Genomic DNA, 67,780 nt, shown 5'->3' with positions numbered 1-67,780 from the left:
TGATGAAAAGTGAAATCACTGGGTTTTGCTTTGTATTTTGAGACCTTGTAGTGTTATCTTCTTTGAACCTTCGGCACTCTTTGTTTTTTGCCATTGAAGTGACACTTCAGGGACAGCTGTCCTCACTAAAGTTCTCATTTTCCTAATATTACATCATTCTGTGCACAAAGAGCACCTAAATGTATTCGAGCAAGTGGCCTTCCTTATACAGAGTACAAACAGGAAAGAATGAAAATTAAGTCAGATCCTTGAGAACCTGCAGTGGAGTAAACAAACACAACAAAAATATTACCGTGACAATCAAGGAACGCTGCCTGAACTCAGTGGGAGCTATTCACATCCATCTGAGCACAGGCTTTGACTCGCCTTAGCAGTAAACTTTAGACATGAGTCTGACCTGGAAAGTTCAAGGGTTTTCTGATTTAAAGTTCTGGTTTGATCTCATCTGCACTCACAACAGCAGGACAACAACTCCTGTTTTCCCTTCTTTGTTAAAAAGGTCATAACTTGCCTTGGTTTTCTAAAGCTTGTTCTTGGAAGAAAACATGTAGATAAAAATAGGAGAAAAGAGAACTGCATATAATAGAAAATAATTGTTTTATCTGAGAGAAAATGATGCTTTATCACAATAGCTAGTTTTACTGTGCAGACCTTGGTTTTTTCCTTCTCTTTGTACTGCAGACAGAAGATGGAATGGGGCTGACTGTGAACATGAATATAAAGGTATGCACAGATGTAGGACTTTGTGAACTGCATGGGGTAGGAGTCTTGATTAGTGTTGCTGAGTAACAGATTAATTCCTTTAGCACTTTCCCGTAAACACGTCTGACTGTTTATGCAGGCAGGAGCTTTAAACTGAGTGCATAACTTGAATTCTGCCTCTCTCGTCCGTGTGAGCTGACGTCATCTGTTTCTTCAGCCCATTTCTGACTTTTCTACTGTGCCTGTCCTTTCCCTCAGCAGGGATCTGTGCTCCAGAGTGCCTTGCAGGACCAGTTTGCCAAGGCTATGTGATCACAGCCTAGCTTGGCCTGCGTTTGCTTCCTCCCAGTGATCCAGGGGCACAGCAGGAGTGGATGGTGCCGTGCAGTTGGATGCTGAGCAGCCGCTCAGGGTTTCAGTACTGAAAGGGTTAGGGCTGCCTCCACTTCTGCCAACAGGAATCCTTCCATTGATTTTTCACTAGGAGCAAGTTCAGGCCCTTCTTCAGTAAGTTACTGACACTAGTATCAGTGTTGGTAATAGTGGCTCTGCAGCAGATGGAGTGCTTCAATTATCTTGGGCCCGTGATGAATGAGTGCTATTGACAGCTGCTGCAAAATCCATAGCAGACTGAGGATGCACAGACAATTATGATATCGCTGGTAAACATATGGCAGGATTGGATCTCCTAAAAAACCTACAAACTCAGGCTCTGCTGGCCCTGGGTTTGGTCCAGAGCCAAGTTCTAGGTTGGACTTAGCACACATCACTGTAAAATCCCATAAGGGTGACAAACCAGTGTCTTAGGACCTTGGTATTTTGAGCTCATTTTGCCTTTGTTGAATATTGTCTCTGGGTGTTATTGGTGCTTATTTGGTGTGATAAAAAGGAAAATTTTCCTATAATACTGCTAAAATGTATGTTTGTATTCCTTTTAGCCTATTCAAATTCATCTCAACACATACCTACAGAATACTCTGTGTTTGAGTGGGTCAGTCAGAAGGAGAATTTATTCCTTTACTGACCAAGCCAAGTAGACAGTAATATCTATTATTTTAGCCAGTTGCCTGCAGTTTGCATACCAGCCAGTGAAGCAGGAGAGCAGGGTTGGTTTTAGCAACTTTTCTTTTACTGATTCCAATCTCTTCTTTACTACAAAACCATGGTGGATTTGGGAGTACTCTAGTCTCTTGTAACCATCTCTCATTTGCTCCATTGTGGCTCCTTAGTATTTCTGAAAAGGGTGCTGAGATGGCTCCACACCCACCTTCAACCTCCATGATCCCTTTGAACACGACTGTGACTGTACCACCATGGTCTGGAGAGTTTGTGACCCCCAAGCCTTCCCCAGGCCCAGTGGTTCACAGAGTTGTGCCTTGTCCTTTCCAAACTCTTTCTTCAAGGAGAGGATAGTTTTTCAGTTCCTTTGTTATATAATTGCTCTCTTCCTTTGGCACTGTTAACTATATTATGTGATTAACAAACAGATGCAGCAAAAGCTGCAAAAAAATGCAATAAATGTCCCATCAGCTCAGGGAATTAAAAAACAAAACAAAACAAAAACAAACAAACAAACAAAAAACCCCAACAAACAAAAAACCCCAGGTTGGATAACTGCTTTTACCTCTACTTGCTGAATTAACATTTTGAACTGATCCTCCTGCAATGGGCCATATTCAGAACTCTGAAAAATTTGCCCTTCACATACACTTTGCTTCTCTGATCACTTCACATCTCAGTCCCTCCCCTGAAAATGCACTGATTTTCATTCTTGCCGTATTGTCCATAACACTTAATTATCTCATTGTCAGCTGGCAAAGTTATGAGATCAAAGGCTTGAGCAGGCAACTCCTACTCTAAAATATTAGAAAAATAGCCTGAGTGATCTTATCCAATTCTCTATTGTTCAATAATTTGGGAGGCACTTTTGGATCCTATTATCTACGTTGTCATTTGATTCTTTTTAATGCCAACTTGTTTCTTAAACATTATGAATTATGATACCAGGTGCAAGCATTTCTCAGCACAGACCACTCTCTGAAACACATATTTAATTGTATCAGATTATGTTTTTATTTTGTTTTTAATAAATAAAAATATGTGAACACACCTACACAGGCAAGGGATGTATGAGCTTGTTTGCTTCCTTTGAAACCTACTTACACGAAGAGAGTTCAAAAGCTTGACTCAGACATCATGCTCTGCTTGGGGGAGGCTGAATAAAGAGGTGATGAGGGGTCAAAGAGGGAAAAAAGTCCAACCAAAATGGCTCTGTAGATGACCACAGTAGATGTGAGGGTGTGTATTTGCACTGGACTCATCAGAGATACCCTCTTTGTCTGAACTGAGCACTTGATGTTTAAATACTGGTACCTTATCTTGGCTACTAATATGTGGCATCTCCTTCCCCTTTGTTCATGGCACATGTCTTTCCTTTGGTTGAAAGCAGGAAAGGGATTACTGACAGTTGAGTACTAGATTTAAAGACCAGAGAAAAAGTCTTGTGAATTCAACCAGTATTTGATGGAAGAAGTGTCTTGCCAGTTGAGACCATCAGACCTGTCACCACAAAGCCCAAGCAACAAGACATCTCCCTTTGCCCACAAAATCAGAAAAGCCTTTTTGCCATGCAACTGGTAATGTTTTTTCTCCTCCCTGTGTGAGGCTTGTCCTCTCCAGCCTCTTCCAAAAAACAGAGGTGTGGGGTGAGTCTGCTATAAAGTATTTTACAGACCTTTTCTTTTCTTAAGAAAAAAAAAAAGGTTGTGGGGGAAGAAACAAGGAATAGCCTATTTTTGGGTCTGAATCCTGTCACAGTGAAATTTGAGGAAGAGAGTAGATTATGCAGTGTTTTCAAAATGCAATAGGTACATCTGCAAATAAAACAAAACATTAAACCCCCTCTTTAAAACATTAAATCCCTCTGCTGATGCAATATAAACATATAAAGCATTTGCTAAAAACAACTCAAGAAGAGCCAGAAGAACTGGGGACAAAAGAGGGAAAAGATGTGTCCAGAAGACCATGGCACTGCTTCCCTGCAAGGCAATGCCTGCCTCCTGTTGGCATTGTGCATCATTTCCATGGTGGCACATGAGCTCATCTTCCTCTTAGGAAGCATGTAGGGGTTCAGCATAAATGATTGTTTGAGATTTGAGGTTGTTTGAGATTGGTTAGGGTTTGAGGTCCTTACCAAAGTCATATTAGTAAAAACACCAATCTGATGTAAAAATATGTTCTGTTCCATCTGGGGTCAGATTGCATTTGTTATCATTTAAATTTAAAATGAGGCTAGAGAAGATATAAACCCCAGATATTCTAGGAACTGACACAGCCTCAGGTCTGACTTTGAACAATTTATTGCAGAGACTAGAGTTGTCAAGGGATCAGTCATAGCCTGTAGCTGAAAGTCATAGACTGTGCGCAGGAGAAATCCAAATATGCAGGAGGAAAAAGGAAAAAAATCTTTTATATTACATTTCCCTGTAAACACAGGATCCTTGTCCTTGTAGAAGTTTTTGCATTTCTTCAAATTAACTAGGAAAAAACCATAAATTGTCCCCAAGGTAGTAAGCTGAGACCAGCAATGTATTTTTCCTGATTTTTGTGATTTTTTTGTGGAAGGATGCTGATAGTTAAGATTAACACTGTATCCACTTGACACCTAAAATGCATTTTCATGATGAGGGCTGCTTTTGCCACTCACTGGTTTTAATGGTCTTATCACTTAAATGGTCACAAAGGGGTTTAAGCATAATGTCCCTATTAAGATGTATGAAAGAAGTTCAAACCCCTGCTGGATTTATTTTTCCTCAGCCTGTCTGGCTATAGATTCGACCAGATCCAAGTACATTGATTTGCAGAGCACAGATAATCAGGATAACCAGAAATCACAAACACTTCAGGGCGTGTTTTCCCCTTCAAATCCATTAACTTTAGGAAGACTTTCAACATGACAAACTTAAGGGGGATAATAGACTTGTGAACCTAAAAAGAAGTTACCTTGCTGCTGAAGCAGTTAATGAGATGCCTTAAACCCCAGGAACTAAGCAACTGCTTTCAGTTTGGATTGATTGTGACAGGGAGAAGTGCCACACCAAGCCAAACCATGGCCCGTGGAGAGGTGATGTGCACCTTGCTCAGACCCAGCATGTGGGGTGATGGTCCTGCAGAGGTCAGCACATCTCCTCAACCCACCACCATGGTCCCACACTACTGAGGATGCTCCTGAGCTTTTAGCACGAGCGGGGCTCCTCCAAAATACATGGAGTGTGCTGCAGTGTCTCGGTGGCTGTGAGTTCCCAGAACAAATTTGCTTTTTAACACCAGGAGATAAAAGGGAGCAGCCTATATCCACTACATGAATTATTTTCTGTGTCATAATGATTTGTTTTGGGATATGGCTTTAAACTCCTCCAATGCTCAGAGGGTCTGGACACAGTTTCTCACCACAACCACAGTGTAAAGGCGATTCATCCCACAGCCGGTGTGCTCGGCTCAGAGGATCCCAGCTGGGTGCTGCTGGCTGGCCTTCTCCCCATCCGCGTGTCTGGACATGGGTGGAGATTCATTAACTCTGAGCTTCTGTTGGAATTCCTCTGCTGTGCCAATCTCCTGCTATCTGATCATTTCCAGCAAATTTATGTGGCCAGTCACGTAAAATTACGGCAAACTCTGACAAACTAGGGCAAACCATTTATTAAACTCCCAGATGAAACAATTTACCGTTTCTACAGTCGTTTAAATACAAATGGCTTTTCTTGGATTCTAGTGAAAAACAAGGTAAGCTGCAAGGAATATATCAGTGACATATACAGCTCCACCGATCGGGTTGATGTCTTTTACTAAATGATGTCTTAAAAAGCATTTCTGTGTGGGCTTCATTTCTTAATGTGGTTTATGGCCCCGGAAGCCTTACAAGCTTCTCACTGAGTGGAAAGCCCCCTCTCTGCCTGACAGTACAAGACTGATACTCATTTACTTTATGTTGAACAGCCTATATGTTAAAACCGATACCCTCCTTCTATTGCAGTATCTTTTCACCTTACGATTGTCAAATCGCCTCTGATTTATTTTTTTCAGCAATCACAAATGCTGCAGCCCCTCTCTGGATTCAGTTCCAACTTTTATTTTGTTTCCTTAACTTTGTGAATAACTACCTATTCCCATAACAGTGGCCGCAGAAATCCGTCCTCATCCCGGTGTTGTGCTTCTGAGAATGGCCTGTAGCAGGTATTTCGGGGAACAGCACAAAAGCAGAGCAACTGTAGAGTGTATAAGGATACTTTATTCTGGCACACCCTCCCAGCAGTCTGTGCCTTAGGGGCACCGTGAGCCAGAGATTGTATCTGCATCTTTGCGTTTTGTAACGCTCGATGAATTTTTCAGCCAGGAATTTGTCTAATTGCTTTTTGAGCCCATTTATATGTTTGGCCTCTACAACATCCTGTGGCAGTGGAGTTCCGCAGTTTAATTATGCATCATGTGAAAAAAAAAATATATTATTTTTAATAATAATTTGTTTTGTTTAAAATCTGCATCTTGATAATCTTATGTGACACCCTTCCTTGATATCCCTCCTTGATACTCCCTTTCTTGAACAGTAATAACTAATTTAGAACACACTATCCCTTTCTAATATCTAGAATACTTTCTCTTCGTATCTACTATCCCACATTTATCACCTAACTTTCATTTGACTGTTTTTACCAGCTGGTCACTAATTAACATGAAATCCTTTAGCCATATGTCATAATTATTTTTGCTTTTAACTTTACTGTTTGTTTTTTTTGTTTCTTTTTTTTCTTGGTCGTCTTACTGCTCACATCCTTTTCCAAGTTGCTTATGAATGGTTTGAAGAGCAGAGGTCTCAGGACAGATCTCTGTGACAAACTCCACTGATAATCCCCACCATATGACCACACATTCCTACTCGTTTCTCCATATTTTTTCTAGTTACTTGTTCCCACAAGAATTTCTTTACCTGCAAGTTTTCACTTTCCCTAAAGAGTGCCAGTGGAGGATCTCGTAGAAAACATTAGGGATCTAAGTGCAATGTGGGAACAGCCATATTCTCTGCAACTCATGTTGCAGCTCTCTCATCTTCTTTCTGGTCCCTTGACAATCCACACTGCAGGTGAGTTAGTTTACACTTGTGTCTAATTTGGCCATCCACATGCAAAGATTGACCTTGGGATGCAAGAGGCTGGGGTAAACTCATGTATTTTTGGCTGAGACACCTCAGAGTCTCTCTCTTATATACTCCCAAGTTACCATCAATCTTCCCACTTGAAAAGAGCAGGGTGCTGAGCAAGACCTTCAGAGATCTAGCCATCTCAGTGTGCTCTGCCTTGCTGGGCAGATGGGCATATCCATTCCACTGAGCTTGCATCTCCTGCAGTGTGACATCACGGACACCCTTCACTGCAATCTCTTGAAGGAGAGAGGCTCCGAGAAAAAGATTAAACTCTCCCAAGGGCACAAACACAGATCTCACACTGTGTCAGTGAGCTGTTATTTATGCAGTGGCAGCTCCACTGGCCAATATGAGTCAGGATCCCTTGCAACAGAGGCTGTTGACTACAAATACTCCAACACTGTATATTTTGCACCATCATTTATGGGTGACAGCACCAGTAGGGATGAGGATGGGGGGAAGACATGTGGGATCTCTGATCCATCATCCCATTCTCAAGGTATTCTTGCTGGACACTATGCCTTTGGGCTACTCTTTTTCCTATTTACAATATTCAGATTGCAGGCTTGGTTAGAATTTCTGGTTTGCTGGCTCAGGCAAGCCTGTTTAGTTCTCAGTTGTGAAACAAATGCATTTTAAAATCAAAGCTATGTGCTCCCCTGCCTCTCCCAATAGATTTTGGTCCTCTACCGGAAGTGTTCCCAGGTCCAAGCTGTTTAGTGTCTGGATATACAAAGAAACTTCCCTGAAAAGACAGTGGACCTGAGAAGGGATCTTTGATAGATACACTGTGTATTCATGATGAAAAGAAGATAGTAAGGGTGAAAGGAGCCTCCTAAAAAGCATGTCAGGCAGCAGTATATTGTCTGCTTCTCACAGATGGGATGGTGCAGGAGAATATTCAAGTGGGAGTGAGGTATGTGTCAAGAGAGGAGGAAAGAGAGCTCTTCAGAGAACAGTGGAAGGGAGTACTGCAGAGACAACATGGGCCCAAGCATTAGCTTTTTTTGAGGTGTGTAGCCATTAATTCTCCTTATATATAAGTGGAAATGGCTTCCCGGGTTTCTCTTGCATTCCCTTAGGAGTGAGGACTGGCAGTGTCAGGCTGCATAAAACTGGCCTGTGGTACTGGTTTCTTCTGTATGAACTTCTTCTGGAGAGAATCTAGAAGATATGGCAGATTCAGCTGGCTGAAGTAATGCAGATGGTGTTAGGGACTTTGTTGTTTCACCTTTTCCCGAGTCTCCAGCATCTTGTTTTGAGTGAATCAAAAGCCATATTTTACTTCTAGTCTAGAGGAATTCTGGCCTTGTCTAAAATGGCTGGATGGGCCTTGATTATCTATTCTGGGCTCTATGAGTACAGGGAATATGCAGCAAAGGAACAATCTAGGTGGATGACTCTATGATTCTTGTGTCAACACTCCAGCTATGCACATAACAGAAAAAACCTGCATGTTGTATCTCAACAGAGTTTCCTCACCCTCAAATAAGAAGAAAAATTCTCTAAATTCCTTGTCTTCTGTGTGCTACCATTATTATGCTTGTCTGGCTTGCCTTCATTTCCAGGAGCCATAGGCAGATGCACAGTGTCTCACAGCAGCACACATCTTCTGGCAGACTCAGTACCCACTGATCCTTCAAGCCTGACCTGTTTCTGCACACAGTTCTCGGCAACAGCTCTCTTGATTTTTGATCCCTGAGGCCTTCTTAGGATGTTGATTAAGCTGAAAGACTAGGGATAGAATTTTAGAAGTAGACCAAAAATCAGGAATGTTCTCTTTTTTCCCTCCCAAGGTTTCTTCTTATAACTCAGGTTATAAAGTTTGCTGGGACCCAGTAGTCTATCCAGCTGTGAAAAGAATTAGTCTTTCATGCTACTCATTTTCCCAGGCGGCCAACATGATTCTCCTTTGACACTAATAATAAAAATTGTTCTGCTACATTTCTGCATCTCATCCTGATTTATTCCACCCAAATAGAGCTGTCCCTTTCTTCTTCAGGCATGGCCATTTTTGTCTTCCCTTTGACCACATAGTAAGAAACTGCTTCATTACTGCAAATTGACTGATCATTCTTCTTTCAGAAAAAGCTGAAACCCTTTGACAATTCTTATGTCTCTAAAGTTTCAATAAGCTAGATATGTCTTTAAAATTAACTTCTATTATTTTAATTGAATTGGAATAAATGCCACAAGAAAAATAAAGTAATAACAACAACAAAAAAGAACCCTCTTGGTGTGGTGAGTGAGTTCTTATCTCCAAAGCACATCCAGCACTATTTCATACCCAGTCCCTGGTTTAAATTCCAGGTGCAAAGCATGGGTAATCAAAAAGTTTTTCTTAACTCACCAGAACATCACATTCCAGACCTTAACTGTGTGGTGACTGTGGTGTCACAACAGCTCTTCAACTTTTGGGCAGTACAGTGAAATATATTGAAAACTACAAATTAGCCAGAAGCTGAAACCTTCTCTTCACTGGGTGACATGCCTGTCCAACAGCGTCATTATCCTTGATTTTCTTATAATTTCCCTGCTTCATGTTGGTCACCAGTACAGTGAATCCATTCTGCTGAATTTTCAGAGGCCAATATCTTGGTACTACACCTAGAAGGGGCAGGCTTGGGTACTCATTACATGGGAGTTTTTCATGATTCAGCACTTAACCTTTGACACTGTGACGCTATTTCACCTTTGTTTTTCTCCAGTGCCAAAGGACTTTATCAAAGATATGCAACCATTTTTAACAGCTATTCAATAACGAAGATCCTGCATTCTGTTCATGTGCATGAGCTCAGAGGAGGGACTTAGAGGCTTGTGCTTCAAGATCGAGCATCAGTAGTCTGATAAGGGCAGTGGCTACATCATCTGCGAGGAGGAAGGAGCGTTTGAAGTAGCAAGTTTAAGTCACAACAAGAACTAGACATTCTGCAGCGGTGAGAATGATTAGTGTTTCTTCCTGTGAGGAGGTGTAGTATCAGGAATGAGATGTCTGCTCTGTGGTCAGAGAGAGAGGACTCTATACAAACATTTCTGATGAAAGGTAGAACAAATGGCTCTTATTTTTCCTCCATGGGCCCCTTTGTAAGACATCACTTGTAGATCAAGATAAATAATATATGAGTGCATGAGTGCAGGCATAGATCACACCTTCTCAGAGATCAGATGTTTCTCTTCTGTTAAAAGTTTCAGAACAGAAATAAAAGACAGTATTGATGATCTTACTGGTCATCATGTAACGTGCAGTTGTGCCCTGAACCTTTGGGGTGAGGTCAATGAGTTAACCTTGCATTAGATACTTGGATCCAGTGAGCAGAAATTAACCTATTTGTTGTCTTCAATCATAAACCACCTTGATTTCAAACTTTGTTAACATTTACAGCAGTAAATAAAAATCTGTAGATCTCTCTCTCCCTCTTAGGCCAGCCAATACTATTAACCACATCTTCTACTTTTATGTTAGTGTTCATGTGGTGCATTTGAAAGACCTTTTTAGCTTCCTGGTGTAACATTTAGATGAGTCTGACAGTGCTGGGGAAACTTAGGATATTTGCCATCATCTAATAAGAAAAAACAGAGGTCTCATCTCTTTTTTTAGCAGTATAGTCCTTTTCCTCCATCAGCAGAGCTGTTCCCCTCCTCATCAGGGTGTCACAGACACTGTGGTCAGAAGTATGGGGTGGTTGTGGTGATCTCTGCTGGTCTTGAGTTTGTGAAATGCCCCATTTTCCATTCATAATCTGTGCAGAGGACAAGAAGATCTTGATTGTACCCAGTGTTATTTCTCACAAATGAAAGAGTTTCAAAAAACAACAAACATTGGACCTCAGGCTTCAGGGACCAAGGAGGGAATTTCCCTTTGGTAAAGAATTGTGTGCTCACACACAAAACCCCACACAAACACATATGGAACATAAGAAATATGCCCCACAGATAAAGAAAGACCCCCAGATGGGACAGCATAGTGATCCCAGGTGACATGTTGAATCATCCTTGCCTGAGTCTCAACCAGCATACCTGGTTCATGGGTTCAGGTCATATTGACCTCCATATTTTGGAATTGGGTAGGTATTTTCCATGAGATCGAACTGCAAAAGTCAGGATGATTCTTCATCCATTGCTTCCCAGAAAGTGGGGGGAATCATTTTGGCTTATCCCTTATTATAGCAGTTCCCTGCTAATGCAGGAGTCTCAGGCTCTGTTTTGTGTTCTTAGAGTGACAGGAGGTCAAATGAGATAATCTGGTCGATTCTTTTCTTCTTGAACCATAAAAAACTGTGAAATGGGAATTTAGAACATTTGGCTAGTATTCAGTGGAAGAGAGTTGTTGCTGCCATAATTTAAAGGGAGTTATGATGGAAATGGATGTAATATGCCCTTGAGAACTCTGAGCTTTTATACTCAAAACAAATGATAGAGGTAAGGGCAATGAGCAAAGACAAGCTGCACTGCAGAGATCCTGGGTTGCTGGAGGTAGGGTGTTTGTCCTTGCCCACCTACAGGCCCCCAGCAGCCTGTAAACTGGAACAGCTCTGCTGCAACCAGCAAAATCGTGTGAATTCCCAGCAGGCAGATAATTTGGTCCTTCACATGTGTAGTTGTGCCTGACAAACTTGGTGGGCTTCTACGATGGGCTTATAGCAGTGGTGGATAAGGGAAGAGTGACCGATGTCATCTAACAGAATTTGACACTGTACCACACAGCATCCTTGTCTCTAAAACGGAGACGTGGATTTGGTGGGTGGACCACGGGGTGGTTAAGGAAATGGATGAATTGTTGCACTCAGAGTTGCAGTCAAGAGGTCGATGTCCAGCTGGAAGCCAGAGAACAGTGGTGGTCCTCAGGGGTTCGTATTGGGGCTGGCGTTGCTTAACATCTTTGTCAGTGACGTGGACAGTGGCACTGAGTGCACCCTCAGCAGGTTTGCTGATGGCACCAAGCTGAGTGGTGTGGTCAACACACTGGAGGGAAGAGAGGCACCTGGACAGGCTGGAGAGGTGGGAGTGTGTGAACCTCATGATGGTTCACCAAATGCAAGGTTGTGCACCCGGGCCAGGACAACCCCAAGCACAAATACAGGCTGGGCAGAGAAAGGATTGAGAGCAGCCCTGGGGTTCTGGAAGGACTTGGCAGTGTTGGTGGATAAGAAGCTCAACATGGGATGTGCACCTGTCACCCAAAAACCCAGCCACATCCTGGGCTGCATCACAAGAAGTGTGGCCAGCAGGTCGAGGGAGGTGATTCTGTCCCTCTACTCCACTCTGGTGGGATCCCACCTGGAGTGCTGTATCCAGCTTTGAGGTCCCCAAAATAAGAAAGACATGGACCTGCTGAAGCGAGTCCAGAGGATGCAATGAAAAGGGCTGGATCACCTCTTCTATGGAGACAGGATGAGAGTTGGTGTTGTTCAGCCTGGAGAAGACAAGGCACTGGGAAGACCTTACAGCACCTTCCAACCCAAACTCTTCTATGATTTATGAAATAACATTCATAAACATGGGAAATAACAAGGTACTCCAAAACACAAATTGAAGGTGGTAAAAGCACTGATTTGTTCAGATATCCAGGCAATATTGATAGGAAAGGAGTGTCAGGGAGAATGTATGGAGTAACAAGGGGCAATAAGGAAATATTTTTCCTGGAAACTCAATTAAAATTAAACCAAACACAGCCATCTCCTTCTTCAGACGAGAGAGTTCAGCTGGCAGCTCTGAGAGTTGGTTTTTTATGACAGTGTTTAGCAGCACTTCTCTTATGAGAAATAGCTAGTAAAATATTCACCTTCTCTGTGGGACTTTACGCATCGGGGCCAGGATTCCTCATTAAGCCTGGTCCTTGGTTTAAAGTGTTTTTCACCACTCTCTGGTGAGGATAAATCTCAGCTAATGGTGGATTTGATAAGACAGCAGTTTTATGATCCAAATACATTGCGTTGTCTATGAATATAGCCTATTTTTGTCAGTTACATTGGAAAGAAATAAATTACTCATCAGTCAATCCATTATTATTATAATAAGAGCACGGCACTACTTAATTGCATCAGTTAAGTGGATATGACTTTGCCAATGCTCATAAATGCCATTACATCAATCCACAGAAATGGACCTGTTGATTTATTAGATGATGATGGACAAAGAAGATGTTGCAATCTCTTTTATAATTTAACCTGTGCTTAAGACGTATAGGTGTTTAAGGCCAATACATGTATAGTTATTACCACAGAGAGGGAAAGGGAAAAGGGAATTGTAAACCATAACAACCTCTATCAAGTACATGTCTATTTTGGTATGTGTAATAATCCTGAACATGCATTTGTGTAACACACTGTATGGTACTTAAGCTGCTCTGGGCTATCATGTACAGTTAATCCACATTTAATCAAAGGACTGTGGCATATGATTGAGTACTGTAAATTTTCTCTACCATGGAGAAATACAACTGTAGAACAGCAGTTCCACAGATGAACTGCAGCCATGTGGACGGTCTAGCAATAATAAATTTCTCAGAGGAACTCCAGGTCCATCACTGGTGATTTATTTACTGAGTGCCTGTTTTCATTTACTTATATATTTTTGACAACAAATCACTAGCTAGTAGTAAGCCAACGAGTGCAGTCCTAGGATATCATTACAAGGAATAAGGACAAATAGACTGTTGTTGTGATTTGATAATGCACCTGCAAGAGCCCTTCAGTTATTTTTGCACTATTTCTTTTGTCTGCACAAAAGGCCTTCTGCACACTAGGTAAAGGTCAGAAATGACACAAAAATGGAAGTCAACCCAACCTTTGTGAAAGTTGCTTTTATTTGCCTTTTACTCTTAACTGCCTCACTGAAACAATCTGTGTTTATACCTTCTTCTGTCTTCTACCTATATTTTGGGACAAATCTGCTCTTTGAGAGCAGCCTGATGGGGGAGTTTTAAAAGGTAGTCTTCCAGCAGCCTTCTTCACCAAGAAGAAAGGCCAGGCTTTCTCAAGTGTCTGAAACTCATTTAGGAACCTGACTAGAGTAGTTATATTCAATTAATTCCTCCCAGACAGAGCCGTGGAAGCTCTTGGTTGAGAAGCTCTTAAAAAAGCTGCAAAGTGTGTCTACAAACACAGATCGTAGTCATTTAAAATTCTGACTCAGAACATTTGTATGAAAATCTGCATAAATTCTAAAGTTCAAATGCAACCTTAAATAGCTGACAGAAATGAGAAATAGGTTGAAATTTAATTTGTTTCAATTAATTAAATATTGAGATTTGATATTTTTACTATTTGCACTTTTGACTCCCCAGTGGGTATAATATTATATTAGGCTTCTCAATAAGTCTTCTAATTATAATGCATCATATGAAGCCTAGAAGGTCAGCATCTTATTAGAAATAAAAATTGAAACTTTGATATAATACTGAATGCTGTAGCATCTGTGAAGCTGCCATGCCTGTGTTATCAAAAGCCGGATTCTTGTGCTCATTATTCAAGCTGAATAAATAAATTTTTTCATGAGGAGCTTCCTTGAAGTCAGTGGACTGTGCAGTAAGTCTCTCTTTGCCACGATTGAAGGCACCAGGCTCTGACCTCAAATAAGGAAAAAGATTCTGAGTTTGCTGAACCTTTGGACCATATTGCACAAGCTGATGGAGTTCCTGGTATGCTGACAAAGGAGAAACCTGCACAACGGGGAAGATGTCTGAGTTTCTCAGGAAGGATGAGAATGGTCAGTCCCTTTGAGAGCTGCTCTTTGGGCCACACAGCCCTTTCGACCTCCTCCTGTGGGAGGCCAACCAAAGGAAAGCCACAAGCACACTTTCATGGGCTGCTTCTCTGACCACCATCCTTACCAATAAGGGGAAGAGAGAGCATCCTTATGTCCTTCCCCTCAGAGGGGAAAGGCACTGCAGCCCTCTGAGCTCTTACTCCACTGTTTCAGGCAACACGGAGCCTTTTCCCCCCACCAAGGGTATGAGTCTTCTGGTGGAACCATGAAACCTTGGATAAAGTTTCCAAGGAGCCTGCTCAGACCAAGGGCTGTCCCTGATCACACTCTCCAGAGAGATTTTATCACGTTGCTGCAATGAACATGTTTCTGGTTGACATTTTCAGGACAGCCCCAAGAGATCTGATGAAGCATATCAGAAAACACAAACCCAAGAGCCCATCAGTTACGTGTCAGAGGGGGATCTAGATCTAGCCTGGATTAAAAAGCATCTCTAGTACACTGAGTTTGGTAGCATAACTGACAGCAGGATTTGGCCCATTGTTTCCTGGGAAAATTAATGAGCTGTAAGAAAAATATCTGACCATCATTTGACTTATCAAAGCCATTGTGACTCCTTCCCTAAATAACATTAAGATGAATCACCTATTATTTGAGAATTGAGAGTCACGGTAGTGACTGAAGCCAAGTTAAGAAAACAGCACTGCCATTACTAGCTTTGCAGGATTGAACTTGACTTGGAATCTGGGGTTTTGCCCTGACAATACCACAACGTTTGAAATCTTATTTACTTTGTGGGGTTTCTTTTGTACTAACCTACTCACTCTAACATCACATGAAACCTTTAATAGGTGTCCTACATACACAGAATTTATCGTCAGCTGCTTGAATCCTGATCTCATGAGCAATGGTGCAAATAAGAATGAGGGTGCTGCAACCAGTGCAGAAATGTCTGGTTTTGTTCTGCAAAATGCAGTCACTGATTTTTACAGTAATTAAATTGAAGCTGCATGTAGATTATTTGCATTACTTTGGGGTTGCACTTTGTTTGATCTTTATTGCTTTCACACATTTTTAGAGTGGCTTTTCTATGTTCCTTACTCTCTCACTGCTTCAACTTCACAAATGGATAAATATGGGAACCCTCTGGTGGCCAAAATAATATCTGTAAATCCCACTCAGCCTTAACCACCTCTGCACAATATAGGGACAAGGTCAAACTCTGTTGGAGTTCTATTATTAGTATATTTTATCACCTTTGTCTTCTTCTGTCTGTGTACCTTTGTACGTAGCCTGTATGTCTATTGCCTCTGTTACATAAAATGCCCTGCATTTATCTAGACAATTTAAACAACATGGTTTTTATTGTGGGTGAAGGTCTCAGTCTTTAATTGCTCATCACATGCTCAGTGATTGGGGCATTTCAGAACAATTAAATTGTGAAGAAATGGATTAAAGAGTAATTAGGACTGCCTATCACGTAGTCCTCTGCACAGGTCAGTCCAGATGTGGGCATGCTTTCAGATAATAGAATACAGAATCACAGCAATTTGGGTTGGAAGCAACCTTAAAGATCATCTTGTTCCACCCTCCCTGACATGGGCAGGGACAACTTCCACTAGACCAGGTTGCTCAAAAGTCTCTCCAACCTGGTCTTGAAAACTTCCAGGGATGGGGCAGCCACAGCTTCTCTGGGCAACCTGTTCCAATTGGGCAGCCTCACCACTCTCACAGTAAAAAATTTCTTCCTAATATCTAATCCAAACCTACTCTTTTTCAGTTTAAAGCCCTTATCTTTACAAACAGATGAAATTTTTCATCATCCCTCTTCCCCCCCAATATTACTTTTAAGTTTAAAACACAAAAAATATGAGCCCTCCAGTGGCTGGAAAAACACCTGGTAAATGCAGGGACAGTGATCAGGGATTAGAGTTTGGGACAACTGAGCATCAATGAATTGGCATAACTTGTCTGCCCATTGTGGAGAGGCTTCTTTTCTACACTTCTGCCATGAGCAACGGCATCAGGCCTCCAGCAACGAAGACTTAGATGTCCCCAGCTTCTACTGCAGTGGCATTTGGATTTTTTTGTCTTGTCAACTTATTATGTTTCCTAATAAAAGTGTAGACTCCTCTCAGTTTGCTTTCAAAGTGCAAGGTAAGCCCACAGGACTGTCACATTTTTCTTAGCAATCTTCCCTGGAAGCTGCAAAAGTTTATGATTTCTGCCAGAGATCTATGGAACACAGTCTTCTAGTGCCCTCCAGTTTGTTAAATGGATGAAGGTCTGGTATGAATCACCACTTTTCCATTTTGTGCCATTGTACAATCAATACACACTCATATAAATGAGGATGCAATGGCCAAGGCTCCAGAGGGAGTTGGGCCCCACAGATTGCTGCATCAGAAAGTGGTTGCATCAGATTCCTGCTCATTTTTGCTGATGATAAGGTAAATTTTATTGCTACGTTGACAAATTTGGCCCACTGAAAGGCTTGTGACAATTGCGACAATCAGCATTCGTGATCAATGTGTTGCTTACATTTTTATTGCTTTCTTATGGGGAAATCAAATATTTTGATTTTCATATATTGATTTAATTATTTCTTGAAAAAGAGTTTATTCAGACCTCTGTATACTAATTTATGGTCATAAAAAGCATCAAGGAACGTGCATATATGCTGTTCGCTTAGATCCTAAGCTCTTCAGTGTAAGAGCTTGTAATATTTGCCTTGTAATATTCTGCAACACCTACTGTGACACAGATCCTTTGCAATGCCAGATTCTACATGTATTGTGGTTTCTTACTTGACATCAACTACTGAGTATCAATCATAGAATCATAGAATCAGCTGGGTTGGAAAAGACCTCTGAGAGCATCAAGTCCAATCCTTGATCCACTACCGCTGTGGTTCCCAGACCATGGCACTGAGTGCCACATCCAGTCTCATCTTAAAAACCTTCAGGGACGGAGAATCCACCACTTCCCTGGGCAGCCCATTCCAATGCCTGATTACCCCTCTGTAAAGAATTTCTTCCTAATATCTAACCTAAACCTCCCCTGGCACAGCTTAAGACCATGCACTCTTGTTTTGCTGATAGTTGCCTGGGAGAAGAGACCAACCCCCACCTGGTTACAACCTCCTGTCAGGGAGTTGTAGAGAGTGAGGAGGTCCCCCCTGAGCCTCCTCTTCTCCAGGCTGAACAACCCCAGTTCCCTCATCCTCTCCTCATAGGACTTGTGCTCAAGTCCCTTCACCAGCCTTGTTGCTCTTCTCTGGACCTGCTCCAGCAACTCAATGTCCTTCCTGAACTGAGGGGCCCAGAACTGGACACAGCACTCCAGGTGTGGCCTCACCAGCACTGAGTACAGGGGAAGAATCACTTCCCTGCACCTGTTGGCCACAATGAAGCAGTAAAGGGCATTCTTTATCTGCTCTCCTTTGCCATCTGAAACTTAAACACTCTAAATCTAAGCAAATGAATTTTCAAACTCATTTTTGTCAATGGAAAAAAGTAAGCACCAACAAAGAGGAATTAATCAAACTTCATGTTGCATATCTAAGGTAGGTCAAGCATCCCTCAGGAGTGAGCCCAGGCACTGGACTGCTGGTCATCCTCATGTTAAATTGTTGGCCTGTTCCCTGAAAGGGTATGTGTATGTGCCAAACAGCACTCTCCTAGACATTGCTTGGGCATCCTTCTGGGTAAAGATGACCCTAAAGGCTGTCCTGGGATACAACTGTCCCAAATAAAGGTTCACCACTGCACAGCTCTTCACTATTGCTACACAGTATACCTACAACCTCTGTTTCATACCATGAAAACACCCATCTGAAAGACTGCAGCACAGTCCTCATATAATTTCTGACACTTGCAACTGAAAAGGATGATGGAGGAAGAAAACAGAGCCCAAAGGAGACCTAGACCCAGTTCCATGGGTAAAGCTGGGCCTTGCTGCTTGGTTTCAAGGTCAGTCTCCTTTGTATTCAACAATCCATCTTCCCTTTTTACAAAATTGTATATGGGTAACCAGATTTTCTTTTTGGTTTTAAAAGGCAGTATTTTTGTCATATCAACTATATGGCCATTTTTAATGATTGTATTTTATCTAGGCAAATAAAAAGAGAGATAAGTAAAGCCCAGAAGCAGCAAGTAGGCATAAAAGGACTACATCAAGAGAAGCAACACTTACTGTTCTGTGGATGTAGCAGTGCTGCTGTATCACAGAGACAAACCTCTTCAAAGGGAACCAGAGAAGCTACAGAGACTCAGCTCACTCAGCCAGTTCAGCCTTTGGTAGCAGATAAGGGCAGGGAAAAAAAGCAGCCATGTATTGACTGTTTCACTAATGTGCTGCTTCTACAGTACAGGGAGAAATGCTTTGTGAACATACCAGTATCTTGCTGCTGTCTACCTGCACATCTGCAGTGTTGCTTTGTTCTGAAAAATCACTGAAAAAAATGTCACCTCCTTGCACTCCTGGGTTCTCACGCAAACAGGGATGCAAAAGGGGATAGTGTAGAATTTGCCTTTCGAGTCCCAGGCACCTAGGACTGGATATATTGCTAGTTTCTGCTTCTCCCAAGGCATCAGTTGCTTCAGGGAAGCTGGGTTGCATAGGATTTCTGAATTCCTCAAGACCTGGAATTTAGAAGGCAGTTTGGCCTGCAGAATGCCCTTTGCAATGGCAAGAGACATCAAGAAAATACACCATCCATCTATATAGTCCTCACACTGGCTGGACAGCACGAACAGCTAGAAACAAACAATCAATTGCACACAAAGCGAGCACACACAGCCAGCAGTCTTTGGGACAGAGCCCATGCACAACCCTGCAGTGCCATTTCTGCAGGTTCTTCTCAGAAAGGAGTTGCATTTATGGTCCATGTTGAGGCAAGCAAAGGGGAAACAGTTTCTCATTTCTCAGCAGCCTGTAGCAAATTGATGGTGTTTTGGTTTCATGGCTTGGGGAGGAGTAGATGAAGGCAGGGCACAGCACCCCGGCAATGTGGGCTGTGTTCAGACCACCTACAATAAATAGGTGCCTTGCTTAGTTGTCATGACTGTTATGGCAATGTAGTTCAATAAAGCAGTGAGCACACCAGACGCCCACAATCCAGGTCTGCCAGATCTTGGCTCCCTGTGCAGACAGTGGATAGGAGCAGTCACTGTGCCTAAGTTAGGCACTTGCAGTAGGAGGGTTCAATGAACCCCCATGTGCTTCTGCCTCATCTGCAGAACTATATTGCTTTGTACTCAAGGAGGCTATGTAATGCTGCCAGGAACTGATTAACATCTGAATCACGTTGTCCTCTGTCTGTGTGGCAGATATAAATAGGTTGCAGTAGAGGTGGGCTGTGTCCATGAGCGCTTGTCTCCTTAGGGGATGGTCTTATCTACATGCACACAAAGTAGAAGCCTGAGCCTTCTCAGGCAAACTTCCAAGATATTCCCCTTGTGGTAAGGAGCTATCCTACTGATCCCGTGCTGTGGAATTGCCCCTCTGACCCCTTGTCTCAGAGGCTTTACTGCTGGCAGGCACACTGCGACACAGGTCTCCACCCATCCGACCCACACAGGGCTGGACAGCTGAGGAACCAGCGAAACTGCACCAGCTGAAATTTGCTTTCAGTTTATTATCTATGTAGTGTCACTATAAAGGTCTGAGCTAATCTTAGCTGCATAATGGGCTGGTAGAAAGTATTCTATTTGTTATGCAAATAAATATTTGCTTCAAATGTGGTTTCCCAAAGTATGGTCACCTTGCACGCATCTGCTTCCAAAAATGCATCTGCTTTACAACAAGGTAGTAATTATCCTTTCCTCAAGGGGGTTCAGTTTGAACCTACTATGTGTACTAGACTGCTGGCGAAGTTTTTAATTTTGGTTTATGATGTTTGTAGTTTTTGGAGGCACAGGATCAAACGCTTGAAATGCAGTATTCATCTGATACTACTTACCAACCCCAAATACAGGTAGGGTTTGCTTGGTGGGCTTTTTTCTCCTTCAAGAACAGCTCTTTTCTCCTGCACATTTTTTTTTCCTTAAAACATCAGTCAGTTGAGTGGACAGATGCAGAAAGCAAGTTACTTCATTTCACTGGTAAAATACCTTAGTGGAGTAACACAATAGCATTATCATCCTTCTTTTTTACTGGTTCTTCTTTTAATCTGTGTGTCATAATAGTGTCATTAGAGGGTGACTTCATCTTTTTAGCAGGCTATTTCTGCAGTACTTAATGTCTGTTTGATCTTTCATTCAGATATCTATTACCATACGTATCTATTATAAGTTGAAAAGGTTTTTAGTCTGACATAACATTGGAGGGGAAGAAATGTCAGCTTCATTAAACCTCACAGTTCTGAGACTGGAGGTAAATTACTTATTCAACACATTTTTAAAGAAACATACTGAAAAAAAATCTTATGAAGATATGTAGTTTTTCTTTATTTATCTTCCCTCCTCTCTTTAATCCACCTATTAATGCACTTTGCTCTGCTTTCTGTAGAAAGGGAGCAGTGAGTGAAGCAATAAAGCAATGTCTGAGCCCAGTTTCTGCTGGACTGAGCAGCTCAGTGAGCTCAGGGCTGGGAAAAAGAGGGAGGAGGAGGCTGGGGAGTGACATTTTCTTTAGCTTCTCACATGCCACAGCCCCATATTGCAGTGGGTGATTTGAAGGGTCCACCCATAGCTCTGCACTCCAAGGCAACACTGTTCTGCTATGATAAACCTGGGGGGTGGTGGTGGTGGTGTTAAAGCAGCAGAATACTGCGTGAAGTCCCAAGGCTGTCAAAGCCAATAAGGAGACTCCATTTTTTTCCCCTCTTGATCCATAATATCGGGCTGACAGGTAACCTGTGTGAACTGGGGTCTGATTCAGCAATTAGCATAAGCATTTCCACAACTTCCAGTGCAATGACCATCCCAGAGAAGCAGACAGAATCCCCATTGGGGTGATGTCTGTATTTATGTGGTTTGCTGAACTAGGGCTGTGAGAGCACAGAAACAGTGATGGCTTTTCTCACAGGGTTTGAGGCTCTTCATCTGCCAAACAATGCTCAGCAGTGGCACCAAGGCTGATAGTCTGGGCATCAAACAGCACAAAAGTGACGTCCTTTTGAAGCAGGGAAGTGCAGAATGCATACAGAAAGGCATGAGAAGGAGGCGAGCTCAGGGGGCTGAAGCTCAAAGGTATTAGCAGGCACTGACTACTTACTCTTCTGTAAACTAATAGCTGACACCTCCACTTTAGGCTTTGCTCCTTTGAGGGATCTGGCAGGTGTGTTTAGGGGTGCAGAGGCTATGCTTTAGATATGAACTGCTTTAAGTATGAATATGACTAGAACAAGGGTATGCCTGCAGAGGCCCTGCTGTAACTCCCTGTATAACACCAGCACCACCCTTTCATTCAGCTTTCAGCAACATGTGCAGTAGTGTCTTGGTTGTCTTGACTAAAAGAATGATCCTGTGTGTTTTAGCTTGATCTTCTTTGCTACAATCCATAACAGATGCCATTGGTGTTTTTGTTACTATCGCTGCTTGATGGCTTTCTGCAACCACACTTCACATTCCTGAAGCTGAAAGTTTTGTTCTCTTAGCCACCGAGAAACACTACACTCTTATTTTGGAGTCTCCCTGCATTCCAAGATAGCACTGGTAACAGAGGACACACAAGGGTCAACAGCTCCTCATCCAGCAGCACAACCTCATTCATTGCAGCAAAGAGGTTTTCAGAGTTTGGGAATGCCCTAAAGAGCTTTACCTTCTGTGTCCCAAAATGGATGTCATTTGCTCTTTGTTCCTAGGCAACCCAGGGAGACACAGACAGCTGTTGTCAAACATTCTGCACCAAAATCGTCCCTTTTTGGCAGTGAAAAATCTCACTGAGCCCACTTGGGGTCTTGAATTCACACTGGGTGCCTTTGGGTTTGTGATTAGTCATGGCACGTTTGTGCCATTGCTCGACAAAGGCAAAGCTGGCAGCAGGCTTAAAGTACTGTGTGTAAATTACATTTGCACTAAATTGTTCCAGAAACACCTTACTCTTTGGAGCGACTGGGAAAATGAAGGTGAGAACTTTTAGCATTATACACCTTCAGCCGTGTGAAATTCTGCCCTGGATTTTGTTTCTATTAACCTGATGACTGAGATTCACAATTGTAAATGAGGACTGTACTTGGCCATAGATAATATAGACAACACTGAGATTTAGGTGCAAAAAGAGAGATCAAGGTGTTTTGACAGGATGTTTTGAACTCCTGTAACATTTTTATCTCATTACATCTGAGACGTGAAGTGCGAATAGTTGACATACACTTGGTCTGAGGAGTTGTCACCAACTTTCAGGCAATTTTTTCCAAGTGTCAAGCTTTTACAAGCAGCTTGTGAAGTTCCTCTTCAGAAGCAGCATATAAACCCGGTCATCTCAGACAGAATGACCGTGACAGCAGTGACATCTCTATTTACCTGTTTCTATTACTAGAAATCAAAGATCCCATTTCCAAGTTACCTGTAGCAATATTGTGTTATTTCTCCCATGCAGAGATATGGGATACATAATTTTTCAATTCCTTTCCAGACCTGCCACTGTACAGTCTTTTTCACCAGCAACTTTTTTATTTTCTGTTAATTGTTACTCTAAAAGAAATTATTTACTCCAGGAGAAGCTGTCCAACTGTTATTGCACATACCTAACAGCTTGTTAAATAAGGGCTGGAAATGCATGATCTAGCACTGACATTTCTTAATTTTGGAGAATTTCTGATAAATATTATTTTTAAAGAAAGAAATTAGTTTAGAACAGCAGCTCTCAGTGTGTGATGACACTGACAATCTGGTTTAGCACACCAAAAATCACCAGTTTTTATACTTATGTCTGTCCTTGTTTCTAAGGTATCCATCCCCACAGCAGTGCCAGCAGGACCTAACAATACTGATGCAGCATGTAGCAGAAGGAGATTTTCTACTGTTGTAGATATGCAACCTCTTTGGGTAACACAATCTACTGTGATAAAATTTCTCTCCCGCCACTGTCCACATGGAAGATTTTTTTCAGCCTAATTTTGGCTGCTGCTGCTGTGAATTTTTCATACTGAAGCCAATATAGCTGTTCTGGAAGAACATTTTGAGCCAGACCCAGCCTCCATAAATCAAAGCATGCCGAGCCCACGTTAGCTGAGCATCTGGATAGGGAGGCAGGACATGCCTTTGGGAGTTACTCTGCCTCTTTGCAAGGCAGCCAGGAGACTGAAAGTGAAACTTATTCATGGGAGCTGCACTCTCGCCACGTTTTTATTCCCAGGGGAACAGTGTAGTGCTGGCAGAGGGTACAGACTGGACCCATGGTGGGAAGAGCAGTGACAGACAGAGGAAGTCAGACCTCAGGAGGGAAAATCACAAAATCATGGAATGGTTGTGTTGGAAGGAATCTTAATGATCATCTAATTCTACCCCTTCTGCCAGGGGCAGAGACACCTTCCACTAGACCAGGCTGCTTAAAGCCCCATCCAGCTCGGACTTGAACACTGCCAGGGATGGGGCAGCCACAGCTTCTCTGGGCAACCTGTGCCAGGGCCTCACCACCCTCTGAGCAAAAAGTTTCTTCATAATATCTAATCTAAATCTACTCTTTTTCAGCTTAAAGCCATTACCCCTTGTCCTATCACTCCATGCCCTTGTAAACAGTCCCTCCCCAGCTTGGTTGCAGCCTGTTTTAGGTACTGGAAGGTGCTCTAAGATCTCCCCGAGACTTTTTCTTCTTCAGGCTGAAAAGCACCAACTCTCTCATCCTGTCTCCATAGAAGAGGTGATCCAGCCCTTTGGACTTGTTCTGACAGATCTGGGGGCGCCAGAGCTGGATGCAGCACTCCGGGTGGGATCCCACCAGAGTGGAGTAGAGGGACAGAATCACCTCCCTCGACCTACTGGCCACACTTCTTGTGATGCAGCCCAGGATGTGGCTGGGTTTTTGGGTGACAGGTGCAAGTGTCATGTTGAGCTTCTTGCCCACCAACACTGCCAAGTCCTTCCAGAACCCCAGGGCTGCTCTCAATCCTTTCTCTGCCCAGCCTGTATTTGTGCTTGGGGTTGCCCTGACCCAGGTACAAAACCTTGCACTTGGTCTCATTAACCATCATAAAGTTCACACACTCCCACCTCTCCAGCCTGTCGAGCTGCCTCTGGATGACATCCCTTCCCTCCAGTGTGTCGACCAAACCACTCAGCTTGGTGTCATCAGCAAACTTGCTGAGGGTGCACTCAATCCCTTGGTTCATGTCACCAACATGGCAACATGTGTGAGAACACAAGGCAGAAACCTGAGAACAGCCATGCCCATGCACACATCTATGAATAACTGTCATTTTAGTTATTCTCAAACTCAGTGTTTTCCCAAAACACAATATGCAGAAGCCACATGGGTTGTTGTGTTGGCACCAGTGTAGGAACAACAGGGAGTCCCGATTTCCAGGTGAGTGGCCCAGGGAAGCCCTTTGGTCCAGGGTCAATTCCTAACCTTTTTCTCCCATTAAAATATCATTCAAGTGCTAAAAACATTCTTCCCACTGGTTATATCATTATGAATGTTTACTCTGCCAGTACCTGGAAAAAATTGCTCTCTGAGGTAGAGCCAAATACATTACTAGATCTGCAAAAGATTTGACAGTGAAATTAATTAGTTAATCTTTGTAAAGTGCTTTGAAGATGAAGAGTTCACTATGAGTTTTAGGTAATGTTATTATAGGTTAGTGAGTAATTTTGTGAATTTAAGGCAGAGGGGTCTCTTTTACAGTGCCTTATAGTACAGCATTCACCATGTCTGTGCAGCTGACCAGTCTTGTCCTGTTATCTTCTGCACCCTTCTGTCTTAATTCTTGTGCTGCCTCTAATCCTCTAATACAAGCTCCATGGGTCAGGGACTGAGTTGTTTGAGGGTCAATATCCTTCGGGCATTGAGAATATTCTGCTAAAATTTGTTTTCAGCAAATTTCACTCCTTGTCATCGCTTCCCCCTTTCCTGGGAAATTTGCCATCTGAGCCTGTTTTGGCAGGTGGTTACTTCTCCACCTGAACAGAATCGGACCCTGACATCCCCAATCTCCTGCAATAGGGCAGCCCAATCCACTCTGGCTCGTTGCCCTGGGCCCCACCTGGATGCTCTCTGATCTGCTTGTGGAGCTCATGGTTGGTATTCGGTCAGGGACTTTCCTTCTGCTCTGTGTTTGTGCAGAACGCAGCGCCCTGGTTCCCCACCAGACTCCCAGATACTGTTGTAATGCAGGTAATAAATAATAACAACCTTTAAATGTCTAGTGCAAATTACAGCCTCATGCAACACCTACGTAATTTGGTATAATATTAGCACAGTAGCTACCTTGGGAGAACTATATTCAGATAAGAGAATACACAATAATAACCCTTCCATCTGAAATCAAATGGAATTGTTTAAATGCCTACAGCTCCCTTTCTGCCACCATGTGTTTAAAAGACAAGAAGGAGCACAAAAGGGAAGTGAGGGTGAGATAAATAACCAAAGACAAAAGGAATCAAAAAATAAATAGTAAAGCACAATAATGATGTCATTTCTCCTGTATAATACACAAAAATTCTTAAGTCTGAGTCCTCCTTGCACCTAGCCCTCCATGATTACACTGGAGGAGATGAGCCCTCTCCCAGTGTTTATAGTCTGAGGTTCCAATCTTGCAAACATTTACATGCATGGTTAACTTTATGCACACAATTAGTGCAATTGAAGTCATGCCACTTGCAAGACAAGATGCAACAAGTGAGTGTATCAAACGCTAGGTGGGAAGAGGGCGGCAGACAGATGAAGGGTAGTAATGATAAGATCATGTGGTTACCTGGGCTAACTCTGCACGCTCAATGACTCCAAATGCCTTTTTTATTTTTGAATCATCACTTAAAAAGTTTTCCCTGTCACTCTATAACTGCTTATTGTGACTCAGAAAATGCTGGGCTTACTCATGTTCGTATAGTATGTAATTAATGGACTTTTTCATTTTCCCTTCATAGAAATGATATCTGTCCACCACTAACTAACCTTACTTTAAAAATAAGAAAAAAAAAAGACTCCAAGCCTTTCTCATTTAACTCTTCTGCTTTCCTTCACTCTGTTTGTGTATTAACCTCCCCCTCTAGATACCTTCTCCAAAAGAACATCTAGTTTCCTGAGGCTTTTCTTATCTTCATTGCAGCTGTCCAAGAGTCAAGATCTGAGGAACAGGAAGGCAGACGTCTCATTGACCAAATATAGCAGATATCCTCCTTTTCATGCAGGGTCCTGGGATTGTGAACCACACGAGGGCTGCCCTTGGCAACAGCCTGGCCTTGAGTTGTCCCTCCCGGCTCTTACCAACCAGCACAACATGGGGAAGCAGACCATGAAATCTGGCAGAGCCAAAATTAACCGAACATCTGGATCAGCCAGGGAGGGCAAAATAGCATTTTTCAAAGACCACCTTGTTCTCCCTTTGCCTTGCCCTTTGGGAAGATGGGACTGGCCTTTTGGCAGCTAAATGTCTCCTTGGAGGATCTTCTAAAAAGGCTTTGAAAAGTCAGATTCAGAAAATTCACCCTATGCCCCTCCACGCACACTGGTGATACTCAAGGCACATCTGTAGAGCAGGTAAGCTGTTCAAAGTTGGATGGACTTGGGAAGACAATTTAGTTTACACGTAATATTGTTATCACATAACTCAGAATAATTATCACATTTGTGTTGTATTTTCATGATATTTGCTTCACTTAAATTGTTGTTATAAAATAATTTTATGAGTTATGTTGCTATACTCTGCGGCGATGTAAGGGAGTTTTCTGAACTCAATGGTGAGGCCATGTGATTTAATTGCCACACTATTTGTTAATTAGTCTGGGTGAAAATGCCAGCACCTGAGTGTGTTTAGAGAGTGGGCGGTGAGAATTTAGCTTTCTGTGAAGTAGTTCCAAATGCCAGAGAGCTTGAATTTGTGGTTCTGATTTCTTGATGTTCTTACTTCTTTAGCTCTACCAGCCAAATAACTAGCATTCAAAGTTTTCATGGGCAGAACTTTGCTTGTGTATCTCATGCATCTGAGTTGAGGAATGTTGACCTGATTCATCACTGGATCACATCTTGTGTAGTGCAAGTGGGTTTGGATCACTCTCAGACCAGGGAGGTGGGATTTTATGCATACTGTGAGGGCTTGAAGGGCTTGAAACAGAGGGGTCACCACCAGCCCCCTCAGTGTCTAGCTGTCATAGCTGTAGAGCAATTTGCTTCATATCAAGGGTAGGCTTGAATTCATGTAGTCTTTGGGCAATTTTTGGTGATCAGACCTTGCAAACTCTTCATACAGCCTTGGACCTGCAGGAGAATCTGAATGAGGCAGATATACCAGACAGCAGAGATAGTGTTGGTCATGCATAGTTTGTATTAGATATGGGTAATGATGTACAATAACGCTGGCTTTTTCAGAGACATGTAGTGCTGTTAATGAAGCTTCTGATGGGGCCCAAGGAGCTACAGGTCCTTTGCTGGCTATTGAACTGGTTTTAAGAAGCAGCAGCCACAAGGCTGTCAGTCTTCTCAATGTTAATATGCCCAGGCCTTGAGCTACAAGTTATGTTTTACATTATGTCTGTTATTTCTGGGCTAAGAAGTTTAAAGTTCAAACATCAGAAGAGTTTTGTATTTCAGGGAGCAGTAAGGGTATGCCACGCTCTCATGTTTTTTCTGATGTTACAAAGTAGACTATGAGCTGGCAGAGTCAGTCACAGCTTTTAAACAGGATGGATGAGAAAGTAGCCATGCTTCTGTCATGTTTTGGAAATACAGGATAAAACACTCCCTATATAATACATGTTTTGATGACTTCAAGGCTTAAGGAAGACAAACGGATCTAGAAAGGATCTCTTTGCTGCATCATAACAGAGAAAGAAACAGCCTGGCAGGAGAATAACTTGAGGGAAAGGAAGTAACTAACCCAGTGGTGGACTGATGGCTCCTTCAGTGCAGTCTGAGGCTGCAGGAAAGATTGAGTGGCTCAGTGCAAGATGAGGAAAAAGTCCTACTTGCCAGCAGTCTCATGTGTACACACTCAAGCTTATCTGGCTCTGGTTTAATTTTCCTGAGTTACTATTTTCAGCCCATCAGCCCACCATAAAGGTGTGACAGAAAGGAGTGGCTAAAAATTATCTCTAAAATCCACTCATTGCAGCAATTTTCTTACATCCACAGGAACGGTCTTCCTTTTCACAGGAATAAGGGTATACCCTGTGTCTATCTCATCATTGTCTTCTGCTATATTGGCCATAGATGGCAACAGTAAAGATGACATAAAAAGAAGTCACTCACACTAGCAGGTGGGAAAACTGCTGAGTTCTGCTCTACCCTAAAGGTAATTATTTCACTGGCATTTCAGAGTAGAGTCTGCTTATATGAGAGGGAAACTGCAAGTCACCTGTGCTTAATATTTAAGTTCACATTAATTTATACACAGTGGGCTAAATCGTGCCCTCATTTATAGGCACGCTGCCCCACAGTGATTGTGCAAGAGGAACTGAGTGGGGAATTTGATTTAGGGTGATTTCTTTTGAAACAGCACCATGAAGTTAAGTTGGTATAAATGCAGAGGGAATAAACAGAAGAACATAATCTAGGGTGTAAAACAGCAAGTTTGGGCAATGACACTGTCAATAAAAACTCAACACCTGGACAAGGTCCCTGTCCAAACAAAACTCTCCCAAACATGCTCCAGTCCATCAATCTTCTGCAAAGCCACCAGTAGCAAGAAAAGGGCAGGATGCTCCCAGGCATCAAGAACCCTCGTAGGCTAGCAAAGCTCCAGCTGAGGAGCAGAAAAAGAGAGAGAGAATAGGCTGTTTAATCACCCTTCAGATAAGATAATTGTGGCTCAAATTCAGAAGTGTAAGGTAAAAATTCACTACATGCATGAAACTAAAACTATTTCATTTCAGGAAAGCTGGCAGAGTGTTTCAACAGCTTCCTGTGGCTTAGCTGCTATGACACAGTAGGAATAACCTTTCTTCAGACTGGGTCTTAGGAAGTATTATGTTTCATCCTTGCTGAGTGACCTGCATTTCACAGGTCAGATGTAAAAATTATCCAAGACTCAATTTTCTCACCCCTTAGCATGTTGAGGGTTTGTTAGTGTACTGGGTACTTGGCACCCAGTCCTCACTCACCCTTCCTCATTCACAGAGCTGTCCAGTTCCCTGTGTGTCTGACCACTGGCCAAGAGGATATTCCAGATCCAAAACCTGCAGAAAGGAGAGCTCTTCCCTTCCCTTTGGATCAGACAAAGTGGTTCTCCCTTTGCCCTGCAGGCATGGGCAGTGCAGGCAAGGAGCCAGCCAGACCTCCTGCTCCATCTGTGACACAGGGTGCAGGAAAAAGCTCCATTCTTAACAGAGAGTCTTGTTCCAACTTGTGACTATTGGTGCCAGCAAGGCCAGGTATCTCTAGGGATGGTAGTGCCTAGGAAGGTTCAGGGCATTCTATTAAACAGGCAACTGAGAAAAATCAGCATGAACCTCAGCATTAAATTTATTTGTGTTTGTGTGATGTTTCCATCAGGGTCTCATGTCAAAAAAAGACATTGAACTGGTACTCTGGCTCAGTCATGGCAGTTTGAGTTGCATATCCAACACTGGGATCCCATCACAATGGCAAGTGATGGTGCCTCAGAGAGTATTTCTTATGGGCACTGTGCTCAAATAACACTTCTGTGATGGGGTACCACGTGGTTTCCAAATTGAAAATATTCTGATGGTGGAATAATACTTCTTTTCCAATCTTTGATATTCCCAGGTGCATAATTAATTTTTATGGGGACATAATAATATGGTATCCTATACACAATTACAATGTGCGAAGTCTGTATTTTTTTTTTTTTAAATCCTTTAAAATAAGTTGAGAAATAGCAACAAAGAATTTGGAAATTTTGCACGTTGCCCAAGGTACTTTCTTGAAATCCAGCAGCAGCAGCCATGAGCACATGGGTTAGGACGTTGGATATTTCCTATTCTGGTATCAGTGCAAAACCAGAGAGAGGGAGCATTACTGGCTTTTATGTTCAGGACTTGTCCTTATAAGTGAGTGTCACGAACCACATAGCTGTACATACAGTTACCAGCTACACAACAGCTTTAACGCAGAGATCACATTGTGGTTTTTTTCAGTATAGCTCACAAATGGCCTAAGAAATGATAGCTGTGATTCTGCAAACACAGAAATTGGTCAGGAAAATGAATTATTTAATGGAAGTTTTAGAAGAGAACTGCACCAGAGTCCAGAACTTTTTTGAGAACCCCTTCTGGCACTTGGAAAAACAACGGTTTGGGGTTTTTTTTAATTTTTTGATTACTTATAAGTTGAAATACTTTTGGTAGGTAGCACTAAACAATCAGAGAGATTAAAAATAAATATTTTAATTTCATTACATTTCAAGTAATCTGAACACAGTTTTCTTACTGAGAAAGGGGTTCTCATTAAAAAACAACAACAACAACAACAACAACAACAACAAAAATTCATTTCAAACTGGACTGTCGTCTTAAACCAGCACAAATATTTATTCCCTCACTGCCTCTGTGATGTAGCTGTGGTTTCAACTGATTGCCATTACTGTTTTTTCATGGATATTTATGGGTAGACTCATTACTTAACACTTAACCATGCAGTCAGGTGCTTGCAGGACTTCTTTACAAACTCCTGAGCTGCCTTGTTCCTGATAAGCTGTGTAGGAGTTGGGCATCTGGAAACCTCTGCAAATCCCTCTGCCTGTGTACACTGGAAGGACCTCAAAACATTTAAAGATGTGGCAGTATGGATGGGATTCATCACATCTAACACCAGCCACCAAAATGGCACATGTCTAACTTAAGTGAACCACCTCACACCCTAAAGGGGAGCTCAGCCCTGGCAGAGGGCAAGGCATCCTCCCTGCAAAAGGCACCCAGCTCTGGACATGGTCAGTCATTTCATGCAGGTTTCTGACTCTTTCTGCTGACCTCAGGTGCAGCTGAGATCCATGGATTAGATGAGAGGCTTAACTTTTACAGACCTAATTTATGGCAGATTAATCCAGCACTAGGGTGAGGTATGGTACTGAGTTATCCGTACAATACTGTTACAGGCACATGTAACTAGTAGCTAGCACTGCCTGAATGTTTATTTTAGGCACTTTTGAAGTCAAAACTCAAGGAGTTAGGAGTCAAAGTCATTGACCTTTACTCTTTTTCTTGACCTTGATCCAGCTGAAACCTGTAAAAGAGATACTTGGTGCTAAAAACAAAAACTCCCAGTCAGGGCAAACTCCTAGATGCTGAAGGTTTTGCGTAAGATCACTGTGGGACCTTCAGGCAGGTAAATAAGTCACAAGGCAGCTTAGGTGTGTGTAAAATTACTACGGATCTCTTGAATTAAGTCCAACTCATCTCCTTTTTATATCAACATAGGGCCCCATAGGCCCAAGGCTGTGCTTATGCTTTTCCAGCATAAGCATTTTTCTGTGCACAAAAGCTCCATCTGACCAGAACGTTACGGATATAATTTCTAAAGCTTTTTGAGATCCCTGGGTTAAAGGCAGTGTATAAATGCAAGCAGTACTATTTAAACTGCTGCACTACTAAAAGTAGAACTTCAATGACACACAAATATAGTTTTGATAATTATTTGATATGATGGATTGGTTAACAATTGTCTTGCAAACAGTCAACAGACTAAATTTGCCTTAGACCAGTCTTTACATCTGGGGCTAGCTGTCCTCCTCACCTTTCCTGGAATGCCAGCTATGATGAGCAAGCTATTTTCAGTTTCTTATTAGGAAGCTGCCTTTGGACCAGTTCCTACATTACTTAGCATTTTGCCTGAGTAGCAAAATCAGAATCTGTCCGTAGAAAACCTGTTTTCTTGGCACTTTGAGCCGATTCCTTATTAGTGTATTACCTCTAATATCTGCTATGTGCTGTCTGCAGTGGCCTGTGTAAGCACACCTCTATGAAGATGGAGTTGTTGTGACACTTGTCTCATGAAAGAGCCTCTCCTGTTCTTCACTTTGAAGGTCCACTAAAAGGTGTGTCTATGATGACACATCTGTTCTGGTATTTTTTTTTTCTTCTTTCTCATATTAAAAAGTACCGTGATAAGTTCTTGTCGCTGTGCCAGGACGTCACTCGATACATGTAGAGGAGAAACAGTTTAAAGCTACTTGACTAACAGCTTCCTCTGTCAAATATGACATTAGAGTTATGATTGTCTCTTTTTTATCTCCTCACTTTGATGACAGGCTTATCTGAGGGAGCGAGACAAAGAGCGAAGTTGATTCAGCCTACCATGCTGTGCAGGTGAGAGTTTTGAGATCAAGTACAGCTGTTCGAAGGGCAAGTCCTAGTGCTGAATGACAGCTGCTTTCATCAGAAGCATGGCTTCTTTCTTTCTTTCTTTCTCTTTCTTTCTTTCTTTGTTGTTTTTTTTTGTTGTTGTTGTTGTGGGGTTTTTTGACAATGCCAAGAAATTCAACTGAGGCTTGAGGAAGGTACAAGATAAAATATCAAAATATGACTGCTTGTGTAATAGTGTCAGTCTGAGCTACTGGCTCCTTTTGACATTCTTAGATCAAATCAGATGCTTTTAGAAAATCAAATGTGTTATTGCTGATTCTGGTCAGGAGTGGATCTGTTTACCAAACCCATGTGTATCACACCCACTGTAAGGCTGCATGAAATACTAACATTTCTGATTTGTTGCTAGGAAAGGGTTGCAGATTGCTCAGTTCTGTGCTCTCAGTGAGGGCTTTCCAAGATCACGCTTTTCACCTTTTTTTGAAGAGCAGCGTGATATTCCTTCCTTCTCTCCTTCCCTGCCCCTGTCACTCCCTGCCTCTCTACCCCACCTCTCAAACCCCACTGTTAGTGATTTGATAAGTTCATTAGCCCACTCTTCAAAAGCCCTCAGATAGTGCACGTTATTGGGACTTTTGACGTGTGGCTATTTTGAATTTCCCAGAACACTCCCATATGCAGATACAGTATGAGGTTTTGCAAAAAAAGCACTCAGCCTTTATTGCATGAACAAAATCTCCCATGTAAGCAAGCAAAGAAGTATGTGCTTATCCAAGTATTTATCTATGCCTGCAGGTATTTGAAGTTTGTGAAGGAGTGCAGGGTTTGTACATGCACCGGTTGGACTATACGTACATGTTATTAAAAGCTGAATATACCTAGGGCTCTCTCTCACTCACTCTGCCTATCCAGGAAGGAATATATATTTTTTTAAACCTCAGGTTTTCTTGCATTCCCTGAATAGAACAACCTGATTCCTACCTTAGTATTTTCTTTCTACTTGTCTGCTATGTCATATGCTACAAGCATATGACTACATTCATGCTTTTTATTATTTCCTCTTACTTTTCTTCAAAGACCATTCAGGCAATCTAACTTCCTGGAACTGAAAGATCCTGGCTGTGTAACACTGGAAAGTCTTGAGGACAAAGACACTGCTTTTCTTTTCTGCAATACACATCAGCCACATCTCTGTAGAAGTAACTTTCCAGTATGGTTTTCCCACCAGCAGGAGACACTGCTTTTTCTTCCATGAAACATGTAAGAGCCTTGGAGTTTATTTTAGGTGAAAACAATCATTCATGTCACCCAGTAAAGGCACTGGAAATAAGAAAAGTATTTGTAGCCATTACAATATTCCAGTATATGGTACTTTTGCAGCTATTGATTGATATTCACTGAAACCTAGAGAGAGTAGATTCTATTAATACCAAATCTACCTATTAACCTCTATTAATATTAAAACAGGACTGAAAGAATCATGTGAAGTCAGAGGGCTTGTACATATTGTAGCAATGTCTAATATTTATATAAACACCCATTGCATGAGAAGAAAAGAAAAAATGCTATTTTCTGCTTGCATATATGCATTATAAATTGTAACATTACATTATAACAAAGTTACAAACTAATACACTTGAGGAAGAGAGTGAAGCTGTGAAACTATTTGTGTGTGTTAGGAACATGCTCTTTCTTACCCAGATCCCACCACTGAAGTCATGTAAGGGGAAGCCCTATACTCCATGGGATCCTATTCTCAAAGTCAGGACCACCACTGCCATATGCTACGTCTTCCACCTCATGTAAGATCACAAAATGTAAAGGGATGTAGGAAAAGAGAAGTATGTGTCTCATCTTAAAACCCCCTGGAGCAAGAGCAAGGCAGGGTTGCACAGCGGTCAGGAGTCCAGAGCTGCAGATAACCAGCTCGACACTGTTTTAGTTCCATTGAAATTTGAGGTAGTGGGTACCTAGATGCTTTTGAAAAATCTCAATATGCCTCAATTTGCCCTTCTTGACATCTAAATATCTTAAAAAAATATGGCCCCTTAATTTTCAACAGAGATTTCCAAAATTAGATCCTTTCATTATTACAGCCAGAGTGATAGCAATTGCTACTGAGGAGCTTTTCACTGTGGCCAAACCCAACAATAACAATAAAAATCTAATAATCCAAGCAATCGACTGCGTATTGAATAATTGTTCTGGGTCCACAGTGTAAATAGCACAATTCTGGACATACTAAAGAGACTGAAAGATTAAAAACCTAAATGAACACAGAAAATGTCTGTCACGTCAGATACATCAACTCTGTCAGTCCAATACATACACTTAATTAAAATGGTTCAACCATCTGTCCAAGAGGGTGCATGGGAAAACTTTAATTGATCGTCTCAGTTTTTCCAAGCGATCAGGAAATAGGGCTAAAGCTAGCTCTCCTGGAATGGATTTAAGAATTATAAAACTGACAGTTGGGGAATTTTCTGCCTTAGCTATTTTAAGCCTCTCTTATTTCTCCCCACAACTTCGACAGAATCGGACGATTCAAAAAATACAGATGCATCTGAAGTACCAAGAAGGCAGGTGAATGACATCCCTGGGTGACAGCCAGGCCTTGTGCCTGAGGGGCGATGTGCTGTGAAGAAGGGTAGGTGTTTTCCTGCCCTCCCTGGAGGGCACTGCGGCGGAGCAAAGGAAGCTTTCATTTTCCACTGGGGCTCTCCAGGAGCTCAGTGATGGAAACAGCTGAGAGGGCACGCAGGATCCCTCACTGCTTTTTTTTGCCTCTCTCGCCTCTTGATCGGGTGTTTGCTCTGTAAAAAGATGCAAAGTCAGAGCTGTGTTCACCTGAGTGTGGCCACCTCACCTGGAGCTGTGCCTAATGTGGCAGATCCTAGGATGAGATTCAGGTCATCTAACTTCACCTACCTAAAAGGTGAACCTGCCAAAGGTCTAGTCTCATCTGGTCACCTTATGAAATCAGTGAAAGAAAGGCCCCCTCTGAAGGTGAGCAAAGCTCCTTTCTGTAAATGCTCCTGCTGAAGGCCTCCAAAAAGACATTAAGTCCATGTAATTGTTTTCCCTAAAAGACAACCTGTAATCAATCACTGAAGACAAGAGACCATCATCCATGCTTATCTTCATGGCCACTGGCTTTTCCAGATCAGATTCTTCCTGCTTGTTTTTTTCCCAAATTCAGTCTTGGGGTTACAATCTAAGGTGGCTTGCTTATCTCCTCCTTTGCAGCCTCCATTGCCCTCTGCCATTTATTTACCTCCAAAAGATGAGGTTCTTCTATCAGCCATCTTCACAGAAATTTCCTCAGAGACAGTTTAACCAGCTTTGGGGGGAACGTGCCATAGATCTTCATATGAAAATATCTGTATGAGGAAAAAAAAAACAACAGTGGCTATTCTGTTGCTTCTAGGAGAATGTTTACCAGGTGGCCCAGGTCTCTCCAGATGATACTCTATCGCCATTCACCAGCCTCTGAAATAACAGCCTCCACTGATGAGGGTGAAAAAAAGCTCCACAGAGCAATCATTGAAGCAGGGATAGCTGACACAGAAGCAATCCCTTTTGTAATCACCCCCTTAGGCCCTTCAAAACCTGGATGGCAACAGCTCAAACCCTTATCCAGGGCCCTCTCACCAGCCCTGCTCTGTTATCATGGCTGCCTACTCTCACCAAGACACACTGGCTCCAGCGGTATTTTATATTCCTTGTTGTGGGAAGAGGCTTATGCCTCCCCATTGCTTCACTAACAGCTAGGGGAGATGGCTGAGCAAGTTGAGCAGTGGTAGGAGCAAAGCGAGTACTCCTTCAGCCTGCTCAGTAGCCTCAGGAAACAGCAAGGTTGGGGCACACCCTGCCCGAGCAGGGGAATGGAACTTCAGAAGACTGCCTCTATCCCTTTAGACCTCGAGCAATCTTCCAGTCCATTCAGGTGTTTGCAAAATGGACAGACTACAGGAATCTTTGGTATCTGTCTATGAACTGGACGCAGTCACAGCAGCCAGTTAACACGCATGTGCTGCTGGGAGGTGTGTGTGATGGCACTACCACGGAGAGCTTCTGGAAGTTGAAATGCACACCAAGGCTTCCCTGAGTGCCTTGGGAACCCAGCTCTCTCTGTGGCTGTCTGCTTCAAGACCTCAGGTTCACGAAGAAGTTTTAAATGTTTGTTATGTGTGTGCAGGGAGTTCAGTGACTGGCTAATGGGTGTCAGGTGACCAGCAACATGCTGAAAACAACCATTGATCAGAGCACTTTCAGAAGTGTTCTTATATTGTGGGGTATAGCAATGCTTTTTACACACTTGTCCCAGTTTAGCTGCAAAAATCTGGGGAGACAGCAGTCAGGTGGAAAGCTTGTGAGGAAGGCTCATGAACTGGGAGGTTGTGCTAGGTTTGCTTCCCTGATGCTCCAAGTAATGTCTTTTGACTTTGTTCATGTGCCCTTCGTCTGGTCTCCAGCCTCCATGCCCATTCTTCCCTCTTCTCCCACCATTCACCCTTGTTCCATCTCACTCCCAAGCTGCTATCTCTGCCCTGAGCGCTTCTAGAACTCTGCCCTGTCTCACATAACCAAACTGTCTCTAGTGTTGCTACCAAATGAGCCTAAAGCCATATATGTATCTTTTAGCAGTGCCCACACCCTGTGCCTGACCACCCGCTCTGTACCGTCTTCTGTACCTTCTTCTATAGTTTTCTGAGACTCCATGAACAAAACTCACTGTTGTCCTGCCCTGGCTCTTTCTGGTTGTGCTGTTCAAGGCACCACACATCAAGGTGTTCACCCACCCAGAGAGCTGCTTTGGGGGAAGATAAGACATTTTAGCTGTGCTTGAAAAGAGGACAACTTCCACTCCTGAACATCAGCCCCTGTGCCTGTTACACTGTCCCACCAGCTCCCAGTGACAGCACGGTTCCTCATCAATTGTTTTTTAACTTGGTGACCTTTTCCCAGCAGGGTCATAGTATCTATTTGTGTTCACTGAGGCAATGTCTTCTAGCTACATCAAGCTTGATGCATTATTATCCTAAACCGATTTTCTCATTTCATTTCAGGAATACAATTGTACTATTTGTTTAGAAGCTCCTTCTTCCACTGACAGTAGCTACTGCTTGCTGTAAATTACACTGTATTATGACATTTCATTTTTCTGATAAAAAAATGAATTGTCACCATCCCAGTCTTCTGGTGTACTGCTTAAGTAGTTAAGCTCTTTGGGTAAACTGGGGAGAGTTTACAAGAAGACATATCATCCTTAATATTTAAAATACACTTTAAGAGGAGTGACTAATTGTGTGGGAATAATGTCATCGCTATGTTTGCATTATAGTTCTATGATCAAAGAGAGACTTCTAAGATATAATCTAAGCTCACTTAAATCCTAATGAGAAATTACATGGGAATGTTGGTATTTCAACAATCCACAAGAGTAGCTGAGCTCAATTATCCTGATGTCATAAGGGATTTGTTTGGATAATTGAGACTTCTGACCATTGAGACAATGTTCATTGTAACTAATAGGCATGCAGGGATAAATCTCTATTTTGAGGAAGAGGGAATTGTACACAGCTACAGCTTTGAATAACCAAGTTGTGCTGTAAACCCAGCTTGTATCCCCATGGATCCATGTGGTTAATAAATAAGTAACAAGGCGGGCCTGAAACTCCTCTGAAGGATTCGTCAATTGGTTCGTAAACACGATCAAGTTAGCACAGAGATAAATGGCTCCACCTGTTACCCAGCCCTGCAAAATTTATCAACTTGAGATTAAAATCTCTTTGCCTATCCTTATGATGAAGTTCATAATTATGAAAAAATGTATCATATATTACTCGCAAGTCAAAACAAATACTATTCCTTAGATTAGTGGACCAGCACAATTACACAAGTCTGCCTAATACTTTCTCCTTGAATTAATTAACAGAGTACAAAAATGTAGTAAATTCTTTATAAGGGTGAAGCCTTTTTACACTTGCTAAAGACTTTCTGGGTCTCTTTGAGCCAAAGTAGGTATTGGGGCCAGCTGGACAAGATTCACTCCATGCTCCCATGGTTTCAGAGTCATCCCAAGATAATAGAAAGCATGGAGATGGGAGCAGAGATATGGGCAAAGAACTCACTGTGTTTGTATCTGAAGACTGTGAAAATAGGTCAAGTAGGTTTGTTTGTCTGTTAATGAAGTCTGTAAGAGTTTTCCCATTTCTTTTTTAGGAGGAGGTTCTTCATGTAACACTTAATAGCATCTGACTGGCTTATAGAATAAAGCAAGAGCTGAAATCTTTTTTAAGAGCACCCTAGGATCACAGATCTCACTGAATGTTAGTAAAGGCTATGTTCACAATTCACCTCAACATTTCTGAGGCCTCTGTTTTAAGTAATGAAGATTTTAACGTCCTTTATTAGTGTTAACAAGCCAACAGTGTAGAGAATAAAAAAAAAAAAAAGAAACCTACAGAAAAATGAAGAATATCTGAATATCTTTCTGCCACTTTACATCCATGACACTTGTAAGTCTGCATGACATGGTACTGCATGAACTTCTTGTTATTCCCTGTCTAAGGTAATAAGAAGAGGAATAAGAATTACGGGAGGAATTAAATAGCTTGCATACAAGAAGAGACTGAATAGACAAGGTTCCTTTAATTTGGACAAGAGAAGGTAAAGAAAGGATATGATAAGAGATCTAAACATACATGAATGCTGTGAGGAATAGAAAGAGGAAATAATGAGTCACTATTTTTGTAATGGCAGCAGGTTCAACATTAAGAAAGGAAGATTTTTTTTTTTTTTTTGCACAATAAAACAATACTAACCTGTTGTTACAGGGTATGGTGAAGTGTGGAAAGGCGGTAGATTCAAAAAAGCTAGAAAAATTTCAAATGAGACAAAATGGAGAGTGGTGGCTATTAAAACTGATGATCCCTGTGCAGTTCTGGGTAATGGAGACCTTTGTCTAACAACTGACAGAGCTGGAGATCAGATGACACGATACCACTATGTTATACTTTGTTTCTTAAGCTCTTTCCTGAATATCCACTCCTGAGTGCTGCTGCAGGCAGCAGAATACCTTTCTGACCCTGAGTCTGTGCCTGTGAACTAGACAGGCCAGGACACAGGCAGGAGAGCTGCCACAGTTGGTTTATTAGTTTTGTCCCTGGTACAGGTTTGACCTGGGCCAGCTGTGAGAAAACTTTGTTACCAAGGAAGTGCACAGGAATAGTTTGGGATGTTCAGACCAGTAGTTATTCATAATGGGCAGTTTTAGTGTGGCCACCTGTTTGGAGGTAAGACTCTGCCTTCATGGAAAGCAAGCTGGGCAGTGCTGGTTGGCCTTGAGGCCCAGAAACGTTCCCTGTACAACTGAATTTTTGCCTGAAAAGTGTTGGCTGTCCTTACATGACTGACCACAACAGAATATCCTGTAATACAGAGTGAAGGAAACCTCTGAATGTGACCTTCTTAGGGCTTCTTTCATAGACACAAATTTCAATAGGAAGTAGAAGATGTTACTGAAAAATGAGTTCAGGTGACCTCAGAATCCCTAAGAAATGACCAGACTTCAGGAGACACAATCAATGAAATGTGGGTGTCTCAGGAAGATGGTGGCAGCAAAGGGTTATTTAGAATTTGTGCCACATTTTTTCATGAAGAGTAGGAAAATAAACAAGTCCTGAACACATCCTTTAATTTCTTACTTGAATCAGTTTTAAATCACAATTAAAATCACAGCTGATTAAACATGGATTTATCCGGTTTCCTAGTATAAGATTCAGAAATTACCGTAGGCAGTATATGGCCCAGTGCCAGTGCCACACTCTAAATTAACCAGGGGAATCTGATTTTGTATTGTGTACCACTCTACTATTAAGAGGATGGACAGACATGTTAGACAGGACTTGTTCCCACTTGATTGATCCTGGCTCTGTACTATTTTGGAAGTTAAGTACTTTAACCTTTATCCCATTGCTGCTTGGTGTGATGTAATAGTAGAGCTCCTAAGTGCATTTCTTGTCAGAAGCATCTTAAATCATGCACAACTTAATCGAGCTATTAAAAAATAAAGTTTCTTCTCTTGCTTAGTCTATTTTCCATCCTCAATGACTGAAGTCCACTAGTAGAAGTCAATCATATTAGGGAGTGATTGGCTTCTTGCCTTAGTTTTCCTCATGGAACCACAGCTCACTTTCTCTTTGTGTGCTTCCTGGGGGTCTGGTCAGCCAGGCTGCATCCCAGCAACAGACTAGAGGCATCACTTGAATTTCTAGGGTCATATCTGGGACTCTTCCCACTACAGACTAACAGAGTTTGGCAAGGAAGAGGGGAATGGCTGGGAATTCACAAAGTCTGTGTGAAGCAAGCAGTGTCCCACTGGTGGACTCTCTTGTTTGACCCACTTTCAGTCCTTCAGTTTTCATGTTGCTTTTCTTCTAAGGTAAACACACTGTAGATCTCATTCTGCACCATCTCATTCATTCTTTATGAAAGGCCATGGGGGAGTATATTCAGATCACATGCAGTGGCACTTTGCATTGGAATTGATACCTTCAGTGTCATCTACAGTCAAGAGACTGGTAAGACAGAGACTGGATTCTTGTCCAGTCACCTCAGAGAGACAGACACAAATTCTGAGTTATGTGTTTAGTCCAGGTGGTCTAGGCTAAACCTCTATTTCTGTCTGAGACCTGAATAGGGCATGATATCACCTATTCAGTTTATGATTCATGGTGTATCTTAACTTTCTGACTTACTTTCAAAATAATGCTCTTTATGCCAGATTTGCCCCTTTTCTGTTCTAGTCCGTAAGGTCATAATGGAGGAGATGCATCACCCTGGAGATGGCATCATTAGTTTCCACTCTGGGGTCGGAAGAGGCTCGTCAGAAGAAGGCACCAGATACTATTAAGCCTTCAGTTGTCATGGCTACCTTTCTTCTGCCTCACTCATAGAATTGCCTTGGGACCATTAATGGAGAAGACACTGGAAATCTTGCATTGTTGCAACTGCTTTTTAACAGATTGTGAGATCCCTGGGTTTCTGCACCTTCCCTGGGAAGGTCCTCAAGTTCCCGTTGGTCATTCACAACAGGAAACAAAGGATGAGACTTGGCTGAAAGAACAGCTGTGAAAAGAGAAGAGAAAAGGAGTAAAAGGTAGAAAAAAATTGGTGAAAACAGAAATACATCAGTAGAGGACAAAGGTGTAAGGCTGAGGATCAGGAAATAATGCAGTTTGCAGGAGAGAAAATGGGGAGTGGGTTGAGAGAAGAGCAAAAGACATCAGAAAAGAGAAGCGAAGAGTAGATCATCTTCCTTTCTGCCAGGCTGTATCACATAATATATGGAGAATCAGGATTTCAGTGTTGTACAGCAAAGATCTCTTCTCCAAAGCTGAAGGAATTGGCTCACGTCTGGCCCTAGATCCCTCTCATCCACTGACAATCACATATGAAAGACAAGGTGAGATCACTGCACTTTTGCTTGTTTTCCCTAAGAGAATGAAGGAAGACAGGGGGAACCTGGTGCCCCAAATGGCTTCAGACAATCTGAGCCCATGAGCTGCTTAACAAGTTAAGCAGCGAGGACATAGAGAGCATTGATCCAAGTGTCCTGTCCCCAGAGACAGGCACATATAAATGTGAAAGTTTCATGCCTGTTGGGGAGCTGGCTGTCTGGTGTTGCTGTACATGAACCTGAGAAACAAAGCAAGAAGATGGGCATTAGATGCAGAGGACCTAATGTGCTACACATGTATCACTTAGCCTAATCTAATCTAATACATTCCTATACCTTTATCAAAATGCTTGTTGTGCATTTTAGGATTCAGTAATGAAAAAACACTATGGTTGTTCTTATTCAATGATAAATTTTTACAGGTTATGTGGATTACATTAGTGTAATTCAGTAGTAACGTGTTACAGATTCATCTCTTTCCTGGAATAAACTTTGGGCTCTCTCTCTCCAGCAAAAGCACTTAAGATATAGGAATTCTTGAGCACTGAAACTTTAAGCAGTGAGGTCACTGGCCCACTCTGTGTGTCTATGCACACATTGCTTGACAAGGGTCATAGGCAGCAAGTAAGCCCAGTCAGTATAGATTACCTCTCCATTTTCTCATTGGCTAACCCCAATGTATTGCCTTGGATTAGGTATAGGGAAGCCTTAAACATGTTTTTCTCTGGAAACAAACATAATTTTCAACATTGCTGTAGAAGTGGCAGGATGATGAGGCACTCAAATATTTGTGACTATTTTTTTTCATGAAGGAAAGATCGTCCATTGTGCATTTAACTTACCTACATGGCATCACTGAACAGAAAGTGCCTCTGAGTGTGCAGGATAAATAAAGGACATGCAGGCCGATTTTTAGACTTGATTTGCTTGCTTGTTTCCTATGCTTGTTCTGTGATTGAATGATTTTTTATTTATTTTTTTATTAGAATATTAATTAACAGCCATTTATTTTCTTGAGATTTGTTTCCTCCTCAGAGACAAACAGTGTCTGCTGCCTTTTTCTCTTAATGTATGAACCATTTGCTACATGCTTACAAAATGATATCAAGTGTAAATCTAGTCCTGATAAGCAACCTTGACAAGGAAATTACTTAGCATTCAGTGTTCGTAGGAAGGGAGGGTGGCAGAGAAAGAGAGAGAAGCAAAAAGAGGCAAGGGGTGAGATCTCAAGTGAAATCAGCACAATGTGCTCTTTTAGGATTGGTTCTAGAGCAGATAAGCTTTCTGTTCCTCCATAAAAAGGTCAAAGAGTCTCAGCATCAAAACTGTATTTACCAAAGTTTGCTGTCATTTGGTGAATTGATCACACATACAGTAAACAAACCTTTGTAAATATGAAACCAGATTAGCATTTTCAGGTTTCTCAAATGCAGCATTCTCTATAAAATGGTTGGGCATTTTTCTTAGACATTTAAATCCTATGCAAATAGTTACAGCAAATATATGAATCAGAAAAATGCACTTTCAACTGCAGTGACCACTCCTTTCTGTATATCCTTTTATTTGAAAATAGGCAAACACAGGACTGAGTTATTTCTATTTGTTTTTTCTGTTGAATGTTTTTAATGGTTTGTACTGACGGAGGAAAAAAATGATGTTTAGTTAAAGTTGATACAACCCACAAGTGGACATGTCAAAACAAGCTATAGAAAGTTACTTTTGATGTGTTTTATTGAGATATCTATGGTACTTTCCAATTGCCTTATGCCAAAAAAGGTAGCTCTGCTCAAAAATTATTTCTTTTGAAAACCACAAATACAACTTGTCAGCCTTTTAAATGTGCTTCAGTATATTTAAAGAGATCCTTCTTAAACTACCAATTGTCTACTGCTGGGGAAAAAAGACAAGTAGTACAGGAAAATCAGGTCAAAACTCTTTACATGAAGTACTTGATTTTATTCAGGTGGTGATATCAGGTCACTGCTATTTGTATGTGTACCCACGTGTGTTTTTGTCTTCAGTAGATGCATGTGCAGGAGTTAAAAAGTAGCAGTGCAGAATGGCAAATTATTATCTCTGTGACTGTTAGTGCTCTGAGACAAAACTACAGAATATCTGATGACACTCAGATGTCCTTTCTATTTTAAGATTCTTCCTCTTACAGAAGAGAAGTAATCCAACCTGGAATTTTCCAGGATTTTCTATTTCCTCCTGTTTTAATCAGACCTTAAAACTGCTACAGAGAAAAAAAAAAAAAAAAGAAAGAAAAAAACACACCTCATTCTCTTTCCGTACACAGAGATATGGTTTTCCCCACCTTAAACATACATGGTTTGAGTTCAAAGGCTCAGCTTCCTGAGTGATAGTGAAGGTCTGTTGTTTAGCCAAAGGATCAAGAGGATACTGGGCTCTGAGATGTCAGAGAGCGTGTCTAGGCAGGGGTGGGAGGTTTCTCGGTGGAGGTGGGAGGGATGGTAACCTTGATACTTAATTACCCCATCTTATCCATGGCTGCTGTAACCACAGGGTGAGAAAATGGGAAGAAAAAAAGCCTAGTAAAATGGCTTGTGACTTTTACAACTAGAAAGCGTGTGAGGCTGGGTGTCTGTGCATCCCCCTCCTGCTGTGGTGGAAAGCTGTTTGCCAGGGCCCTGCCTCTGAGGGAGCAGGTCCAGCTCCTCCAGGAGCCTCAAGAGAGCCACCCTCGTCCTCAGATGCTGAGGGACAGATGAACACACACAGCTCTGCTCAGCACCACTGGGGACATCTGTGGTAGGTGCCAGCAGGGCTGAAGGATAAGCCCGAGGTGATGCCCAAGGAAGAGCTGGACACCACCAGCCCTCCAGGAATATCCTCTACAGTAGTGCAGGCACAAGCTCAGACTGAAAAAAAAAGGAAACTTACAGGGATAGGAGCTTCCATGGAAAGCTCTATAGACCCCAAGATGTAGACTCCTTCGAAGTGAGAGACCAACTTTTTCTGAAAAACATGGATCTCAAAGAGCCCTCACACTGCCCAGGAGCCTCTGCCTGGGTGAATGGGAGACACTTGGGCCTGGTCACCTTATAAAAACTCATGATTAAAGTTGGACATAGGGTTTATGGCATGCAAATATCAGTTAAGGAAGAGCTTCCCTAGTTTATTCAGGGCTGCGAGTTGTGGGATGAAGCTCTAACTCTGCAACCCTTTTGCCCCTGTCAGAGGGTGGCCCACATTCCCAAGGCTGAATGGGCAGGTAGACTGTATCTATATGCCAGGAACAGACCCTGACATGAATAATCTGTCTGTACTGGGGATTTCCTGGCAAAGGAACTATCAGGCAGTGTAGAGCTCAGGTGCATATACCTGTAATTGTGAGGAGGCAGATGAAGATCCCACAGCACAACAAAGGGTCACAAAGATTCCCTAATAGAACGCCAATGGACATGGCAACTTAGAAACCTATAACAGGTGGTCTGTATCCTGAAGAGCTTCCTACAAAAGAGACATAAGACAAGGAGAAAGGAAGTGATGGTTTGAAGGTCCAAATTAGCTCCTTTATCCTTTGTATCTCTTCGCTATTTATGCCCAACAATGTTCTGTTTATCAGACTCCTGGTCTCCACTGGTTTGGTGACGCCTAGCAAACCCTCTGTGTCTTCCTCCCGTCCACAAAACTAATCATGTCAGTGCTCTCTGGAAATACACAGAATTTTAAGGGTCTGTATATATATACATATATGTGTGTGTGTGTGTGTGTGCCCTTGCACAATGAGCCCTGCTTTAGAAAAAACTGGAAATAGCTAAGGCATAAAATCCATCATGAGAAGAGGAAAAATTGCAAATTACTTTAATATGTACAAAATATGTACCTGTGTTTTGCTGAAACTGTTTTCATAATATATTGCAGTGTCTGATAACTTAGACAGCTTTTAATACACTAAGGTGTTGTAACTTTCACCATTTCCGTAGAATCAGAATTGTTCAGTTTGGAAAAGACTTCTAAGATCACAGAGCACAATGGTTAACACAGTACTGCCAAGTCCACCACTAAGCCATGTCCCTGAATGCCACATCTACACATCTTTGAAATACCTTCAGAGCTGGTGACTCCACCACTTCTCTGGGCAGCATGTTCTGATGCTTGACAACACTTTCTGAGAAGAAATTTTCCTAATACCCAGTCTAAACCTGTGAGGCCATTTTCTCTTGTCCTGTGGCATTTTACTGGGGAGAAGAGACCAACCTCCACTTTGCTACAACCTCCTTTCAGGTAGAGAATGATAAGGTCCCCCTTGAGCCTCCTTCCCTCCAGGTTAAACACCCTCAGCTTCCTCAGGCAACCCTTATAAGACTTGTGCTCCAGACCCTTCACCAGCTTCGTTGCCCATCTCTTTCTCCCACCCAACTTGGTGTCATCTGCAAACTGACTGAGGGATCCCTACTCAACTCCCACATCCAGATCATCAATAAAGACATTAAACAGGACTGTCCCCAGTACTGAGCTCTGGGGAACACACTTGTGACTGGCCACCAGCTGAATGTAACTCCATTCACCACCATTCTCGGGCCCCAGCCATCCAGGCAGTTTTTTACCCAGTGACCAGTGGACCTGTCCAAGCCATGAGCAGCCAGTTTCTGCAGGAGAATGTTGTGGGAAATGGTGTCAAAGGCCTTAAAGTCTGGGTAGACACATCCACAGCCTTTCCCTCATCCACTAAGCTGGTCACCTTGTCATAGAAGGAAATCAGGTTTGTCAAGCAGAACGTGCCTTTCACAAACCCATACTGGCTGGGCCTGGTCCCCTAGTTGTCCTGTATATGCCACATGATGGCACTCAAGATGATCTGCTCCATGACCTTTCCTGGCACTAAGGTCAGGCTGACAAGCCTGTAGTTCCCTGGATCCTCCTTCCAGCCCTTCCTGTAAATGGGCATCACATTTGCTGACTTTCAGTCAACTGGGACCTCCCCAGTTATCCAGGGCTGCTGGTAAATGATGGAAAGTGGCTCAGTGAGCACTTCCACCAGTTCCCTCAGTACCCTTGGGTTTATGCCATCCGTCCCCAGAGACTCGTGCATCTCTCTGAGTGATGTAGCAGATTGCTGACTGTTTCCTCTTGGATTATTGGTACTTTGTTCTGTTCCATCTTCCTGTCTTCCAGCTCAGGGAGTTGAGTACCTTGAAAATAACTGGTATTATTATTGAAGGCTGAGACAAAAGAGGCATTAACTACCTCAGCCTTTTCCTCATCCTTAATCACTGTTTTCCTTGCATCCAGTAAAGGATGGGGATTCTCATCAGCCTTTCTTTTGCTGCTAATGCATTTATAGAAGCATTTTTTATTGCTTTTTACAACAGTAGACAAAGTTCTAGCTGGGCTTTGTCCCTTCTAATTTTCTCCTTGCATAACCTCACAAGATCCATGTAGTCCTTCTGAGAGGCCAGACCCTTCTCACAAAGCTCATAAAGTCTCCTCTTTTTTTTTTTTTTCTTTTACCCCAAATTCCAGACAAAGCTCCCTGTTCAGCTAGGCTAGTCTTCCCCACTGATTTGTCTTTTGGCACATGGAAATGGTCCACTCCTCCACCTTTAACATTTCCTTCTTGAAGAATGTCCAGCCTTCCTGGACCTCTCTGCCCTTCAGGATTGCCTCCCAAGGGATTCTGTCAACCAGGCTCCTAAACAGGGCAAAACCTGCCCTCTAGAAATCCAAGGTTGCAGTTCTGCTGACTCCTGCTCCTTATTGCCCCAAGAATCAAAAACTCTATAAGTTCATAGCTGGTTTACTTTTTTATTAGCTGCTTTGTGTTTTATCTTTTGATAGATGTTGGTGGCTTTTGTGCTTTTGAGCCCCTTGAAACATAAATCTGCTGGTATAGAAGATAGAGCTATTGTGATAGGATTAAGACACTGTTTTCCTCTTAATACAATAATTCATTAAAATACTTTTTCATTAAATTGCAAAGTACATGTTGCTGACTTTTTTTATTGCAAGTGAAGACTGTATTGACACTATTATTAAAATGTGTTCACAAAGAAGGTTGGGTTATACTGTAAAAGTGGCATTAAAACAATACAAACAGCTCAGCAAGAAAGAATTTAAGCCTTGATAAATTAATCTGTATATAGCATGACACCTAAAGGAGAGTGAAACAGCCTTAAACACGTTCTTAAATAAGAACGCCTGTAACTTTATATCAGTATCTGAGGGAAAAGGGGTTGCAGAACACTACTAGATGTAACATTTACTGTAATGTATTATACCTGTTGACTTCTCTGAGTAAGGATTTTGTCTAGCATTAGGTGTTAACAGGATTGGGCCTAACCTGGCTCCTCACAGTAGCAAAGCGTGCTTGCTGCAAGCCACTATCTGTCAAAAATGAGCAACTGCCAGCACATGAGTGAGGTTTGGCTCTTCTGTGCAGCAAGGAATTCAGAGGACATTGCTATTTTTTGACAGTGGAAGGAACCAGATCAGGTTTTAACTTGACTGCAAATTAAGAGCTCACTGAGCATAAGAAGAATACTCCTGCAAAGAGCAAATAAGCTGAGCAAGAAGAATTGTGTGCCTGATCTTGCAAGGAGCCTATTAATGGAGTCATTAAAAAAAGTCATGTTCTGCTATTGGTGAAAGCGTTGCCCATGACTCACGGGCTGTATCAGTACAGCATGTGGTTCTCTGCCCACAGCCAGCGTAGCCGGTGAGCTTGACTTCTGTGCAAGTGTTTCACTGCCATTAAAAATCAGCCTGTCTGCCCAGTTACTCTGGCTGTCTGCAGTTACCCCTGGCCAACCCTCATGGATTTGGGATATCCAGGAGATAAATTGCTCCCATCCTTGCTACTGTGCAATCTCACAGTCGGCAAAGTAGGTAGATCCAGCTGTTAAAGCCAGCTGTTGAAAACCACCTCTGATGCCTCCAGATCCCTGTGATATTGACTCCTTTTCTGGGAGTCATGCCACAGGGCTTGGCTCAGCCAGCATTTCCTCCTTCTTGCCTGTTTTCTCCAGAGCAGCACTGGAAATCCCCACTCAGTTCCCCTCTCCCCCAGCCCACGCCCCCAGGGCCAGCGTGCACCCATCCACCCTGGCTGATACCTTCCACCCAACACTGCTCTCCGTGTAGCTTCACAGATTCCACGCTTCCCGTGCATGAGTCTGCAAACTCATGGGGGTTTGCTCTATGTGTGTGCATGTGAGTGTGTTTGGGGGGGAGCTGATCCATCCCTCAGAAGGAAACGTGGGTGAACCAGACTGGCCAGGAGCTGCAGCAACATGGATTTCATCAAATGTGGAATCCTTACATCTCCTTGTTCTCTGTTGTCTGCTTCCACCTATTTTGATCACTGGCTGGTCTCCAGGGCAGAGTGAAGGTCAGAGGCCCTCTCTGAACTACACATCTGTGTGCATATCCATCTGTTATCCTTATAGCCATACAGCTCACTTTTAATAAAGCTTGTTCTTTGTACTTCAGTAAGGCCAACATAAAATGTTGAGAATCTGTGAAGCTACGAATAAATTGTAACATTTAAATGTAAGGAGCATCCACTCCATTAATTTTATTTGCTGCATGGTCGCAAAGTGTTTAAAACAGATTCTGATCATGTGCCACTTCTTGATCCTTAAGTCTTAAAGGCTCTTATAGAAAGAGAAAATAGATATTTTGGAACAAAACCCGAATTATGATAAAGCAAGGTTTTAGAAAGTCACCAGTGACTATGAGATGCAAAACAAAAAACAAAATATGGGGGATTCTGAAATGTGGTAACAAAACTTCAAAGTAAGTTCAACAAGAAGAACAAGTTCTTGATTTGATGAATCTCTTAAAGCTTAAGACAAGAACTGATAAAATTGATAATTTTTTCTCATAAATATTAAAAATATTCATCATTTGTCTAAAACAAAATAGTTTTATTTTGATTACTAAATTTTTAAACTCTCAGAAACAAGGAAAAAAAACCACCTCTAAAGCAAACTTAAACTATATAAAAGTCAAGTTAAACTTTTAAAATACAGACAAAAATTTGTTTGATGGAAAGTACCTTTGATCAAAAATGTTTAGGGAAGTTTTGTTCCACCTGGTAGCCAAGTAAAGCAGACATGTATTTGTTATTCCTCTTACGCTTCACATGTCAGACTGGGCCTTATTGTTGTCTATATATGGTGTAGGCACATCTGTATATGTAAAGTGCTGGATGGTGCAGTAAAGTATTTGTGAAATGCTGCTGGTGATTGGACATATGGATTGGATATATGCAGGATGCTGATCATTATAATAATCTCCATGCACTCATGCCTGCATTCCTTTTATTAAACTTTTTACAAGTTTCACTATTAATTTCCTAAGACTCAAAGGTAAGAACTGAGAAAATACGAGCTGTCTGCCTACATTTACCTTCTAAGACATGGTTCTTTTGCTTTTCCTGCAGGAGTGCAGGACTCGATGGGAGAGAAATATTTTCAACAACTGTATTTTTGTAAGTTTTAAACCTTTCAAATTTACTTTCACCAAGTAGTCTTCCTCTGAGTCACCTGCGTGAAGCTGAAATATGCAGAAGAGGACAAAAAAAACGGTGCATCTTTACTCTTCCTGAGGGGTATTGCACTTGTGTGGAAGGAAAGTCAGTAGCACGGGCATGAACCTCAATGCTCCCAAACTCAATTGCTTAAGAGCTGGTCAGTTATGGGAGGTTACAGACACACTCCGTTGCAAGACTCACTTTCATCCCAAAGCATCCCTTTTGGTAATCTACTGCAACTGATGGAAAAGGAGGAAATTTTAAAATGGTCTGCTTAAGAAAATATGAGAAAAAAAAAATGGTCAACTCTTCCTTACCTTTACTTAAAACCAAAAATTAGATGAGAGGGATGAAATTGCTGGTTGGTCAGGGCAGAGAAGGGTCAAAATGTTTCCACCATCATTTTACATGTCTGGGGGAGTGAGGGATGAGAGAGGACCAGGGACATACATGGTCTTCTGCACCACCTAGATCCATGGGGTTGCAAAAATGGGAGAAATAGTTATAGGGTCAGTCAACAGAGTGCTGGCCACCTCTAGTGGTCGCAGGTAATTCATACTTTCTAGAAACATGCTCTTGATATGTACAAAGGCATTTGGCACTGGCTTACTCCCTGAAATCTGGGAAAGATCCAAACTGCCTTGCTTAGGGAAGCATTAGCAGTGCTTCTTCTGAGCTGGGACAGCCTCTGCTTCAGTTTCTCCTCAGTCAAGAGGAGAAATGGCCATTAAATTTACAGCACTCATGAGTTTGATGGGAATGAGAATGAATTCTCGAGCAAGCCAGAGAAGTGTGCCATTTCTACCCTTTACTTTGCTCTCAGTGGGAACACTGCAAACAGCCTGCAGTATGGAAATGGTAAGGTGGACAGACATTTGGAGACATGTACAATAAAGGAGAGCATTAATTTAAGAGATTCTGCCAGAGTGCATCAACAAAACTGACTGCACTTAAACAAAAAGGGGCAAAAAAAGGCAGAAAGATAGAGTCCATTCCCAGTCTGTGGAAAAGTAAGATGGTCTGAAAGGAATTGTCAACTTTGGTGAGAAAGAGAGATGCACATAAGAAAAATGTAACTTTAAAATACACAACCACATGATGTCGGGTATGCTTAATGGAGGGAAGGACTATATTAACCTGTTTGAATTGCTAATTGGGGATTTAGTTGGCTAGATTGGGGGTTATAAGATTAAGGCTTTTATTCTGTGTTTTTGTTCTTTTCCAAAGGTAGGAATCCTCCATAGATCCCTGCTCTTGGGAATCTAATGCCCTCAAATGCACAACTCGGCAGCCGACGAGCAAGCTGATAAAGCATTCCTTGCAGATACTTAATGGGTACATTCTGTATCTCCGTCTGCATCTTTCTGTCTGCCTATCTCTTTTTTTTTTTCCCCTTAGCACACTTGGAGGAAGGTAAGAAAACAAAACAAACTGAAAGAACTACCTCTTCCCTTCATGTTTATGGTTGCTTTTCCAGAAGTCATTTCCATTTATGGAAATAACTTCTCTAAATTTCTCCCATTTCAAGGGTTCAAGATCCCTATTTTATTTCAAGTTGCTTCAGCTGAATAGGGCAAAATGGAAAAAGCCCACAGGACATCAGGACATGCTGCACACCTTGGGTGATGAGGCAGCTTCATGCAAGGCAGGTCTGACATGGCAGGATGCTTTCTGCATTGCCGGGTCAGCTCCATCACTTTTTTGGGCACAGATAGCAGAGTTCACTGGAGGAAAAGCAGTTTACATTACCCTCCAAAACTACAAGTCCTCACCACAATTGTTGTGGTACAATAACTGAAATAATAATAAGAGTGTGGAACAAAGGAGAGCCTTTATTGTAAAGAAGATAGCAAGGGGTAGTTTTTTATTTTGAGGCTATTAATTTTTGTACAAAGGGAAGCTGATAAGGTTGTGTCATTTGCACATCTTCCAGTAGAGAGCTAGGACATTTTAAAATCATTGGCTCATTCTTTAAGAAGGCAAATACAGTAAAAACATATTATGTAGTAAAATTACTTTAAAAGTTCTCAGTTCTAAAATATATACAGAAATCCTCCTCAGAAATATTGTTTTAATTATTACCTGTATTTCCCCAAAAGTAAAGGCAACATAGCTTCATATCATCATAACTCTTTTTTGCAGCAGAAGTGTCAGAAGAGACATTTTTTTTTTCCTCAAGGAAAATAACTTCTGTGTTTGGTGAAAATGAGGTAACTGTCTTCAGCCAGTGGGTGAAATAGAAATTCTTCAGCTTACTTTTGCAGAGAGCTTCTCTGCTGGGTACAAATAACTGCCCAAACTGCCAAACTCATTTGTATCTTGCTGCTTGTGTACTTCAATTGCCCAGTGTTTTGCAACTGTTCAAAAAACCGCAACCATACTTATATAGGTAGAGTACTGCTGACTCCCAAATTGCCTCTTTACAGTCATTTTGCACCTGTAAGAATGCCTATTTATGGTGCAACTGTAACGCTGAACTGGATTTAAGATATTAACAAAGCTGGATCTCACATTTTTCCTGTGGGGTCCAAAATCTCTATTCTCTCTCGTGTAGGCATATTTCTACCCTGATCAGAGCCTTAATGAAGTCAGAAAAGGACCAGAAATGCTCAGGGATGCACCAGCTTTGATAGTAGATCAGGGACCCAGCAGGCCATGGCAACCTGCCCACTTTTAATGGAATGAATCTCACAGGAAATTTTGCGTAAAATTCATTGTCAAAACAGTGCCAAGTCAGATCCTTCAGTTGTAACAGAAGAATCAAAATATGGCTCTGCAGGGAGCTGAAAGGACGATAGATGCTGCTGCTGTGTGGCTACAAATGCCACATGATGCAGTGAGAAGCTGAGAGGGGTATTTTCGAGAAATTATTGTTAGAAAGGCTGTGCATAATACAGCAATGGGGAGAACTCGAGAAAGTTTGCAGCACAATGAGTAACACGTAGATGAAGCTGATAAACAGTTTCAGAGCTGGGAACAGCACAGGAACGCTTTCCTTGGTGAGAAAGGGTTTCAAATCCTTTTCCTCTTAAGAATTTTTGGATTTAGAGGCTCTAATGAGTTGCAATGCAGGTGACATCCTTTTGCAGTATGCTTTAGCTCCAGAACATGTCCACCTTGTTGAGATGGAGCTTGTGCTTCTTGAAGACTGAAGAAGAACTGCAGCACTTCTACTCAGCCAAATGAGCTGTGCCGGGGGGAATCAAATTGCTACTCCTGGAAGACACTTGTCTTCACTGATACAAATTTTAAAGCGTCTTATAGAATTCACTCATCACCCCACATCTGTCCCCTTGTCAGTTGGGCTTGATCAGTATTACTCGGTTCCTTTGTAGAGATTTAAAAGCTTCCCATTCTTCCTTTGAAATGTGGGAATAAATCGCATATTGGGTTTTGCAAAGTGAGTGAACGGCCCCTTTCAACTAGTCAGCAAAAAGTTTCAATAGAGGAATTAAGGCCGATGGAGAAGGAAATGTGATTCTGGGCTTAAAAGTTGTTTTTGGTGCAGACTTCTAGAAACCCAGTGCATACATTCATTGTGTGAGTAATAATGGAAAAGAAATGTCTTAAACAAATACCTTTTGTAGGATAAGTTTAATGCCACAATCATATTACTTGGGTTGACTGCAGAAATGGGAATGCAAATGATAAACCTTTCCCAACAACACTAATCTGAGAGGAGCTCTCTGGGAAGAATAGCTTCTGAAATATTGTACACAATGAAATATTGTGTCCTTCTCTACCCCCAAGGTTGAGGTCTTCTTCCCCTCTTCGGGCAAGTGGCACTAGTCGGATTACAGTGCAATCATAACAACTAAAGATGGAAAAAGCTATTGGGCCATTTAATCTCTTCCCCTGCTAGTAGAGGATTACTCCTGAAGCACGTTCTTCAATGCCTCATCCAGTGCTGGGTGACTGGAGCAATAGGTTTCCATCATTTTTTAGGGAGATTATCTTTTAGATAAGACCCTAATGACCTATGTCCTAACTACTCTGCTAGAATCCTCAAAGCAGGATTCCTCAAAGTTGGGCTTAAGTACAGCTGTGTGCATGCATTTGCCTGTATTTATTTTTAAAATCAAACTTAGGACTGTCACAGTGATTTTGATTAAAGTTTTTAACAGCTCTTTGGTCAGAACTCCCTTCTCTCCCACAGCTGTGTTACATGTAAAGTAACTATTTGCCCATTTGGTTTCAATCCATGTGTAAGTACATGTTGGAGGTTCCTCTGCAAGTTTTTAGTTTGTAAAGAACTTCAGGATCTTTAAAACTCCAATCATCCGTTAATGGAGAGTTTGACTAAAATTTTCTCTCCAGTTCATATGGTGTAATTTGCTCTCTTAAAGAGCTGTAGAAAAATTTGGACCTATTTACTGATTAATTCATTGCTCTTTTTAACTTTTTCATCTATGTGGTCAGATTTTTTTTGGTGTTAGGAGTTGTTCTGTTATTTTGACAGCAACTCACATCTTGCTCACCAAATTATAATTGTGAAGTTATTGCTATTTTTAAATCTAAAGCTTGGTATGATATTTTGTTTTCCTACTCCTTTACTGCATTTCCTTCATATTATTTTTACTACTGTGCATACCCTATTGTGTGTGCAGGAATACATATAGGGCCATCAGTGTTCTAACTTCTCTACTGTGTTTTAAAGCAAGTACCCAGAGAACTGCAATTCCGCGGTCATTAGAAACTTGTTTTACTTTGAATAGGAAGAGAATAACAACATAAGCAATATAACATACAATGAAGTAATGGTTCCTTTCTCCCCTAGTGAAGAGAGGTCAGATCTTCCTTCCTTCCTCAGACAGTGGAGCAGTCAGATTATTAGTGAATTCTAATAATGAAAACGGGGAAGAAGTTAATATATGTATGAACTGTCATGTATTTAAGCTTTAGACATGTAGGATCAGGATGTAAATTGATACTATACTGTTGAAGACTTTATGAAAGGAAAAGGTGTTAGGTGCTCAGATTTAACAGGAATCTTTTTTATGTTGTTCATGGGTTTGCATCTGGATCTGCAGTTATTTATTAGAAAAGAGGACTGGCCCTTTTTGTTCCTATAATAGAAAATATATTTTAAGGAGGATTAGAATGTTCAAACAGTTTCAGACAGACACCCTGCCTGAGAATAAGGTCGTATGGGATTGTGTCAACAAACTGTGATGGTCTTGCATGTTGAGTGGCCAGAGATTCATAAGATGGAGCAAAAAGGATGAAAAATTCAAGGTCAGTAGCAAGTTGGTCAGATAAATTATTTCCTTTTTTTTTTCTAAAAGGGAATAAGAAACTATATGTGATTATGAATAATGTCTACTCATTAGATAAGGTGACTGTGGTTTGTCCGTGCTGATTCCGGCTCATTAGTTTGTTTCTTTGATATTGTAGAACACTCATGAGCTTTTTCTGATAATTAATTATGTACAAATTTTCACCCAAGTCTTCAACAATTTTTTGTCATTAAACGTATGAAAAAAAGAAACAATTTTCTATTATTAAACATCCATTTATCTAATACAGACTTGACTATTAAAAAGAAGTCCAAGGCGTAATGCCACAGAAATTTCAGACAGCTGAATTTTTCGTAATTGAACGTGGCAATTTTCTAACACTGGAAATCAGGAATATCAGGAAAATGGGTGCCAGCAATAGGCAGGACTGATTGATTTCATTACAGGCTGCTGAGGCAGGCTGAACACTTGTGTGTAGAAGCTGGACATGCAGCAGTAAATAAACGGGAGCTTTCTTTGGCCCCGAGGCCAGCTGGCGCGGCCTGGCACGGCTCAAACCCACGCGGCTTAATTTTCTCTGTCCCCTAGAAGAGCAGCTTCATCCCCTGCTGCTTATTGGCAGTGGTCCTCAGTCTACACCAACCCCTGAACTGTGCCCAGACCTTGTCAGGGAAAAACGAGACACTTGGCAGAGGTCGGAACTGTGCCACGCGCCGCGCCAGCAGTGTTCCCAGCATGGGTGATTGGCCGGAGCGCAGGCGGCTCTCCGGGCTCTGCCTCGCTTTCCAAACCAGGCTGCAGTCCTACGTGCCCAGTCTCATACTAAGCTGCACATGCACAATTTTATTGACTGCAAAACTATAGAAGAATAAATAATTTTCTTTTTTTTTCTTTTTTTTTTTCTTTTTTGAAGCTACGACAACTTTAGAGGTATTCCTGACATAACCTAAGAGATAGCAGGGGAAAGACCGAGATACTGGAGAGACCAAGCAAAGTGTATAAATGATGCAAGAGATGCTTTGCTTAGGATATATAAATAGAAGGAGAAATCCAATGAAAAGCACATTAAAGCGAAAAAAAACCCAGCTGGACCTAGTTTCTCTATTCCTAAATTGTATCTTCCAGGAGAAAATGTTCCCAAGAATGTTAATAATTTTTCTCAAATCTGCTGAAAATATTTAGCAAGTCTGATTAAGTCAAGGATAAATTTAGTTATCCCCATAGCTGGTTTGATCTCAATTGCATTTTTGATTGCTTGGTTGTAATTGCCATTTTTATTTTATTGTATCTCTAATAGGTGCAAAGTTTCTTTTAATTTAGTGGTATCTAACTTACCTTGCAGTGTGTTTTGGTTCTAAGCAATTTCAGTCTTAAGCATACTTAATTCCCTTCTGAGATCCTCCATCACTAACAACACAAGATCAAATAACCAACTAATTAAAATTTATGTCCATCTTCTATTGAAGTCATCATTCATATCCCCTTGAGTAGGTGATTTCTGACTGTGTGATCCCACAGGAATATTTTTATGTCTACAGTAATATGTGAGTGTGGAAATGTGGAGTTTATTCTGCTTCATTCCTGTGTAAATGGAAAAGGTTTCAATTAAAGGGTTAGTATTATTTTTTTTCCAGTTTTCAGATATACTGTGCAAAAATGTAGCTAAATTTGTCTTGCTTCAAGGAATCAGTGTAAAGTTTTATATGTATCATTTTCTCGTTAAAATGCACATCAGATAAAATAAACATCATCTTTCAAAATCCAACTTTTTTCTGTTGTTTCCTTGTAGGCACAACTGTTCCCCTGGAAACAGGGGTGCAAATCCTTTCTGAACTGTCACTATCCCTCTGAACAAGTTATTTGGGGTGCTAGGTCACTGGTCATCTCTTCTGTGGGTGAAAAATTGCTTTAGCTTGTATCTAATGACAACTTTACCTTCCCAGATATGTTTATCTTTGCAAACGAAGCAAGGCTGTGGCTCAGGTTCAGACTAGACAAGTTGGTCCCCATCATCCACGTTGTTTCATTGCACACTGGCACCATACTGGGCATGTCCCAGTGCCCATCAGGGGATGGTGTGTGCCCATGGCTGTTCCCAAGATGCAGTACCAGAGACTGCGAACTTTCTGACTCCCTCCACCTTATACAGTACTCTGACACTATCCCAGAAAGATTTGTACACCCTAAAGACATACTCACATGACATTATATGATCCAAACAATTCTTACCAAAGGCTTCATGCTATGAAAACACCACTCTGATGAGCAGCAACACAGCCCTCACAGCATTTCAAACACGTGGAACTGCAGAAGCACACACAAAGGATGATGACTGTGTCTTAATGTCCCCATGGGCAGCGCAATATGGTCCAGAAGAAATCCAGGACCAAGTGCTGTGCAACATGGATTTCACCAGATTTTGTCACTTGGCCTCAGGCCTGTTCTATTTAGCAGAACTTCTTGAACCATACAGATACAGCTTAAGACAACATTTAGGAACTCTCCTTCACACATGAGGGCAAGGAGTGGGAATGCCCCTTCCTCTCTGTGGTGCACCCACTGAGTACTTGCTCTCCTTTCACCCAGATGGAAAAAAACCACCTGAGAATAGCTCTGCAAACACACAGACCTCTGAACCAACCTCTAAATGGAAAACCACAGTGGTGCAGAGCAGCTTCCTGTCCACCAGAAATGCTGATTACCAAGGAAAGAAATTGGAATAAAACTTTGACCAAAGTGACTGTCTAAGAAAATAGTTGTGCATGCAAAAGTGGTTAAGATAAAGCAAAGGGCATCGTGGCTTTTTGATAAACTGGGTTATCAATAGTTTTTTTGAGCTAAAATTAAAAGTCTGATGATGCACTATTTGATGTGCTAAAAGTCTGATTTTCACCACTATTATTTATGCTACTCTGTGGTTTATTTATTTTTATTTAGATATTTGCAATGATTTTTATGCTGCATTTCTACTGAGTCAGGTCTGTTTTCGAGCACATCCAGTTGGCATGAAGGCTTTCCAGTCAGGACAATTCTCAAGTACACACTGTCCTCAGTTTCAACAAAATAATTGAAAGATTCTCTGGGACTGTGTAGCTGCTGGAGAAAGTTTGTACTGCTGGTTGGTGGTGCTCATGATAGCTAGATAGTATCAAGTTTTGATTCGTAGTCCTTGTAGATGTGTCTCTCACTGATCATCCAGGGTACACTGCTGAGGTCAGAAACCTGGGGGAGGGATGTGCCCTCAAGCTATGCAGTAAGTGTGAGAGACACAAGCATGACACCTCCCTCAGTCTACAAAGGACATGCACCCTCACAGAGTGAATGAAGCACCCTAAGATAAAGGTCTAAAAAACATTAAATTGTTTCCATCTAGAAGTGGGACTACAGAGAAAGTAGTATTGCCTACCTTCTGGATGCTGAAGCTGGGTGAGATGAATCTGACCCTTAACACCTTGCCTGTACATTGCTCTAAGATGTGTTTGCCTGGATCATTGCAGGTGAGTGCAAGCTGTGCTGTTGGTTCTCCATGCTGGTTTCCTCCTGATGATGTGTTTGCTTTATCACTGCTGGATATGACAGGCAGTGTGCAGAGGCAAGGCACACACCACAGCAGGGCACCCACAGAGCTTCCAGATCTCTGGGACAAGGAGATCACACACCTCCCCATCTGCCTCTGGGTGTGTGGTGCAGCCTCTGGGCATGAGGGAGGAAGAAGGGGTGGTGGGCTTGGCTGCTCAGGGGGTAGTGCTGCACCCCATGTACATGGGAGGAGTGCTAAGTAATACCAGAGTCTCTCTCAGGTGAACCCACACTTGCACGCCAGACCTGTCAAAGCCCTCGGAGCTGAAACAGAGAAAGGAGTGGCTTTGCCAGAGGTCTTGCACCAGGGCAGTGGAGAAATGAAATGCTGTGCTCTGGGGTCCCACTGCCATGTACTGGTTTTCACATATATGAACTGAGAGGAGGCAAACTGTGCTGTATGGATCTACATGCTCGGGCTTGCTACTCTCTTTTGTGTCTCAGGCCAGGCCACTGCTCAAATTCATGGGGCAGCAGAGAAAGGACCTGCAGACATAATCAGACAGTGTGTAGGAACAGACACCAGCACTGCTTGTTCCCATTGCAGAATTGGCTGGTTATAAAGGAGTTGCACAGGGCTTGAAGTTCCTCTGACCCCACAGGTTTTTGATGCTGGCATTTCCAATGCAAATGACAAAGAAAAATTTGTGAGGATCCTGGTGATTGCTAGTCATCTTCTTCCCAAGTGATGGAATTTAGGCAGGAGGATATGACTGAATGCTTCTAAAACAAGAGAGAGGACGAGAAATACCACGTAGTAGTCCTAGGGACGTATTTCTTCTCCAGCCTCCTGTGTGGGGCCATAATTAGAGATCTGATTTACCATTATTGCATGATTTATTTCCTTTAGTTCTTGCTTCCACCGAGTCTAATAGATTTCTCATGTTATTAGATAACCCTTTCTGTGAGCTGTTGTATAGATAATGGTTTCATGCCCCAGACCCAGGGCTTTAATTTTCACGAGTGCACTTAAAAAAAACAATCAGGCAATGAGTTATTAGCCAGGTTATTAGTCTCAATTGTGTCACCATTAAATAGTTTGGTTGCTTTCTTAGCTACAGGAGCAATCAGCTGAGTGTCCTCCTGGTCTCCTGGCTGGGGAACAAGCCTGTTGACACTTCACTGCAGACCTTCAGAGGGGCTCACAGCACTCGGATGCCAGTGCTTGTTGACCTGACATGTCCAAGGCTTGAGATTAGCACATAAACCAATACTTACACTCTCTAGAGTACAATGAAATGAAAGCAGATGCTTTTTTAAGTAGAAATATACTTGAATACTTGGTTCAATTTAAGGAAAAAGAAGGAGTGCTTTCTGTGGCATTTTCGCTGGTGAGCGTGTTGATCCAGTTCTTCAACCACAGCATGTCCCCAGAAGAGCCACTCCCAGCTATTGGCATGGGCTTTTCCATTTTGAAATTGTATATCAAGTTACCTGGGCTTTGGGAGTCTGATCGTATCAGAGCCAGAGTCCACTGTGAAGTGAAGGGCATTCGATGCGTAATGGATGTCGTTCGGCAAAGGAGCGAATCGGGCTCTTAAGCTTTTATTGCATCCCACAACGTGAAAGTGGAGAAGTCCGAGTTTTATTTAGCTCCATAAAATATTAAACCTCAACAGTGATGGAGTTGATAAAAATCTGTATTTTGTAAAAAGCTTTTCTTTCAAGGCTGTCCTTTTTATGATTAGCCTGTACATCCTCAGAAAAAAAAAAAAAAAAAGGAAAAAGAAAAAAAAATAAAAGCAATATCTATTATTACCAGTGAATGATCCAATAAGTGTCTTGGGTATTTCTGCCAAACTTCTGTGCAGGTTCCTAATGAGGGAGATATTAAGTTAAAATCAATGTGGGAGTAGTTCTTGTAGACCAAGGGAAAGTGTGTCATTATTTTTGCTGGCCAAATATAGTATCATCATCCATTAACTCCCAAGCTGAAAAATATCCTGTATCTCACTGGGATGCTGATCAAGTCATGTTCTTGTATATGATTTCTCTTAAGATATGCCTAGCGTGTATTTCAGGAGGAAGATTTATGGTAGGAGAATCAAAAAGCACTGGAAAATTTTGTGTTGCTAAAATTTTACCTGTATTATAAAAATCTACAAAAAATAAAAAGGAAAAAAGCCATGACATAAAAAACTGTTTGCTGCAGGCTACAGAAAGTAATTTTATCCAAACAGACCATTCTAAAACTTTGAAAACTAAACTAGCAAAGTTCTCTGGGAAGGTAGATCCAAAGTCTCAAGAAACATTACAAATCTGAAAGTACAAGAAAACAAATACTCATTGCAAGGAAATTCAAGATCTGGTGTTCAAGTTCAAGTTAAAACTATGAAAAGACAATATAATCCATGACTCATATGCTTTTAAGGAGCTGATGTTCTAAACAGAGCTAGGTAATTTTTGTCTTGTATCCACAAAATACATTTTGGGCTTGTGTGAAACTTGATGGATTTGGGTTAAAGTTAATAATTCTGACTGCAAAAAATTTCAAATGTGTGGTTCAGCTCTGTTGCATAAAAATTCATTATGAGTACTGCTTATGCTCTGAAGGAAGAATTCAAAAAAATTGCTCAAGAAAAGTATAAAAAAAAGTCCTTTCTCTCTTCTATATTAATGTCATGGTCTTTGGATTTATGTTTCTAGTTTGACCACACAACTGAAACACAGTTATTCACCCGGCTCTGTACTTATATCAATGTAGAAATGCTATTGACAAATTAATTTCATTGAGTATCATTAAAACAAGATATCTCAAATCTAAAGCTTCAGCTCACTTCAGGTATAGGAGCAATCACTGAGAGTCAGAAGATTTAGAATCCGAAGTGAGAGACAGAGAGCATACAAAAACTACCTTATTTTCAAGGGAAATGTGCTCCCAGAACTTTTCATTTAACAAAAGCAAAATGCAGCTGTTTGGAAGGGCCCTGACAAGCTATAAGTGAAGTGAATTTTAAAGTCATGCTGGGTGAGGGTGCATGGGAGGAGACCCCCTATGGAGCCACATGCAGCTCTGGTCAACAGAAACGTGGGGATACAAAGTGCCAGGGTCTGCCTGTGGGAGATGCCAAACCCCAGACCCTTCTCTCTGCCCTCCCACAGGCTGCTCAGGGAAGTGTCTCTGGTAGCTACCAGAGAGTCTGTCCTGGAGGGAATTCCCCACATGCCTGACAGTGGGCATGCCCCCGGGTTTTGCAGCAGCTCCTAAGGTTTGCTGCCAGTGAAGTCCTCCTGACCCTCCAGGGAAGGGAGCCTGGGCGTGCACAGGGCAGCCCTTTACAGTAAACGCAATCCCCGCTCTCCTTAACCCTCTCGTTTGATAATGATCCACTAATGGAGAGAATTAAAGTTGGCAGCCTTTGCCTTGCAGCTGTTCTCCACTCCCTCCTGCTGAAGACAGGCTTTGGGGAACCAGCCTGCCATCAGGAGATGCTCCTTCCCTTAGGCTCTGCCTCCTCCTTGCATCACACAATCCGAGCCCCGTGGCTGTCTGCACGGCTGAGGCACCCAAACGACTGCATTTATCTATTTCAGTGTTGTTAGAAGTCAGGCAGGCTAGTTTTGAAGCTTGGATGTCTCAGAGTTTCTGCCAGAAAATAAAGAGTATACTATGAACTTTACATTGCCTGCTACCAGAATTGCTTAAATTTCTGTTAAATCTTTGTCATTTCTTTTTTTTTTTCTTTGCTGGTTACATGACTTTTTGAAAAGTCCTTTCAGTCGTATTATAACATTATAAATCACCTGCTGAACGATTTGGATTCAAGGTGGTTGATTCCTCACAATTTCTGCAAGATCAAAGGTATGGCTGTCCTCCAAGAGCTGTGATGCTTCACATCAAAGTTCACAATGAAAACTATCTCAATTTTCCTCTTCAACATTTGGATTTGACTTTATGACAATAACATTTCAACTGGAGTGTTCAGCCTTCATTTGCAAGAGGACACGGCTGTGCAGGTTAGCATAGCAAAGGCAAAATCAAATGGAGCAAATGGACCTCAAATCTTCTGTTCCTTGAATTTGTGAGCCTGTTCGAAAAAGCGAACGTCTTTAGTACTGCTATAAATATCTCTCTGGTAAATGCCCTGATATCTTTCAATCCATGCTGATCCTTGTAATCACAGCTGCATTGTTCTGGTCATGTCATTGAAAATGCTTTTGACAGAACAAATGATGATCACCTGTGCTGGAGTTTGTAAAAAGCCTAAGATCAAATCTGTTATTTCATCAAGAAAAAACAACATTCAGTTCATTTCTTTCTCTCTTTCATGTGCAATGCTTTTCACTGGGACACACTGTTTTTTCACTAGCTTTTTTATTCTTTTTCTCCATGAGCCTCACAAAACAAATAACTGGTGAGAAGTTCATAAAAGAATTGCTTTTACTTGCTTCAGGTGCTGACGGCCTGGTGTGGCTTGTTATGTTGGGTTTTTCTTCTTAAGACAGAAAAAAAAAAAAGGTTTAGGGAATGGATTCTGTTTTGCTTGAAAGTAAGAGTTCTGCAGATGTGCGATGGCTGATATTCCTCTACCTATCCTTGTATAGCAGAACTAGACTTTAAAGTGTCTGAAGCTGGTATATTCAGAGAATATCAGTCATAAATACTTTTATGTCTGACTCATTTAAGCTGGAGTTGTAACTTTCACATTGCCACGTGCCTTTATATTATTGAAGTTTAAAGGAATTCCTTTCGAAGCCTAATTCTGGCTCATGATGAAAGAAAATCAAACAGCTTATTTGGAGTTACGTTAAATAATTACATGCGTAACCCTTTAAATGCTAGATATGCAAATAAAGTGTTATATGGTCACTTACATAGCAAAGACTTAAGGCCAAAATTCCCCCATCTTTCCCCCCTCCCCAAACCCATTCCTGTTTCTTCTTCTGAAGTTACCTGAAACAGAAATCACCCCTAGCAAAAAATGCTATGATTCGGTAAAATACAGTTTAATTCCTGAAAAAAAAAGTTCATAGGAAAGGACCCAGTTCTATACTTAACATTACACTGGACATCACTGAAAATTCAACTAAACTGAAGACTCACAGGATTATTCTCTTTTTCTCATGGTACTTGCTGTGACCCTTGGTACTGTAGACTTTTCCAGGTGCAAAAAGGTACATCTGAGTCACAGGTATCTCTGCAATGAAAAACAGTCACAAATCCTGGAAGGCAATAGCTGCTGTTTGCCTCACTGAAATGGGCCCACCAGTGGAGATTTCAGGAGGCAGGATGCTGAACTAGGGCAGGGAGACTTGTATTCATGCAAAATACATATGAATTCAGCAGCTATTCTCAACCTATGTTAAACTTCCCTTGTGTTAGCTGCCCTAGCAATGCTGAAGGAGCTAAAAACTTAAATTCTGCAAAGAATCTATGCCCAGCTGAGTCATCTAAGGTAATTTAGGAATTTCTTGTATTTATGCTCTTTGCTCCAACCCCTTTTAAGGTTAATACACAGGATTATCTATTTAGGATCTGTCATTTCACTCAAAGCATTAAAAAAATTCACAATACAGAAGGACACATTTCCAAAATATTATGAAGTCTCTTTTAGAAGATCTTGTTTGTATGGTAACTTTTTATTAACTTAATTGCCGTACCCAACTAAAGAGACTCAGAAAAATTGCCTATTTTCATGGGCTCAAGTACATCAAGGAGAACACTGGGCTTCATTGTATTAGAGCATTTTTTGGCTTCTTCACTGCTCTGAACCACGACAGTTTATTGTCAAAATATGTGAGCAAGTATCATAGAGCCTGGAATAAGGAGCAAAATTTTCTCTAATCTCAAGAGAATTGAAAATCTCAAGATTTAAAATCTAGGCTATGGTTCAGATCAGGGTGGTTTTGTTTGTTTGGTTGGTTTTTTGTTTACATATTTTTTTTCTTTCTGTTTATTTGATCCAAAATAATCTGTCCTTACAAAGTTGGGGGTTTTTATTGGCAAAACTCCACCTGTCTTTTGCTGGTTTGCTGGAACTTGCATTTATGTACCACAAAAAAAAATGTCTGCCTTCACTGGAACCTTTGCCAGTATAAAAATTGCAATATTTGACCCTTACATACAAGACCAGGGATGGGCAAGAACTAATTCAGGTCAAATGGAGAAAGGAGTTTTAGCCTTAAATAATTTTAAGAACCACCTAAATGAACCAGTATGTATTTAGCTATTTTTCCTATTTTTAAAACATTTGGGAAAAGAACAAAAAAAAGGTAGAGAACTGTATTTCTGAATCAGAAACAAATCTGTAGCACTGTGAGAACTATAAGAGAACAAATGTATTTTTATATGCTTGTTACTGTGTAGTTACTTTTTGCTTAGATCACACAAATATGACCATTGCTTAACTTTGTCATTCACTTTCTAAATATTTTACAAAAGGGAATAAACCACCTTCATTTTTGACAGAGTAGTGTTGCATGGCAGGGCCCTCACAGTTTGTTTACAGCATACCAAAAGCATTCTGTTAATGAAACATTTCAAGGCTAATGAACCAAAACCTTGCACCAAACAGACAGCGGCTGCAAACCCTTTCTTGTCTGCCTTTGTCAGAGTTCACGTTTCAGCTGTGCTCTCTGCTCCACCCACTCTGTAGATAAAACAACACATCAAGTTTGCAAGATTAGTTTTCTCTGAAAAAGCTGCAGCAAGTCATGCCATTAACTCTTTTGAGGCAAATATGCTCATGTTTTTTGGGCGAATTGGCTAGTACTGTTGTCCTGTTCCCTTGAAGTTTTAATGTTCTATTGATGAGTCTAGAGTTAAGGTCCAGAAGGAATAATAAGAAAGTGCCTTTTGCAAAGATGGATTTCACGTGTACGATACCTGATAATGGTCTAGTGGTTCTAATTGTATAAAATCAACTCTGTTTTGAGGATCTGATTTATTTGGGAGGGAATGTTTTATGGTCGGCACTTCCAAACTGAGTTTTGACCAAAGCAATCCAAGCTCTTCATCCTGCAAGTCTGTAAGCAGCCAAATAAACATCCAAGCCAAAATCATGATCCACGGCTAAGCACTAAAGGCACTACTCTGAGGATCTATGTTGTCTTCCCTGTCTCTGATTTTTTTTGTGGCCTCAGAAAAGTACTCTAACAAAGATCTTTTCTAGCTCTGTAATTGCAGAGTATCTGTAAAAGGCCCTCCCCAAGCAACACCCCAAGTGAAAAAGATGTATCATCAATCAGTCTGGAATGAAAAGTCGTCTTCATTCTACTCCACAGAGTAGAAGTAAGGTGTCTGCCACTCACCTTTCAAAAGCATGGAGTAAGAAAAAGGTGTAACCACAGAAAAGATGTGTGTGGAAAAAGATATTCTAAATCTTTACTGGTTCATGGTGAAGACAACCACAGTCATTGTTGCGCCTAGCTCTGTTAACAGCCAAAAGACCCCTGATGCTGTAAAAGTCCTGTGAACACAGAATCAGGTTTGTGCTGTTGCTGCTGCCCGTCTCAGGTCATCATCCCTGCGGTGCTCCTCACCTGGGCTGTCATCAAGAATCCAGTCCATCTTGTTTAGAAGGGAAGCTCCTTTGTATGTGAATCCTAAAACATATGTATTAACACAAACAGCTGCTTATTTTGATGAATGTAGGGTCAGTAATGTGATCTAGAGCAAATACTTGAAGCAAGTTGTTGTTGAAATCCTGGTATTTCACTGTTGTTCACACAAGTCACTGGATTGTCTGCTTCAGAAGAAGGTAGAGTCATACACCAGGTACTTTAAACACGTTTTTTGAGCAGGGTCATCTGTATCACTGGGCTGTCTTAGCACAGCTTGCCACAGGACTGAAGACAGAGCACAAAGACATCAGCCAGTCTCTACCATTTACAACAAAAGGGATTTGGTGCGAGGGAGTTTCAGAGAAGAGCTAATCAGGAAGAAAAGTCTGTGGTAGAAAAGTGGATCCCAGTGGTAAATAAGAGACTCACGGTCTTTATTTGGCATAATTCCATTATTCTCTACATTCAAAAAAAGATAATTTTGAAAACACAGTTGCAGGTGAACGTTCTGTGTTCCATCATCCAACTGCA

At 41.6% G+C, this 67,780-nt stretch overlaps 1 long non-coding RNA gene across 1 annotated transcript; it reads left to right on the top strand.

Moving 5' to 3' along the window:
* The first annotated feature begins 26,790 nt into the window (after nt 1–26,790).
* On the top strand, nt 26,791–57,932 carry LOC135403827 (uncharacterized). Its single transcript, XR_010425505.1, has 3 exons — nt 26,791–27,250; nt 50,841–50,888; nt 52,158–57,932. It is a non-coding gene; the product is annotated as an uncharacterized LOC135403827 (long non-coding RNA).
* Nucleotides 57,933–67,780: the final 9,848 nt, after the last annotated feature.

This window comes from Pseudopipra pipra, chromosome 1, assembly GCF_036250125.1.
Source record: "Pseudopipra pipra isolate bDixPip1 chromosome 1, bDixPip1.hap1, whole genome shotgun sequence".
Classification (NCBI taxonomy): domain Eukaryota; kingdom Metazoa; phylum Chordata; class Aves; order Passeriformes; family Pipridae; genus Pseudopipra; species Pseudopipra pipra.
This window is presented reverse-complemented; position numbering and strand designations above follow the sequence as displayed.